Source organism: Aquarana catesbeiana, linkage group LG08 (genome assembly GCF_042186555.1).
Source record: "Aquarana catesbeiana isolate 2022-GZ linkage group LG08, ASM4218655v1, whole genome shotgun sequence".
NCBI classification, from domain to species: domain Eukaryota; kingdom Metazoa; phylum Chordata; class Amphibia; order Anura; family Ranidae; genus Aquarana; species Aquarana catesbeiana.
In genome coordinates, this window is record NC_133331.1 from 260,038,111 (window position 1) to 260,110,199 (window position 72,089).

General features: G+C 42.5%; 1 protein-coding gene across 2 annotated transcripts; it reads right to left on the reverse strand.

Moving 5' to 3' along the window:
- Positions 1-12,415: 12,415 nt before the first annotated feature.
- Positions 12,416-51,920, reverse strand: LOC141105367 (proteoglycan 3-like). 2 transcript variants are annotated; one of them, XM_073595233.1, is made up of 6 exons: positions 51,864-51,920; positions 26,015-26,071; positions 22,725-22,960; positions 18,569-18,703; positions 14,322-14,427; positions 12,416-12,640 (listed from the first exon to the last, which is right to left on the reverse strand). In XM_073595233.1, the coding sequence occupies exons 2-6, from the start codon at positions 26,067-26,069 to the stop codon at positions 12,582-12,584; spliced, it is 591 nt and encodes a 196-aa protein (XP_073451334.1). In that variant the 5' UTR covers positions 26,070-26,071; positions 51,864-51,920; the 3' UTR covers positions 12,416-12,581. The 2 variants fall into 2 exon arrangements, with proteins under 2 accessions (XP_073451334.1, XP_073451333.1); XM_073595232.1 differs by lacking the exon at positions 51,864-51,920 and adding an exon at positions 26,274-26,332.
- Between the last annotated feature and the right edge of the window lie 20,169 nt (positions 51,921-72,089).

Genomic DNA, 72,089 nt, shown 5'->3' on the forward strand with positions numbered 1-72,089 from the left:
TGATTTTCATCCATATTGCCATGACCCGACATGACATTAAACCCGCAAGCAGTTTTAAATGAGATTTTTTCCTTTAAAAATGACATTTGGTGCAGGGACTGTTCTAAACATGGGAAACACGCGTCACTTTACAGGCATACTATAGACACCCCCCAGGTACGATATTTAAAGGAATATTTCACTTTTTTTTTTTTTACTTTAAGCATCATTAAAATCACTGCTCCCGAAAAAACGGCCGTTTTTAAAAGTTTTTTTTGCATTGATACATGTCCCCTGGGGTAGGACCCGGGTCCCCAAACCCTTTTTAGGACAATACCATGCAAATTAGCCTTTAAAATGAGCACTTTTGATTTCGAACGTTCGAGTCCCATAGACGTCAATGGGGTTCTAACGTTCGTGCGAACTTTCGGTCCGTTCGCGGGTTCTGGTGCGAACCGAACCGGGGGGTGTTCGGCTCATCCCTAATCTTGAATAGTGATCTTCTATTTTGCAACAGCATGTGCTCCACAGAAAACTTCCACAATAGTGTGCCACTACCACCCCCCAAATGTGCTTTCACCTGGATCCCATGATCTTGCATAGTCAAGAAAGCTTGTGTCCACCAATGTGGATTATTAACATCTCCCTGCAAAAGAAAAAACAGGAGAGTGCCTCTAAGTGCAATAGTTCATAGGTTTAATGAAACAATTAAAAATCCACGGGGCAGGTGCAATGCATTGCGGAACATGCACAATGCCGCCTCCAGACAAGCAAAACTTGAAGCAGAAAACAGGCAAATTTGTACTGCAAGATAAACATTTAAGAGGAATAATTTCAGATCAACCTAGAGTTATATATAAAAAAGCACCTACTTGGAGAGACAAATTGGGACAACAGTGACAACAGAGACAATTCACATTCTTTGAAGGGTAAGGCTTTTATGCATGTGGGCTATGATACAGTTGTAAAAGAGCGAACAAAAGTCCTGGGTGTCTTAACGCCAATGTAAAAATGCATTTAAAAGCAAAAGAGAAGGCCTTCAAAAATGCAAGGTTGAGGGATCATCATCAGCATTTAAACTTTATAAAGAATGCAACAAGAAATGTAAGGGTGCAATTAGGGCAGCTAAGATAGAACACGAAAGACACATAGCTGAGGAGAGCAAAAAAAAATCCCAAGAAATTCTTTAAGTATGTAAACAGTAAAAAAAGGGAAGGACAGACCATATTGGCCCCATAAAGAACGATGAGGGACATTTGGTTACAAAAGGATGGGGAGATGGAGAAGGTATTGAATGTATTCTTCTCCTCAGTCTTCACGAGGGAATCGGGGGCTTCAGTAACCAAAACTGCAGTGTTTATCCTTGTGACACATCACAGGAAGCACCCTCGTGGCTAACAGAGGACAGAATTAGAATTAGACTTGGAAAACGTAACATTAATGCCGCGTACACATGACCGGACTTTACAGCAGACTTTGTCCGGCGGACTTTTCAACGGACTTTACGACGGACTTTCCAAATGAACGGAATTGCCTACACACGATCAACCAAAGTCCAACGGATTCGTATGTGATGACGTACGAACAGACTAAAATAAGGAAGTTCATAGCCAGTAGCCAATAGCTGCCCTAGCGTCGGTTTTTGTCCGTCGGACTAGCATACAGACGAGCTGACTTTTCGACCGGACTCGAGTCCGTCGGACAGATTTGAAACATGTTTCAAACATGTTTCAAATCTAACATGTTTCAAATCTAAGTCCATCAAACTTTTGAGAAAACAAAGTCCGCTGGAGCCCACATACGATCGATTTGTCCGACGGACTCCGGTACGCCGGACCAAGTATGCGGGAAAGTCCAATCGTGTGTACGCGGCATAATAAATCACCGGGACCAGATGGCTTGCACCCCAGGGGACTTAGGGAACTCAGCCAAGTAATTGCCAGAACATTGTCCGTAAAAATTAGGAACAGTCTACTGACTGGAATGGTACCAGCGGATTGGAGAAAAGCCAATGTAGCACCAATATTTCAAAAGGGCCCAAAATACATCCCTGGGAATTACAGACCAGTTAGCCTAAATTCAATAGCATGCAAGCTCTTGGAGGGGATGATAAGGGACTATATACAAGATTTTAGTAATGAAAACTGTATCATTAGCAGTAATCAGTATGGATTCATGAAGAATCGTTCTTGCCAAACCAATCTATTAACCTTCTATGAGGAGGTGAGTTGCCATCTAGATAAAGGAAGGTCTGTAGACTGTCGGGGCTGGGCTCAGCCTTTCCTTCTCAGAGCTGGCCACTCAGCTGTCGGCTAATTGCCAGCTCCTATCTCTTCACAGTTACTCAGCTGTTGATGATATCCTACTCGTCACTCCTGCCTACTTAAGCCGTCCAGTCCAGAGGTTCTCTGCCTTCGCCTCGGTCAACATCACAGAACCTCCTGTGATCCTGTTCAAGACTTGCTTTGCTGACATCCCTTCTGGTTCCAGATCCTGCTTGCTGTTCCACTACATTGATCCCTGACTTCTGGCTTGGCTGACTATCCATTCCAGTTACTGAACTTTAGCTATGTTTTAACTACATTTGTTCTTTTTATTTTTATTATTAAACAAGTGTGATTTAACTGTACTTCTGTCTCGGTCTGATTTCATGGTTTCTGACAGTAGGCGAAGGCCATGAATTCAGAAGATGCAGTCAATCCACTTGTTGGTAATATTTTTTCCAGATTGGATGAACTGGATCACTGCATGGATAAGTTTGCCATTGCATTACAAATGCTCCTGAGTCGCACAGCTCACCTGGAATCACCCACTGTGGCTGCCCCGGTACAACCTATGTTGCAGGCTGACCCTGCTGCTGCTTCAGTCTCTGTGCAGGCACCCGCCTCAAGTATTACCTCTATAAGAGGTATGTCTGGTTCCGCTCCGCTTCCCCATCGATTTGGGGGTAATCCATTCCAATACAGAGGGTTTCTTAACCATTTAAGATATACTTTGAGATGATGCCCCAGGCTTTTCCCATGAACAGAAGCAAAGTTTTGTGATATCTTTGCTTTGTGAGAGAGCCTTGGCCTGGGCAAACCCACTATGGGAGACGCAAAAAACGTGTTGTCTTGAGCTATCCTGAGTTTGTGGCTTAGTTTAAAAGGGTATTTGACAATCCCGCACACTCTGATTCTGCTGCCAAGTGCCTAATGTCCATCAGAGTATGAGAACTGTTGCCGACTACACCATTGAATTCCGTACTCAGGCAGCAGAGGTTGCATGGAACAATGAGGCGCTCGTTGCTGCTTTTTATCATGGTCTCTTGGATACCATCAAGGATGAGATAGCAGCCCGGGATATACCCACTGAGCTGGAGAAGTTTATCACATTTGCCATCCTCATTGACTCCAGACTCAGAGAAAGACTCTCTGTTAAGGAGCGCTTGCTGAAGCCTCCTGTACGTTTGTCTCTGAGTTTTGCCTCCCTCACCTTCCATGCCTCCTGGTACTGAGTCGGTCAATGAAGGTAAACCCATGCACTTGGGTTTCACGTATTTCTCTGTGGATAAGAGAACCTTTAGGAGGAGGGAGAGATTGTGCCTTTATTGTGGCCAGGCAGGTCACTTTTTGAAGTCTTGTCCTACCCGTCCAGGGAACGCCCGAACCTTGAGGTCCTATCACGGACAGACCTTAGATGGCGCTGTTTCATCCCCAGTTATCCAGAAGGATAAGCCCCTGGTTTTGGTTACCTTTTCTTGGGCTGAGTCATCCTTCGAGATACAGGCTCTAATCAACTCTGGGGCTTCAGGCCTGTTAATTGATTCTGCCTTTGTATCAAAGCACTCGATTCTGCAGCAACTGCATGACACTCCACTTGCCATTGAGGCTCTTGACGGGAGACCTCTACGGCCTGCCCATGTGACTCATGAGACGGTTCCCTGGTCCATGGGCATAGGGGCTCTTCACCATGAGATAATCCAATTCCAAGTTATTTCCTCACCTAAGTTTCCGCTGGTTATTGGTTATCCTTGGTTACAGAGGCACAACCTCTGTTTTGATTGGCTCTGTGGTGAGGTTCTCTCCTGGTCACCACAATGCAGTGAGACATGCTTCCAGAAGGTAGCCAAGGTCCTGTTCACCTCTTCACTCTCCTCCCTGCAGGAGGAGTATCGCGATTTTAGCGATGTCTTTGACAAAGGTCAAGCCAGTAGTTTACCTCCACACTGGCCATATGATTGCGCAATTGACCTTCAACCTGGTGCCATACCCACTCGTGGCCGGGTTTACCTTTTGTCGGTCTTGGAGTATAACACCATGGAGGAGTATGTTGCAGACGCACTTTCTCTAGGTTTCATCTGCAAATCCTCGTCTCCTGCTGGTGCTGGTTTTTTCTTTGTGAAGAAGAAGAGTGGTGAACTGAGCCCTTGTATTGATTATAGGGGTCCCAATCATTTCACGATTAAGAATGCCTATCCGATTCTGTTGATTAAAGAGTTATTTGACCGTCTCAAGGGAGCAACGGTTTTCATGAAGCTTGATTGAGAGGGGCATACAATTTTGTGAGGATTGAGGAGGGCGACGAGTGGAAAACTGTGTTTAATACCAGAACAGGCCATTATGAGTACCTCGTAAAGCCTTTTGGCCTTTGTAACACCCCGGCAGTTTTCCAGGAATTTATTAATGATGTCCTCCGAGATTTGTTGCAGTTATGTGTGGTGGTTTATCTTAATGATATCCTCATATTTTTCCAAGTCCCTGGAGAGCCACCACACAGATGTCTGTCGTGTGCTTCATAAACTAAGAGAGCACAATCTCTATTGTAAGCTGAAGAAGTGTAAGTTGCATCGTGATAAGGGTTAAATTTCTGGGTTATGTCATTTGCACTGCTGGTTTTTCGATGGACCCAGAGAAACTTTCGGCAGTTCTACAGTGGCCCTGACCCATGGGTTTATGTTCTCTGCAGCGTTTCCTGGGCTTTGCCAACTATTATCAGAAGTTTATTTGTAACTTCTCGTCTCTGGTCAAGCCCCTGACTGATATGACCAGAAAGGACGGTAACCCACAGACTTGGTCTCCGGAGTCCATTAAGGCCTTTGAGAGTCTCAAGGCTGCCTTTGTTTCTACTCCTGTGTTGGCACATCCTGATCCTACGTTACCTTTTATCCTTGAGGTTGATGCTTCTGAGGCTGGTGTTGGCGCCCTTCTGTCTCAACGTCCTACCTCTGAGAGTGCTATGCATCCTTGTGGCTACTTTTCCAAGAAGCTGTCACCTGCGGAGTGCAATTACGAGATTGGTGACAGAGAGCTGTTGGCGATCATTTTGGCCCTGAAAGAATGGAGACATCTCCTCAAAGGTACCACTGTGCCGGTTCTCATTCTTACTGACCATAAGAATCTCACATTCTAGTCTGAGGCTAAACGCCTCTCTCATTAATACTAACCAGAGCATGTCCATATATGTATAGCAGGTCTACACATACTGATGTTGGTAATGTCTGGTGCACTGTATCACCCTTATAATGTGAGCGTGATTCTGCATTGGAGATAAAGAGTGAATAAATGTGTATGAAGGATAAAGCACTATTTTAACCTTTTTTTTTTTGCATGCATGGCTGAGCGAGGAAGTGCCTTCAAGTGATATTGCAGCCTTAAATGGAAGGAGAGATTGAAGGAAAACTGGCAATCTTATAGAGGAAACCTACCACCTGTGCCAACTACTAGAGACATCAAGGAGATAATAATAGTCCACATTTTGGGACACAAGCTTTCTATGACTGTGCATAACATGTAAGGTCAATTGAATGAAAGACACTCATGTGTGAGAAGACAAAAAATGGCTGCACACCCCGAATGGAAATATCAGAAAAATGAATTGTCCCCCATGAGGGGTTTTTTAGGCAGCAGAAAGTAATAAAAAATATGTATCGAGAAAATGTCATGTTTAAGACTTTTTATTTATAACAAAGTATCAAAAATTTCTGCTTTAGACATGAATGATCAAGACATGAGCTATGATGCACAAATAATGAATAAAAAAAAAAAAAAAAAAAAAAAACGTCACTGACATGGCAATATACAATAATGATACATCATGATCAAGCACCATGAAAAGATAGTATATGAGTCTTGTAAATTCTGATGCATTTCGACCCTCACGGGTCTTCTTCAGAGGATTTGGTGAACTGTAAAATGTTAACATATATTGTAATTCTCCATTTGTGGTGGAAAAGAAAAACAATAATGAATATTTATTTTCGTATATTTACCAATCACAATGTATTAAGCCACATTAGTGGCCTCTGTATGGAAGAGACCCCCTTACTTGATCCCAGTGTCTGTAAATGGTCAACACAGTCAACGAGAGAGACCGCTGCTCATGCGCGCCTTACGATGAGTCACGCAGTGGGTAATCCCAAAAATTCCCAGGGAGGCTGAGGAAAGGGACAAGCAGCACCTGTAGTAAAGGTATTATATATAATAATAAATGGACAGTTCAGGAGGATAATTAAAAGATGTTCCTATACATTAATATATTATATATACACTATATGTGTGTTAGGTAAGGAGTCTTGCAGCTAAATGGTCTGGATAGAAAAGACAGAAGAAGTGGGATGAAGTGATGGAAAAGGGGTCTGGTGAGGAAAGATAGGAATGAAAAAGGGGGGGATGGGGAAGGGGAAAAAAAAAGAAAAAAAGGGGAAAAGGGGGGGAGGGGAAGGAGGAGTGTGAGGTGAGAGTGAAGGAAAGGTGGGAAGAAAGTGCGGGGGAGAGCACAGACCGATTCAAGTGGCAGTGGGTCGAGTATGGATATGGATGTAATTGGATTAAATATGAAACCGATTGGGACTAGTTGTGAGGGTAAGTGACTGTATATGTGTGAGTGTGAGAAGGACGGATGAGAATATGTGTGAGAGTGGGACTGTGGGTAAAAGTGCAAAAAGGTGAGTGAGTGAATGAACAACAACAAGAGAGTGACGAATCACACCAACATTAAAAGATAAACGGTATACCCCGTGCAATCACAAAACACCCAAAAAGACGTGAATAGGGAATGGAGTGAAACATGTGAAAGGATAGATGTGTATGGAGTGATTGTGCTGGAGTGAGTTTACCTTAATCGGTGTAAAAGTAATTCCAATTGAAAGAAGGGGGGCACAAGTAGGTGTACCCCCTTAGTGTGTACACAATATCAAGTGTGGAACGATCTGCAATATCAAAGAATTATATCGATGAATGAATTGTCCAAGCTATAAAATGTAGGCTAACAACCATGGTGGAAACCACACACCATGGGATGTTATGAAGTTGTATGGATAGTCTTACCAGTCCTCAATTGGCGCTACAGGCGTGTGAGCATCCGGACGGAGCAATGGGGATATCCTTATTAAAGTCCCCATAGTACTCAGTCTCATTATATAGGTAAACCTGTTGTAACACCAATTACCTTGATGATAAACAGCTGCTGCTGATCCATTTCCCAGTTAATCCCCCCCTGGTAGGGATAGTGACGCTTGGCGTCACTCCAAGTGTGACTTCCCCGGAGTTCAGGAAGAGAGAGTCTGGGCTCTGCCGTCGTTCCCACCGCAATTGCGTAGACGCCATGACATCACGCGCACGCGGGCACAGCCACGGCACTTGGAAACGATCCGGGATGCAGCTGGCAGGGAAAAGAATTGCACTCCAGGTGGAGCTGCCACCTGGTGGGTGCTTGTGGAGGCACAGGGCCCTTGTGTCTCCCCACCCTGCCAGGAAGGTGAGCTGTGGCAGGGGTCTCAAACTTCGCCGAACCGGCAGACCAGTAGGAACCTACTGCCCATTAATACGAAAAGAAAAGACCTTTCATCTTCCCAATGGAGAAACATTTAAGCCCGCACACTTCGTAAATTGCCAGACTCGAGGTGTGGTATACTTCATGGAGTGTCAGTGTGGCGCCTATTACATAGACAAAACGAAACAGGAATTTTGGAGACGCATATCTAAACACATGTACACCATGCAAATAGGCAACCCATATCTTCCTGTGGGGAGACATGCCGTTTCTGTACATGGTTATACAGTACCCAAAGTAACGTTCACAGCCCTCTACAGGATGCATATACCAGACAGGGGGGGTGACTGGAATAAGGTCCTATCACAAAAAGAACAGAAATGGATATTCCAGCTGCAGGCCACATCACCTCCTGGCCTCAACAAATCTATTTAGTTCGCCCCTTTTTTACGAGGATTTTCTTCAGGTAAAACACATTGATAATGGCATTCTTACACCCGAATATCCCATAAGTTGTGAAAGACCATCCAGGGATAGATATGTCATTTGGTCTAACATAATCAATGCCTTTAATATTCCTGAACCCCCTCTCATTATTTTTCTGATTATTCCTCCGATAATTTATATGCTCCTGTTTGCTTTATTCCACTCTGTTTGTAATTGATAAACATTGGACATATTGGTTGGGGGACCCCTTGGACATTAAGCCAGGATAGGTCCCTTACCCAGCATTCTAATTTATGAATTTCTGGATCTTTTTTCACACAATTTTCTCTCCAATTGGATAAGAGGGATCACATTATTTTATGTAGTTCCACGTTACTTGTCGTATGACCAACATAAATTCATCTGGAATGCCATCAATAATACTCGCTCACCTTTATTAATATATGGACTCCGTACTGCACTCCAATAGCTCACAGCCTTAATTGACTTTTCTTATAATCATGTTTAATTTTGTTTTTTACAATTACTATTGTGTACATCTGCCATCGGCAGTGTGTATATGGCATATGTTGATATATGATGCACTGACATTTATATATGTTACATATTATATATTTCTAAACATCAATTTCTCCTTTTTTCATTTCCCCTTGTCTAGTTCTACCCTTTGTCCCTGGTCTGCCGGTTCGGCAAAGTTTGAGACCCCTGCCACAGCGCACCTTCCTGGCAGTGTGGGGAGACACAAGGGCCCTGTGACTCCCCAAGCGCCCACCAGGTGGCAGCTCCACCCGGAGTGCAATTCTTTTCCCTGCCATCGGCATCCCGAATCGTTCCCGAGCGCGTGATGTCACGGCGTCTACGCAATTGCGGCGGGAACGATGGCAGAGCTGAGACTCTCTTTTCCGGAATGCCGGGGAAGTCACGCTTGGAGTGACGCCAAGGGTCACTATCCCTACCAGGGGGGATTAACTGAGGAATGGATCAGCAGCAGCTGTTTATCATCAAGGTAATTGGTTTTACAACAGGTTTACCTATATAATGAGACTGAGTACTATGGGGACTTTAATAAGGATATCCCCATTGCTCCATCCGGACGCTCACACGCCTGTAGCGCCAATTGAGGACTGGTAAGACTACCCATACAACTTCATAACATCCCATGGTGTGTGGTTTCCACCATGGTTGTTAGCCTACATTTTATAACTTGGACAATTCATTCATCGATATAATTCTCTGATATTGCAGATCGTTCCACACTTGATATTGTGTACACACTAAGGGGGTACACCTACTTGTGCCCCTCTTCTTTCAATTGTAATTACTTTTACACCGATTAAGGTAAACTCACTCCAGCACAATCACTCCATACACATCTATCCTTTCACATTTTTCACTCCATTCCCTATTCAAGTCTTTTTGGGTGTTTTGTGATTGCACGGGGTATACCGTTTATCTTTTAATGTTGGTGTGATTCGTCACTCTCTTGTTGTTGTTCATTCACTCACCTTTTTGCACTTTTACTTACAGTCCCACTCACACATATTCCCATCGGTCCTTCTCACACATATACAGTCACTTACCCTCACAACTAGTCCCAATCGGTTTCAAATTTAATCCAATTACATCCATATCCATACTCGACCCACTGCCACTTGAATCGGTCTGTGCTCCCCCCCCCCACTTTCTTCCCACCTTTCCTTCACTCTCACCCCACACTCCTCCTTTCCCTCTTTCTCCCCCCTCCCCCCTTTTCCCCTGTTTTTTTTCCCCCTTCCCCATCCCCCCCTTTTTTCCTTCCTATCTTTCCTCACCAGGCCCCTTTTCCATCACTTCATCCCGCTTCTTCTGTCTTTTCTATCCAGACCATTTAGCTGCAAGACTCGATACCTAACACACATATAGTGTGCATATAATATATTCATGTATAGGAACATCCTTTAATTATCCTCCTGAACTGTCCATTTATCATTATATATAATACCTTTACTACAGATGCTGCTTGTCCCTTTCCTCAGCCTCTCTCGGAATTTTTGTGATTACCCACTGCGTGACTCCTCATAAGGCGTGCATGAGCAGCGGTCTCTCTCGTTGACTGTGTTGACCATTTAGAGACGCTGGGATCAAGTAAGGGGGTCTTTTCCATACAGAGGCCACTAATGTGGCTTAATACATCGTGATTGGTAGATATACGAAAACAAATATACATTATTGTTTTTCTTTTCCACCACAAATGGAGAATTACAATATATGTTAACATTTTACAGTTCACCAAATCCTCTGAAGAAGACCCGTGGGGGTCGAAACACATTATTGTATATTGCCATGTCAGTGTGGTCGTTTTTTTTTTTTTTTATTCATTATTTGTGCATCATAGTTAATGTTTTGATCATTCATGTCTAAAGCAGAAATTTGTGATACTTTGTTATAAATAAAAAGTCTTAAACACGACATTTTCTCGATACATATTTTTTATTACTTTCTGCTGCCTAGAAAACTCCTCATGGGGGACAATTCCTTTTTCTAACATGTAAGATCATGGGATCCAGTAATGGTGGCACACTATTGTGGAAGTTTTCTTTGGAACATATGGCATTTAAAAATAGAAGAGTACTAGTCAAGAGTTTGAGAGACTTTCATTTTGATGATTCCATTACATATGCTTTTCTACACACAGCTTACCTTACAGAAAAACTTCAGAAGTAATGCACTGCTTGGATCAAAGGAGCATGCCCTGAAGCAAAGATTGCCAGTACCCTGCATGGCCACTCTCATCAGCACAGGAATGTGTGCAGACAAATTAGGAATGCATTGGCAAGTGCTGACACAGGGATGTGCACTTGCGCACACCCCCCCACCCAAAACTGGTGCCAAATGGCCTTTATAAGGAGGACAGCAACATTCAGAGATTGCTGGATGATCTTCGGCTCCCTAGTGCTCTCATTTCCTTTGTTTCCCTGGACTTCCTGTTACTGACCCAGCTGGCTTCTGGACCCACCTTCTGCCTGATTCCTGCTTCTGACCTCGGCTCTCTCCTACGGACTTCACCTCTTCTGACCACCTGTGTATGACCCTGGCCTGCTCTCTTCACCACTCTTCTTGACACATGTCTGGCTCTTGCACATGACCTCAGCTCTGTCTTGACTATGCTCTTGCCTCTCCCTCTACTTGATCCTTTGTGTATTACCCCGGTTCTGAACCTGACTTCACAGCTTCCGTTCTGCCCAGCCAACCTGACCTGCTGCCTTTCATGGGTACTACCCACCTCTTGCTACTGCCCTAAGCCTGCCTCTCCACTAGGGGTTCCAGTACTACAGCTGATGGAATGGATGCTCTGTCCTGCAACCCTCCGGCAAGACATCACCACGAGCAGCCTCCAGCAGGCCACTCAAGTTGCTTGCTTCAACTCGTGCTCGGAGCTTAGCTGCAAGGGAAGGTCACTTTAGTCTTCAAACAGGTATATGACAGTATCGAATAGCCATCATGTCAGAAACAAAAAGAAGTTATTCCCCACATAAGGCTCTGTGTCAGCAGATTGCAACCCTCAGCTGTGAAGGATGCTACTTTCAGTAAGAAGATCATCTGAGCAGAACCTGCCAGGTGCTTCCTCTGTGATAGACTCACCTAATAAGGAATGTCCATCTTTCACCTTAACTTTTTTGTTGCCTCCTCCAGAGCCCAGGGTTCCTACCGCTAAGCATATAGACCAGCGTAAATTCAGGGCCTTCAAGAATGCCTGTAAACTTTTTTCCCCTGCAGCCACAGATTTTCTCACTTGAGACTGTAAAAGTAGGCTTCATCATATCCCTCCTGGATATTAATAATTATAGGCAATAACACCAGAGAATGTTGATCTAGGGAATATCCAAATGTTTCCTGGAGGATCAGAAAAAAATCTTTCCCCTGTTGAAGCAAATTGTACCATGCTTTATAGGATAAACTGTGGGTATAGAATTCTGTATATGGATGTTTTCTATTTAAAATTCCATTAACTACTTGGCTCTACATAGAGGGGAGCAAGAAATACAATTTATTTTTTGCATGTTGAAAACTTTCTTCTTTGATGGCTAACTAAAAAGCAGAGTCATCTGATATTGCAGTAGCTCAGAAGCCCGGTTGTGTTGTAGGGAATAAAAGGTTGAACCTGGGGGTCAAAGCCAGGCAGACAGTATGTGTTATCAAGCTTAGATTTTTATGATAAACCAGCAAAACAATGACTTGTTGTTTTTAAATTTGTGGCTTTTAACAAAACACAGAAAACAATTCTAAATGCATTAATTATTTATTGCAAAATGTCTTGATTATCTGCTTTTAACTACATCTTCCCCTGCTTTATATACTACATGCTGATTTTTAATCTGGAACGTTGGAGATGGAGGTCAGAAGCCTTAGTAGATCCTTCACTCTTAGATGGTACAGACAAATGGCAGTGAAGTGAAACAGTTCAAAGAATACCATAGACCATCTGAAACACAAAACGGGACAGAGGTGTTAAGCAATATACAGTATACAGTATATGGTATGAGAAAAATCTTTCTTGAAAAAACATTTATAAACCCTTTCCCTACTATCTAAAATTAAAAGTTGAGAGTTGAGCTTTAATGATTTCCAGCCCAAAAATATTTTCAAGGAATTACCCACTTAAAGACCAGGCTTTTTTGTCACTTTTTGTTTGAAAAACTGAGCAAAAAATACTGATTTAAACACAATTTTTTGGAAAGAATACATTTTAATGATAAAAAGAAAAAAAAATAAACACAAAATATACCACAATTTTTTGTATAATATAAAAGATACTACTGCCAAGTAAACAGATACCTAATATTTAACGCTTTAAAATTGTGTACGCTCGTGGAATGGAGACAAACTACAGTACTTAAAAATTTCCATAGGTGACACTTTAAATGCAGTTTAGCTGTTTAGAGTTACAGGGAAGGTCTAGTGGTGGAATTATTGCTCTCCCTCTAACCTTCACGGCGATATCTCACATGTGTGGTGCGAACACCATTTACATATGAGTACGCAACTTACGTATACATTCGCTTCTGCGGGCGAGCATGGAGTGATGGGGTACGTTACCATTTTTTTCCTATTTATATTATTTTTTTATTTTTACACTTGAAAAGTTAACTTGGCAGCTCTCACCCTCCATTCCAAACTGTACTCCCCCCAATGTCATCCTCCTGCTGTCCACCCAAAGTTGTCCTGCCGCCAATGTCGGCTCGATGAAGATGACAGCAGTGAGGGCGGCTCCTAAGTTGCGGGACTGTGGCCGGTACGGATCGAACAGGGACTCGGTCCAGATCCGGACCACAGTCCGCCATTTAGTGATGTCTGCTCTAGGGTCTCTGCTTTAAAGAAAAATATAATGTTTTTGGTTCTAAGATATGTTCTAGCAAAAATTACTGACTGTTACATGTAAACAAAAAGTGCCAAAAAAAGGCCTGGTCTTCAAGCAGTTTGTAAAATGTATCTGCTTTTTCTGCACCACCCATTATATCACTGACTCACCTGCTACTCTCCAAGCCATTTTATTTTCCATTATACAGTGTCTGAGTTTAATGCTTTTGAGGCAACCCCTTGCGCCAAAGTAAAATGATGGCCTTCCATTATAAATATGTGCTGTAGCCCTTTTTTATAATTGTGTCCATGGTTACAATTGTTGCTTCATCTCCCTGCAAATTCCTGTTGATCCTGCTAGTGATATCCCCCTATATTTCCTATTGTGGTGTGGTAACAATACTGCACTGCTCCAGAGCTTAGAGCTGAGTTACCACTCTCATGTAGGCTGTGGCTGAGAAAAGAGCATAAGAGGTACAGATGAAGGAAGATTTGGCTCAATCAGGAGATGGAAAGGGATATTTTTGGTTTACTTTATAAAGCCTATAAATGACATAGTAAATGGATTTGGTACTGGTTTACTGGCAGTCTGTCCAGGCCCTCTCACTCTCTCCAGTATAACAGAAATGATCAATAATATAAAAATAAAATTTTGCAGTGAGACAGGGACTGCACTTGATGGGTGTTAAAGCATAATCTAGGACAAATAAGAATCCATGTTTGAATATATAGCCCCAATAAAGATGTCATAGAAAAATAAAGAAGCTCAATATTTGCTATTTTATTTTTTGTGTTTTTTTACTTACTTGACAAATTTATGGCCACACACCAGACTCCATGAGTTCGATACTGTCCACAAGCAAAGTTACTGTAGGGCAGTCTGCTCCCATTAACATTTACATAGTAAGAATACTATTAAAGAAAAATATATTTACAGTGTATTAGTTAGTTTGCAAGATAGACATTATACTAAAGGTAAACTCCACTGTCAGCTATAATTAATATCAATCTTCCATTGGTCCCAGAATCAATGTAACAATCCAGTCATCTCAAAAGATCCTTCTTTTCCCAACATGGAGCATGGTAGCTGCCTGGCACTGCTTCAATAAGTAGAAAACTGAACAAACATTCTTAAAGCAAAAAATTCTACTAGTGTATGGCCAGCTTAAAGTGATACTCAAGCTAAACATGTTTTTTACCTTAAAGTGTGAGTAAACTCCCATGGTTGACATTTACCTACAGTATCTCACAAAAGTGAGTACACCCCTCACATTTTTGTAAATATTTAATATTTTTACAATGTAAAGTAGTGAGTTTACAGCTTGCATAACAGTTTAAATTTGCTGTCCCCTCAAAATAACTCACACAGTCAATAATGTCTAAACCGCTGGCAACAAAAGTGAGTACACCCCTAAGTGAAAATGTCCAAATTGGGCCAATTAGCCATTTTCCCTCCCCGGTGTCATGTGACTCGTTAGTGTTACAAGGTCTCAGGTGTAAATGGGGAGCAGGTGTGTTACATTTGGTGTTATTGTTCTCACTCTCTCATACTGGTCACTGGAAATTCAACATGGCAACTTATAGCAAAGAACTCTCTGAGGAGCTAAAAAAAAGAATTGTTGCTTTACATAAAGATGGCCTAGGCTATAAGAAGATTGCCAAAACCCTGAAACTGAGCTTCAGCACAGTGGCCAAGACCATACAGCGGTTTAACAGGACAGGTTCCACTCAGAACAGGCCTCGCCATGGTCGACCAAAGAAGTTGAGTGCATGTGCTGAGCGTCATATCCATAGGTTGTCTTTGCAGTAATGCTGGCAGCACTCGTATGTCTATTTCCCAGAGGTTGACGGGGTGGGGGGTCAGCCTGTTAGTGCTCATACCATACACTACATCAGATTGGTCTGCATGGCTGTCGTCCCAGGAGGAAGCCTCTTCCAAAGATGAAGCACAAGAAAGCCCACATACAGTTTGCTAAAAACAAGCAGACTAAGGACACGGATTACTGGAACCATGTTCTGTGGTCTGATGAGACCAAGATAAACTTATTTAGTTCAGATGGTGCCAAGCATGTGTGGCTGCAACCAGGTGAGGAGTACAAAGACAAGTGTGTCTTGCCTACAGTCAAGCATGGTGGTGGGAGTATCATGGTCTGGGGCTGCATGAGTGCTGCCGGCACTAGTGAGCTACAGTTCATTGAGGGAACCATGAATGCCAACTTGTACTGTGACATACTGAAGCAGAGCATGATCCCCTCCCTTCAGAGACTGAGCCGTGGGGCAGTATTCCAACATGATAATGGCCCCAAACACACCTCCTGCTAAAGAAGCTGAGAGTAAAGGTGATGGACTGGCCAAGCATGTCTCCAGACCTAAACCCTATTGAGCATCTGTGGGGCATCCGCAAAGGGAAGGTGGAGGTGGCAAGGTCTCTAGCATCCACCAGCTCCGTGATGTTGTCATGGAGGAGTGGAAGAGGACTCCAGTGGCAAATTGTGAAGCTCTGGTGAACTCCATGCCCAAGGGGGTTAAGGTAGTGCTAGAAAATAATGGTGGCCACACAAAATATTGACACTTTGGGCCTAATTTGGACATTTTCACTTAGGGGTGTACTCACTTTTGTTGCCAGCGGTTTAGACATTAATGGCTGTGTGTTGAGTTATTTTGAGGGGACAATAAATTTACACTGTTATACAAGCTGTACACTCACTACTTTACATTGTAGCAAAGTGTCATTTCTTCAGTGTTGTCACATGAAAAGATATAATAAAATATTTACAAAAATGTGAGGGATGTACTCACTGTTGTGAGATACTGTATAGGTGAGCATATAATTAGGCTTACCTATAGGTACAGTAAATATCTCCTAAACGTGCACCTTTAGGAGATATTTACTTGTGAATGGGCCAGTGACATCACCTGTGCATGCACTTTGAAGGAACGACATGCCAGTGTGTTCTTTCAGATTCCTTTGCCATGTATAGCCGCTCCCACATGAGTGACGGCATCACAGCGCGGTCAATCAAACAGCCAGAGGACGCAAACCAGGAAGGAAGACCAGTTGAAGATGAAAGTCCTGTCAGTGGTGACAATGCATCACTGGAAGGCTTAGTTTTAAGGTAAGTTTCACATGATATGGTAGTATGCAATGCAAACTAGCACATTATAACTTTACCTGCAGGTTTAAAAAAAAAAAAAGAAGACAGTTTACTACCGCTTTAAGGTGTTACTTGCATTAAGGTTTAAAAGTTTTATACATCTCTGTCCTCCCCCTTCCCTGTGTGAAGGGGAAGAGAAGGGAGAAGAGATCCAGTGCTGTACATAGTTGCATCTTTTCTCTCCTTGCTTCCTCTTCCCACAGGGACTCAAACAGCCATTGGCTCCTGCTACTGTCAGTCTAATGCAGTGAGGAGGAAGCAGGGGGCGGGGCTAAGTCTATGGAGCCAGGACAGCTATGGAGCCAGGGCAGCATGGCTCCATAGACACACAGCTCGGGAGCGAGTATACACCGTGTGCCCCTACAGCAATCGGCTTGCTATGGGGACACGAAGAGGAGACAATATTGGGACCCAAGAAGAGGAGGTTCGGGGCGGCTCTGTACAATACCATCGCACAGAGCAAGTGAGTATACTATGTTTGTACAATGTTTACTTAAAGTGATACTAAAGTCTTTGTTATTTAAAAAAAAATTAAAAAAACACTCAGGCACAGAAATAGATCAAGATAAGAAAGTTATTTTTGTTTAGACACTAAAGTAAAAAAAAAAAAAAACACAAAGTAACAAAAAGTTTGAAAAGCTGCCAAGAAAAATGGACAAGGTGAGACTAGATAGATAGACAAACAGAATTCTAAGGTCATAAAGCACAACTAAACAAAGCTATTTTGGCCATACTTCTCCTGTGAGTCACAGGAGTGGATTTAGTTCTGCACTCCTGTGACCCAGGTTTAGTTGGCCAAAGCCCACTATCGGCTGACGCCACAGAGCCAGTCCAAGTTCTGCAGGGATCCCTACAATAATTCGGGATACTCCCAGATGCCTGACTGGCAGCTGGTTCAGCCTCTCAGCTCACTGCTGGGAACCCTTAGCAAGCTGCTCCTGTGAGCACTGAAGGGGCAGAGCAGAAAGCAAGTGACTGACAGTTACCACTCTCTGCTCACTGAAGACCGAAAAGTAAGCAATCAGCAGTCATGTGACCAATCATGGCAGGGAATAGATGCAGAATCCAATTAGGTGAGTATGATTGTTTGTTTTTTTGAAAGTTTGCACTTCTCTTGGTTCCAAAAACAATTACATTCAAATCATGTCTCTGGTGATAACAGTCACAGTTTCTAGGGTGTTTATGTCGGCTCTAAGCTGAACTGTTAATCCCTCAAATGGCTGGTTGCTTAGCTGATCACATGTACAGCACCATGGCACATCTAAACAAAGGCTAAGATGGCACCGTTGTCTTGTTGAGATGGTGATCCTTGACCATTAAAAAAAAAGTGTGATCAGACAGATCTACAAATATTTAGGGAAATTAAAAAAGGAATAGAACCTAGTGATGGGCTTAACATGTGAAAAGAAAAATGATTTAAAGATTCTGCTACAACCCTACTTGCTATGAAGAAGCTATGACCGCAAAAATGAAATAAAAACTACAGTATTTAGAATTTATTAGTCATGTGGTTTTAATTAGGGTGTAGTTCCAATTGTGTTCCAAAAAATGAATAGGAGATCTTCAGTAGGAAACCTTTAAAATCACAAGAAGACCTTTTAAGATACAGGAGGCAGGAAACTGATGAAGGTCGTTTTCTGCAAAAATACTATATGCACACAAGGCTAAGTAACCATTTTTAAATCCTATTCATTATTGATTGTTGTGTCCTGCCTGTAGGTTGTCTTTGAGTACCAAATTAATTTCTTGTTTTTTGGGGATTTTAAATTTAAGAGGATAATGTTCATCCTTTCAAGTGTTTGAATTAGAAAGCCTTTTGATTCCTTTTGTTCCTCCTCTCTGTAACAGAGAGATTGAGTAGTTTTTCTTATAGTATGATAATGTAAACTGTCACTTACATTGGAAGGTTTCAACACACCAATCCATGCATAATGCTGGTTTGGACATGCTCTCTGTGCAACACATCTGATCTGATTATTGGCCCACACATTAGAAATTGAACTCAGGTTCCCTCTGCGGCACACACAGGAATACTATAGAAGAAGTGGAAAAGGATAATGAATATATCAGTTCATGTGAACACATCATTACTGAGCCATGTATGTCAAAAAGAAAAAAAACAACATTGTTAACAATCAATTATACTCTATATGACCAAAAGTTTGAGGTCACCTGACCATCATACCTAAAATATGCCCAAAGGTATGAAAATACCCCTTTAAATGATTAAGTTATTTCCAGTGAATAGTATTGTTAATACTACAGCATATATTTTTGACAATTGTGTGATTTTAATTTTGTAGCAACAATTCCAATGTGACTGTGCCCTGTGCACAAAACCAGCTCCAAAAAGACATGATGACATGGTTTGGCCAGGTTGGCATAGAGAAACTTGAGGGTGCTGTACAGAACCTTGAAATCAACCCTATTAAATGCTTCTGTGAAGAATCGGACCACTGATGAAGAGCCAGAACTTCTCATCCAATGTCAATATTGACCTCACAATATTCCTTTTCCTGAATGGACAGAAATTCCAATAGAGACACACCCCTAAATGTTGTGGAAAGCCTACTAACAAAAGTAAAGGTTGTTGTAGCTGCAAATAGGGGGCTCACATACGGTATAATGGTCAGGTGTCCACAAACGTCTAAGGGGTGACAAATATGTTTATAGAATCCCTCCATATATGTGACCTTAGCTTGATGTTTAGGGCCAAGTAGCAACAAATTTGTCAGCACATGTTTGAAGAACCAAGGTAAAAGTTTCTTTTTAACTGAGTTTCACACTTTGGAGCATTCCTTTAACAAATGCATTCCGATTAGGAGACTGTGAGAAAATGTAGTATAATGTCATTGACCTTTCCTAAGAGGAATATAACTCAAAATATTGAAACAAAAGGGTCAGATTCCTATCAATTACTGTATATATCCGTTATTCTATGAACTTTTTTGATAACCTCGTATTTTATTAGAAAAAATCACTTGACCTTCGGCTGAATATTTTAAAAAGCATTTAAATTGAAAGCAATTCTATGACAGAACATTTTGTGACAGACCGAAAACAAAAAACGACGAAGGCACGGAAATGGGGATACGATTCATGTTAATGTTCCATGGGTTTGAGGTGAATTGTATGCGTTTGTGATTCACTTAGGAGAGTTTTTTTTAACCATAATACCATAATGGCTTTTGAACTATGGCCAGCAGGCCTAGAAGGGCCAATAAGGGGCATTTTGGATAAATCAGCCCCCTCACTATTAAAGGGGGGCACAGAGCAGCCATAGTAAATTTGAAGCTGATGCAGGGAAAGCATAGAGAAAGCTAATAAACTGCATAGGGAGAGATTAGGGTCAGCTGGGAAACTGTTCTTTGGATATAGGAGTGTTAGCTCCTACACCAATTAACCCATTTCTGCCTTTTTGTCTTTCATGTTATCTTGTAGATGATTTGAGGACAACTGTCACTTTTATCTGCTGTTCTACCCATAGCAATTTTTTTGTGCAAAGCTTCCTTTAAAAAAAAATGGCCTTTGTTTCAGGGGTGGTATTTTAGAGTTTGTATTTCCTTGGTGTGTTTTTATATGTTAATTTGATTAGAGAATTTCCTGACCATCTGTTCTTTAAGATATTTTTTGTTTGCAGCACACCTCTGTATGATGTAGTACGCTCCTAGTCAGGCGCTATGCTGTCAGCTAAATGTTGTTGTTTTTGAACTCCTCTGTAATCAGTGAACTGATCAGGGTCCCACAGGTTGCAGGATTGTTTGACCCTCCCTGCCTTCTGGAGAGTTCCAGAACATAGCAGTGGAGCAGATCGAAGGAGTAACCTGAATATGTTTGGGGTCTCAGCCAATCCCTGGAGAGGCGTGACCAATAGGTGGCTGCAAAGCACATAAATAATCTGGGGAAGGCTGGGTCTTGTCCAGGAGAAGTTCCCAGCCTGGAGGGCTACTGCCCTCTCAGGCAGCCCAGCTGACATTTACCAAGAGTTCATTGAGGTCCCAGCTATGCTAAAGCTGAGGGGCTTATTTACTAAGAACATCTGAAGTTAAAAAAGGGGGATTTGCACCTAGGATTTGGTCTGGAGAGTCCACTAAGGAAATGTCTACCTAACACAGCAGGTAGGCATCCCAGTACCTAAGGACTTGTGAATAGAGACCTGAGAGCAGGATCTGGGTAACTGCTGTTGCTGTTAACCCCTGGTGCACTAATACTAAGGCTTGGCTGGCCTTGAACATTACTTATGGTATTCTAGTGCTGTCCATTCCCTGAGCTGTTGTTAAACGGACTGTCCTAAGAAGTAGCTGCAGAAGTGAAGAGTGTCCTGTTATTACTGTTCAGCATACTGGAGTATCCCACAGATCCATGCCCTATCCAAGATTTTTGAGCAATAAATACAGAAAAAAGCAATCCTTATGCCCCGTACACACGATCAGACTTTCCGACAACTTGTGTATGCTCCATCAAACATTTGTTGTCGGACTTTCCACCAACAAATGTTGGCTAGCAGGTTCTCAAATTTTCCACCAACAAAACTTTGTTGTCGGACTTTCCGATCGCGTGTACACAAGTCCGTTGCATGAAATTTCATGCATGCTTGGAATCAAGTACGAACTGGAAGTGTTCGGTCTTGTAAAACTAGCGTTCGTAATGGAGACATCACGTACGTCTTGTACGTCACTACGTTCGTAATTGTTGGCCAACATTTGTGTGACCGTGTGTATGCAAGACAAGTTAGAGCCAACATCCTTCGAACAATATCCTAATTCTTATAGTAAAACTGCAGCTTGTACTTTTTATCTTTAGTAAATCTGGGCCTAGTGTTGCAATTTATAATTTTCCTGCTGCTGGACAATTTTATCCTGCTATATATCTGCAGTCTCCTAATTCCTAATAAATCCTTGATAGTAATTAATACAGGACAGAAATTGGCCCGTAATTTGCTGTGGCTGTCCCTTTTTCTGCAAATGCAAAGCTGTCCTTTATCTATTTGCTGGTGAAAGTTGGCATATTGCCATTTGAAGAAAAAGCATAGGTAACTGCTAAAGTTATCTGAAAAAAGTTTTTTTTTTAAAACTGAAATAAATCAGAATGGGTTCTGTTGTATGAAAGCGAAGCTAATTTTAAAATAAAATTCACAACAAAATATGTCAGTATACGTTGTCAAGTGACTCCACGTACAGTTAGGTTTTGTGAATTCTCAATGTTGCTGTCCAAGCCGAATGAAAAGATATTCTCCCTTCCATATAGCATTTAAAAAAATACATTGGTACATGTCCCCCATGGCAGTGTTGAGCCTCCTATGCCTTTTTCACAGAAATTATTAGTCTTAAAAATGGCCAGAATATAACAATATTTGCCCTTCAAAAGGAATCGCCTCTTAGTTCAGGTTTGCTGAATTTCTAGCATGATTTGGTGAAACCTTGGCAAATTGAACCCAGGCAGATTCACCCATCACTATTCATAAAGTCTTGTTTATAGATCAATTCCAATTTGAAGTTTAAATTTATTATCAGAGAGCTGATTTAAAAAATGAATATATTTGTGTACCTTCTACTATCCCCTCCGTGACTATGTATAGCACCCAGCCACAAAACTGCTTTGCAACCTACTGTGGGGTGAACAATGATTAAGAACCATGGTCACTATTGAGAAGAGACAATAAGGTGGAAATATTAGGTGAGGACCTATTTTAGCCATAATATCACAAAACTTTATCAAGCATGATCTTTAAAAACTTGTAGAAATGACATATGAGAAGCCAGGGCCTAACTAAACCTAGTAGGTTCCCTCCATAACTAAAATCACCTTTGGGTTAACCATCAATTTACTTTGTTATTTACTTTATTTTCTTTGCTTATACTGAAATGATCTTATAGTCACAAAAGTGGCTTTTAGTCTGGGTTGTAAAATGTTGCAGATTGGTTTCTATTTTTGTGCTGCCACCCATCCTCTGTGCCCTCTTGTATGCCACCTCATCCTCCCACCTATCTATTTCATATTGTTCTGTGTCTAATAAAAATTGTGGGAAAAAACTTCTCTAAGATTTTCACTAACCGCAGCCCACGCAAACTTTTTGAGGCAGTTGAAAGCTTGATAGGAACAGGTACTTTTGTCTGGACAAACATCACCAAATCTTTTATTTATTTCTATAGAGACATTGTGGCATTTCCCCAACAGGCAGTCATTTAAATGGGTTGTCTCCAGGGTATCAGGCATGTCACCGTAATTCTCTTGGCCATTTGGATCCTCTATTTCATCTTGAGACATCGAGTCATCTTGAGAGCAATCATCTTAAGAAAAAAATATTTGTAAACCATTTTAACGTTTTAAATGTAAGTTTGAATTTTCATTGCTGCAGGCAAGACTAGAGCTACACCCCGAGCTAACCCCCATTTATACAAATACTTTTAAGCGTGTACTTTTTAAACATAAAATATGTTTAACAAATCGTGATGTTTAAAGGAAGATTGATGAAATGCATCAGGAAAAGGCTGTTTTTTTGTTGGAGACATTACAGTATGCAGTCAATGCATTGATTTTTAAAAATTAAAAAAAATACTGCAAGAAGAGCTAATTGGAGTATAGCTGATTTTTTTTTTTCTATTTTCAAAAGGGCCGGTCTGTAAAGGCTGACACCCAGGTTGTCCATGTGCAGGAGGCCAGCCTTGATTGGAACAATGGATCTGTGTGTTTCAGTATTTTTTTGTGTTTGATTAAGGCCTCCTAAACACTATTCATTGCCTTAATGCACCTGTCTGGAGTTCTGCCACCTCCGGCGCTGGCCCTGTGCTTTCCATTCACTACTGTGACTTCTAAATGCAGAAGCCTTGCTTCTGTGCATAGAAGTGACAGCAATCCTGTCCGGACCACTGCACTGAACCCTCCCCGGGCACAGCTGGTGTACCCTGTACCTAGCACCCACCTGATCTCTGCACCCTGTTAAACTCTGCATCCCATACCTAGCACCTTGCTGAACCCTGCACCCGGTACCCTATCACCCTATTAACCACTTCCCGCCCGTCGTACGTCATATGACGTCCTTGACTTTGAGCGGGTATATCTGAATGATGCCTGCAGCTACAGGCATCATTCAGATTTTGGCTTTTTCAGCCAGCGATTCCCTACACCATAAGAATGATCATAGTGGCTGTTCTACTTGCTTGATCGTTCTTACTGGGACGTCCTCCCCTCCCGCCACCCTCTGGTGCTTCTACCTAGTCACTGCTTCCATCGGTGAGTCAGAAACAGGATCAGCTGGCCCCGGAAGTTTACCATAGAGATTTCTGGCGGACCAGATGGTCGCCGTAGTCTCTATGATCGTTCGGAGGCCGGGCGTGATGTTATGATGTCACGCCCGGGCCTCTGCATTCAAACAAACGGCGCCGCCTCGGCTGGGAAGCCGAGATCGTTTTTTTTTTTAATTTCAGGCTTCCCAGCCTAGAGGTGAGATGTGGAGTCTTTTTAAACCCATATCTCACTGTAAAGAGGACTGATCATGCCATATTCCTATTACAAGGGATGTTTACATTCCTTTTAATAGGAATAAAAGTGATCAAATTTTTTTTTTTTTAAAGTGTCAAACTAAAAAAATAAAAGTAAAATTAACAATAAAAAAAAAGCGCCCCTGTCCCCGTGTGCTCGCACGCAGAATCGAACACATACGTAAGTCCCGCCCACATATGAAAACGGTGTTCAAACCACACATGTGAGGTATCACTGCGAACGTTAGAGCGAGAGCAATAGATTTAGCCCTAGATCTCCTCTGTAACTTGTTGTGTAAAATTTTTAAAGCCTATGGGGATTTTTAAGCACCGAAGTTTGGTGCCGTTCCACGAGCGCGTGCAATTTTAAAGCGTGACATGTTAGGCATCTATTTACTCAGCAAAACTTTATCTTTCACATTATGCACAAAAATTGGGCTAACTTTACTATTTTTGTTTTTTTTTTAAGCACATGACTTTTTTTTTCTAAAAAAAACACGTTCGAAAAATTGCTGCGCAAATACCGTGCGAGATAAAAAGTTGCAACAACTGCCATTGTATTCTCTAGGGTCTTTGCTAAAAAAAAAACATATATAATGTTTGGGGGTTCTATGTAATTTTCTAGCAAAAAAATTATGATTCTTACATATAGGAGAGAAATGTCAGAATTGGCCTGGGTGGCAAGTGGTTAAACTCTGCATCCCATACCTAGCACCCTACTGATCCCTGCACCCTGTACCTTGCACCCTCCAGAACTTTGCACTCTGTATGTAGCACCCTCCTGATATTTATAGCCCCTTTAGGACCCTCCCACACCCAGTAGCTGTGACGTGCTCAACCCCCCTCCCCCCTACCCTAGGGGATGGTGAGAACAAAAATCCCTGCTTAACACAATACATTTCCATATACTAAGGTGTACTGTATTAAAGTGTATGTCCATCCAAATTGTTTGGACTAGGACTAGAACCCTTCTCAAGTTTTTACTGCTATCTAAGGCCTCTTAGAATTTCACTATATGTCCACTGGGACCCACCTATCATTTCTGAGAGACACAGAACTGTGGTCTGACAATGTAAACAAGGCATAACCCCATTCTGTTAGTAGGGGAGGTAGAGATCCTGTGTTTCTGCTAAGCAGGAACACTGATCTCTGCCTTCTCACAGTAAAAGCACACCCCCCATAGTTAGAAAGCACTCATTAGGAACTCATTAGGAACACATTTAACCCTTTGATCGCCCCTAATGTAAACCCCTACTTTGCCAGTGTCATCAGTACAGTGACAATGCATATTTTTAGCACTGATCACTGTATTGGTGTCACTGGTCCTCAAAAAAAGGGTCACTTAGTGTACAATTTGTCCGCTACAATGTCGCAGTCCCGCTAAAAGTTGCTGATCACCGCCATTACTAGTAAAAAAATAAATAAAAGTTCTGTAAATCTATCCCATAACTTTTGTGAAACCAATCAATAAAAGCTTATTGGAATTTTTTTACCAAAATTATGTAGCAGAATACATATTGGCTGAAATTGATGAAAAAAATAAATTTTTACATTTCAAATTGTTGTTGTTTTTTTTTTTTTTTGTTTATAGCGCAAAAAATAAAAACCGCAGAGGTGATCAAATACCACCAAAAGAAAACTCTATTCGTGGGGAAAAAAAGGATATAAATTTTATTTGGGTAAAGCATTGCACAACCAGTTAAAGTAACACAGTGTTGTATCAAAAATGGCCTGGTCATGAAGGGGGTTAAACCTTCCAGAGCTCAAGTGGTTAAGCAATAAAAAGTTTAAACATTTTCTCCCTAAAAATGAACATTTTTACCCTCAAATTTCTTATACGGATATATTAGATTGTCAGCTCACCTGGTTCCTGGGCATAGATGGTTCCCAACAAAAGGAGCAGAAGTAGATGATACATGTCTGTACAAGCAAAAAAGTCTGGTTATGTCAAAGTATTTACTATATTTTTTTACAGCAGGGGAAAAAAAGGAAAAGCTTGGTTGACCCCAGAGACCAATTTTTAATGAGAAAAGTCATCACTTTAGGAATCACCTCATATTTTCTTTTTTCTTTCCTCCAAGTTTTGTTCTTTAGAACAAAACTTAGAGAAAATTGTGTTTACCTTTTTGTCAATGATGGGTCAATAGGCTCTTTCTGCATCCAAATGCTTCTTCATCTCTTGGATACCTCGGTGTTCCTTTTATATACATACATCAGAAGCTGTGGTTTATTATCTTTTAAACCACGATTATACAATAGTATAAAAAGTGCAATGAATGATGCAAGGTGTTATGGTAATCTCCCAAAACAGTTTTCATCAATTACACAATTACAACTGTCAGCCTTGTATCAGTGACTGTTGTCTTCTTCCATTGTAGAGGTGTTCTGGCATGGTACCTAGCACTGCCTTAAATGTGTTAATGTGGATTCTCTTCAATAGTTTGATAATATTTAAAGGGGTTAATCCACACAAAACAAATATTTCCAGTTTTGGTAGATGTTGGTGAGTTAAACCATCTGACAATTTCTTTTATCTTTTGGGGACTTTATTGTTGAGATCTCTGAGCTGAGTTCCTTTATTTGTGCACCTGTTACATCCATTATGAGGGGCTCCCACCAACGTCCATTATGAGGGGCTCCTACAAATGTCCATTATGAGGGGCTCCCACCAACGTCCATTATGAGGGGCTCCTACCAATGTCCATTATGAGGGACTCTCACCAACGTCCATTATGAGGGGCTCCCACCAACGTCCATTATGAGGGGCTCCCACCAACATCCATTATGAGGGGCTCCCACCAACGTCCATTATGAGGGGCTCCCACCAACGTCCATTATGAGGCGGCTCCCACCAACGTCCATTATGAGGGGCTCCTACCAACATCCATTATGAGGGGCTCCCACCAACGTCCATTATGAGGGGCTCCCACCAACGTCCATTATGAGGCGGCTCCCACCAACATCCATTATGAGGGGCTCCCACCAACATCCATTATGATGGGTTTCCACCATGACTGCTAGATTTTTATTTATTTTATATTATAGGGAAGAAAACAAAGGTGGACAGGAACACTCAAATCTCCCAAGGAACAGGAATTTTTTTATAATAATATCAACACTGTAAAAGTTTGGATTTCCAAATGTCTTTGAATTGGATGCCATCTGCTTGCATCTATTTTTCGTCCAATCCTATTTTGAGCAAAATATTTTTATATTCAAAATCACATGTTTTAAAATATAACCTTTGACCCAGGTAGTAATAAAGAAAGTACAGTCAGGTCCATAAATATTGGGACATTGACACAATTCTAATCTTTTCGGCTCTATACACCACCACAATTGATTAGAAATGAAACAAACAAGATGTGCTTTAACTGCAGACTTTCAGCTTTAATTTGGGGGTATTTACATCCAAATCAGGTGAACGATGTAGGAATTACAACAGTATGTATATGTGCCTCCCACTTTTTAAGGGACCAAAAGTAATGGGACAGATTGACAATCATCCATCAAACTTTCACTTTTTAATACTTGGTTGCAAATCCTTTGCAGTCAATTACAGCCTGAAGTCTGGAACGCATAGACATTACTAGACGCTGGGTTTCATCCCTGGTGATGCTCTGCCGGGCCTCTACTGCAACTGTCTTCAGTTCCTGCTTGTTCTTGGGGCATTTTCCCTTCAGTTTTGTCTTCAGCAAGTGAAATGCATGCTCAATCGGATTCAGGTCAGGTGATTGACTTGGCCATTTCCCTTAAAAAACTCTTTGGTTGCTTTCGCAGTATGCTTCGGGTCATTGTCCATCTGCACTGTGAAGCGCCGTCCAATGAGTTCTGAATATGAGCAGATAATATTGACCGAAACACTTCAGAATTCAGGAAGAATCCCATAGTAGCTCAGGAGCCGTAAAAAAGAAAAAGGCAGGCGTCTTTTTTTATTTGCTCGAGTTTCTACAAATTGTCATGGACTTAAGATAGTAAGTATAAAATATTGGAAGATGTCATACTGACCTGTTCAGAGCAATGGTTTTGTGAATTGTAGCATACAAAGATCTGATAATACACAGATGTGGATAAAGCCACATAGAGAACAGTCCTTAACCACTTCAGCCCTGGAAGGTTTACCCCCCTTCATGACCAGGCCATTTTTTTGCGATACGGCACTGAGTCGCTTTAACTGACAATTGCGCGGTCATGCAATGCTGTACCCAAATAAAATTTATGTCCTTTTTTCCCACAAATAGAGCTTTCTTTTGGTATTTGATCACCTCTGTGGTTTTTATTTTTTGCGCTATTTTTTGCGCTAGAAACAAAGAACGACCGAAAATTTGGAAAAAAACAATATTTTTTACCTTCTGCTCTAAAACACATCCCAAAAAAAAAAAAAAAAATCTTCATCAGTTTAGGACAATATATATTCTGCTACATATTTTTGGTGAAAAAAAAAAAAAACAATAATCATATAATGATTGGTTTGTGCAAAGGTTATAGTGTCCACAAACCATTGGATATTTTTATTTAATTATTTATTTTAACTTTTTTTTACTAGTAATGGCTGCTATCAGCAAAGTATATCAGGACTGCAATATTGCGGTGGAAAAATAGGACACCTAACTTACACTTTTGATTTTTTGGGGGGACCAGTGACATTATTACAGTGATCAGTGCTAAAAATATGCACTGACACTGGCAGGGAAAAAGTTAACATCAGGTGCGATCAAAGGGTTAAATGTGTGCCTAGGGAGTGCTTTCTAACTGTGGGGGAGGTGCTTTTTCTACTTAAAGACACGGATCAGCGTTTATGCTTCACAGGAACACAGGATCCATGTCTTCTGTACACACAGAATGACAGTCTGCCTATGTAAACAAGGCAGAGTACTGAATGATCAGCGGGTCCATGGGACCCGCTGATCAGCTCCCGCTATATAAAATCACAGCGGGAGTGAGCTGCCGATGGCGCATTTTCGTGTCCAAAACCTGGAAGTGCAGAATCACCTATACCTGGCCTTTGCATGTTGGTGGTGCCAACACACTGTAACCCTATAGAGCAGGGATATGCAATTAGCGGGCCTCCAGCTGTTGCAGAGCTACAAGTCCCATGAAGCATAGCAAGACTCTCACAGCCACAAGCATGACACCCAGAGGCAGAGGCATGATGGGACTTGTAGTTTTGCAACAATTGGAGGCCTGTTAATTGCATATCTCTGCTATAAAGGTACTCTTAATGAAAGCAAGAATTGGCCTTGCTGTCAAAAATTGAAATTATATGCACTTGTCAAACAGTGGCGGAAAAATTGGGCTTTGGGTGTTGGTGGTGGACAAGGAGGCAAAATAAGCCACTCTAGCAACTGCAGGGGGCTGCGCACTAGTCTCTGCTTGGGTGATGGAGGATGAGGAGGGTTTATTAAACCAGTCCACCACCTCTGCATGCTGTGGCTGGATAACACAGGCAGCATCACTAAATAGAGGAAATGATGCCCTGCCTGAGGACTGACTACGTCCATCTTTGCCTGTGGACACAGACACTGCTGGCCTCCTTAATGTGCCATGGGAATATCTGCCTCTCCTTGTTGACCTCCCAGACAAGATGGAGGGGGGGCTTATTAACAAAATAAAATAAAGATGTGTAAATGTTTATGTGGATGCACTTTAATCAAGGGAAAGTGGTGTTTGGCGCACTTTAACATGAGTACTCATTACACAGACACACTCCACTAATGCACTGAAATATACTGCACTGAAATATACTGCTTTAAACGTACAATAACGGACAAAAATATACTGCGGTAAGCCTAAAATAACGCACTGAAATGTAGTGTGTTAGTGCACATTTAATACAGTATCACACTACAATATACTGCGTTAAATGTGCACTAATGCACTGCAATATACTACAGGAAACCTGCCCTGACAAAATAAACTGACACTAAAGTAAAAATGAACGGCAGTACTACACTAACACTGCACTATTACTAGATTCACACTAAACTGACACTCTACAGTCACAATAGAATCACAATAGCACTATAGTACACTAATTCACTAGTAGAAATGAACAAAGCCCCCCGTTCTATCTTTCTCCATGCCAGTATCACACTGCACATGGCTACAATGGGAAGAATATTTTTATAGTGTGGGGTGGGACTAAGAGCAATGAGCCATGATTGGATAGAGTCATCATCTCAGTGTCCAGTCATGGCTCTGACAGTGCTATGTGCCCTGATTGGGCAAAGCTTTCATTGCTTCAGCCAGTCGGGGCTTCCAATGCACTCAGCGATGGCGCAGTGCATTGTGGTCATTTGGTGGGCCAAACAAAGGGTCGAATGCCCCGATAATTTGGGTGTTAGTCCAATGGGTGAACAGCCAATGTGTCAGGAACGGTGTCATCTCCGGTTTCTCCTGCTGGTGGCACTATTACATTCAGCACCAAAAGGGTGTAATTCCAGTGGCCACCAGCGGGGTCTCCCTGCCTGGACTGCAGACTTGCCATCAAGCACACCTGTCATGGTTTTGCTGGACTATATAAACCCGCCCTGAACTAACCTCCAGTGCTTCAGTATTCCTCTGCTAAGCCCTTGTCCCTGCCAGTACCTGCTCTTGTTCCAGCCTGTTCCTGTTTGTTCCTGAACCCCGTTTGTGTATCCTGACCTTGTACCCTGTTTCCTGTTCCCTACTCCTTGGTCTGCTTCATTATTACTGTTTTCTGTTCCCTTGTCGCTTTGGCCCATGCCTTATTTTTTATTTCATGTTGGTTTCCTTGCTTGTGTATTATATTAGTTAGATAGATAGTTAGGTGGGTTTTGGGGTTTGCTGTGTTTTCACCATTTACTTGTTTTGGTTTGCTGTCTTGTTTTCACGTGTGTCTTTATCATTGACAATAAACATACTTTCTTTATTTACTCGTTTGTCCCTGATTCCTTGGTGCAACCCAGCGATCTGATCACCTGCATGGGATGTTGTGTATAACATTCCCTGACACAATGTCTGGCTGGAACTCATACTCGGGCCGAACCATTCGCTCAACTCTATGCGGTGTGCATGAGGCCTCACATGTTAGTGAGGGACAAAGTCTGAAAAAAGATGGAGTTCAGCTTAACCACTTCCCTCCCGTGGCCGGCAAATGACGGCTAGGTGGCGCGGCTCTCGTTTTGGGTGGATGTCAAATGACGGCCCTCCAGAAAAAAAATCGTAATTACACGCCCCTGTTAAACAGGGGCTGAAAAATTGTGCCTTAGGCACTGGTGGTGGCACCCAGAACCAAAAATGTTCTTACAAGCTATCAGCGTGATGATTGAGGAGGAAGAGGATAATTACTCAGGGATAGTCACTCAGCATCAGCATAGGCAGTCTTTGAAGGGATCTGAGATTTCAAAAAAATTATTCGGTTACATCAGCATCAGGTGCTTGGTAGCTGGCGGTGATCCAAGACTCATTCATTTTTATGAAGGTCAGTCGATCGACCGAGTCAGTGGACAGACGCACCCTGTGATCGGTTACCACGCCTCCAGCAGCACTGAATGTGCGTTCCGAAAGAACGCTGGATGCAGGACAGGCCAGTAGCTCAATTGCATACTGTGCAAGCTCTGGCCAGTGATCCATCCTCAAGACCCAGTAACCCAGAGGATTTTCGGTGGGAAAGGTGTCCAAGTCTGATCTTGCCCCTAGGTATTCCTGCACCATGTAAAACAGACGCTGGCGATGGTTGCTGGAACCGATCATACCTTGGGGCTGCGGACCAAAAAATTGTCTGAACGCATCGGTCAGACGGCCACCTTCTCCACCGCTCCTTCTTTGACTGACCGAAGCCTCAGCAACACGTTGTCCAGAAACAGGAGTTTGTAACCTCCCAGTCTCTGGGAACGCGTTGCACAGACCTTTCTGCAAGGCCTCCCGAAGATGTTTCATCCTCTGCTCCCTCTGCGATGGCAAGATAAGGTCCGCAACCTTACCCTTGTAACGTGGATCAAGGAGGGTTGCCAGCCAGTATTGGTCCTTCTCCTTGATACCACGAATACGAGGATCCTTACGCAGGCTTTGCAGGATCAGGGAGGCCATGCAGCGTAGGTTTGCTGAGGCATTCGGTCCGGAGTCCTCTGGGTCACTAAGGACGACATGGTCCGCAGCCACCTCCTCCCAGCCACGTACAAGTCCATGTGTTTCTTGGGACTGATCCCTTAAAGACTGCTGCTGATGCTGAGTGCCAGGCTCCACCTCCATACTGACACAATCTTCCTCCTCCTCCTCCTCCTCTTCCTCCTCGTCCTCTTCCTGTGTGATCGGCGGGCACGCAGGAACACTGTCTGGATAAAGGGGGCCTTGAGAGCTAAGGAAGTCCTCCTCTTCCTGCCTCTGTTCTGCCTCAAGTGCCCTGTCCATTATTCCACGCAGCGTGTGCTCCAACAGGTGGACAAGGGGGACAGTGTCACTGATGCATGCACTGTCACTGCTCACCATCCTCGTGGCCTCCTCAAATGGTGACAGGACAGTGCATGCATCCCTGATCATGGCCCACTGGCGTGGGGAAAAAAAAACAAGCTCCCCTGACCCTGTCCTGGTGCCATAGTCGCACAGGTACTCATTGATGGCCCTCTGCTGCGTGTGCAGCCGCTGCAGCATGGCCAACGTTGAGTTCCCCTGGTGGGCACGTCACAGATTAGGCGGTTCTTGGGCAGGTTAAACTCCTTTTGGAGGTCCGTCAGCCGAGCACTGGCATTATATGACCGGCGGAAATGCACACAGACTTTCCTGGCCTGCCTCAGGACATCCTGTAAGCCCGGGTACCTGCCCAAGAACCGCTGCACCACCAAGTTAAGGACGTGAGCCAAACAGGGCACATGGGTCATTTGTCCCTGTCGGAGGGCAGAGAGGAGGTTGGTGCCATTGTCGCAAACCACCATTCCTGCCTTAAGTTGGCGTGGCGTCAACCACCTCTGAACCTGCCCCTGCAGAGCTGACAGAACCTCTGCCCCAGTGTGGCTCCTGTCCCCCAAGCACACCAGCTCAAGCACCGCATGGCATCTTTTGGCCTGCGTACTTGCGTAGCCCCTTGAATGACTACGGAGCACCGCTGGTTCCGAGGAAGAGGCCATGGAGGAAGAAGAAGAGGAGGGGGTGGAGGAGAGAGGTGTGTCACAATCATTAGCATTTTGGAGGCGTGGTGGCAGAACAACCTCCAACACTACTGCACCTTGTCCTGCATCCTTCCCAGCTGCCAGCAGAGTCACCCAATGCGCCGTGAAACTTAGGTAACGTCCCTGTCCATGCCTGCTGGACCATGAGTCAGCGGTAATATGCACCTTACCGCTGACCGCCCTGTCCAGCGAGGCATGGACATTGCCTTCCACATGCTGGTAGAGAGCCGGAATCGCCTTCCGTGAGAAAAAGTGGCGTTTGGGTACCTGCCACTGAGGAACTGCACATTCCACAAACTCACGGAAGGGGGCAGAGTCTACCAACTGAAAAGGCAGCAGTTGAAGTGCTAGCAATTTTGCCAAGCTAGCATTCAACCGCTGGGCATGTGGATGGCTGGGAGCAAACTTCTTTCGGCGGTGCAGCAGCTGGGGCAGGGAAATTTGCCTGGTACAATCTGACGTCGGTGTACCAAAATCAGATTGCCCACAAGTACGTGGCTGTGACACACCTAATTCTACACCTTCATTCTCCTCAGTGCAGGTCTCAGAGAGGACTGAAGGTCTAGTGGGGTTGGAAATCTCAGCTGATGAGGAGCAAGCAGAGGTCCTCTTTGTTCTTTGGTGTGGGTCTTTTAGATACGCTTGCCAACGAACTGCATGGCGGGTCAACATATGTCTTGTCAAGCATGTGGTACCCAAGCGGGAGATGTTTTGGCCACGCGAGATACGCTTGAGACATATGTTGCAAATAGCAGTGGTGCGATCTGATGCACTCGTCTCAAAAAAGGCCCACACCAAAGAACTTTTTGAATAACGCGCAGAGACTGCAGCGCCCTGCACATGTGGAGCTTTGGGGTGTGATGCAGTCAATGTGCTGCCCTTAGGCTGGCCCCTGGAGGGCATCCTGCCTCGTTGGTGATGTGCCGCCTCCTCCTCCTCCTCCTCCTCCTCTCTCCTATCAGGCACCCACGTTGAGTCAGTGACCTCATCATCCCCTCCCTCCTCATCACTGGAGCAAACCTGGCAGTATGCTGCAGCAGGGGGAGCATGACTGCCAGATTGCTGTCCTTCTTGGGCACCCCCTCTGTCCGTGCTCGTGTTACTGCCTTCATCGAGCTCAGTATCATCATCAGAGCCTTCCAAACGCTGGGCATCCTCCTGGAGCATGTACCCAACACTGTGGTCAAACAGTTCGAGGGACTCCTCAGGAGGACATGGTGGGGCTAGGGAAGGAGTCACTGATGACATTGAGCCGAGGGAAGAGGCCGCTGCTTTGCCAGACAAAGTACCCTGGGCATGGGTGAGAGAGGATGAGGAGGATGAGGACGGCTTGGTCATCCACTCGACCAAGTCTTCCGCATGTTGCGGCTCAACATGGCCAGCTGCCGAAAAAAAGGCCAAGCGTGTCCCATGGCCACGTGCTGATGAGGATGCACTGTCTCCACGACCAGCACTAGACACAGAGCCTGCTTGCCCTCTCTTATTGGCTTGTGACTGTCTGCCTCTCCTTCTTGGCCTTCCAGACATACTAATGGCCTGTAGCTGCACTTACCTGGGAGATATATATATATATATATATATATATATGTACTGATACTGCAGCTAGCAAAATCAACTGCCTGCCTGTAGTATGAGAACACCACCAACCTTCTACAGGTAGCTTTAGCTGAACACTGTGAGGTGGACGCACCCCACTAACTTGTAGGTTTAGCAGAACACTGTGAGCAAGACGCACTGCACTAACTGTAAATAGTCTAGCTGCCTGACTGTGGTACTAATAGGATCAAAAGAACACCAGCAATTTTCTTTAAAATACTGTAACAAGACAAGCCTGCCTGTCAGTAAGAAGATAACAGGAACGGATCTAGCTGAACACTGTGAGCAGGACGCACCCCACTAGCTTGTAGGTTTAGCTGAACACTGTGAGGTGGACGCACCCCACTAACTTGTAGGTTTAGCTGAACACTGTGAGCAGGACGCACCCCACTAACTTGTAGGTTTAGCAGAACACTGTGAGCAGGACGCACTGCACTAACTGTAAATAGTCTAGCTGCCTGACTGTGGTACTAATAGGATCAAAAGAACACCAGCAATTTTCTTTAAAATACTGTAACAAGACAAGCCTGCCTGTCAGTAAGAAGATAACAGGAACGGATCTAGCTGAACACTGTGAGCAGGACGCACCCCACTAGCTTGTAGGTTTAGCTGAACACTGTGAGGTGGACGCACCCCACTAACTTGTAGGTTTAGCTGAACACTGTGAGCAGGACGCACCCCACTAACTTGTAGGTTTAGCAGAACACAGTGCAGTGCGTCCTGCTCACAGTATAATATTGAATTTGTTTAATCTTACGTTTTTTGTAACTTACTTGACAAATTCATGGCCACGCACCAGGTTCCACATGTTCGATACTGTCCCAAAGCAAAGTTGATGTAGGCCAGTCTGCTTCCATCAGCATTTATATAGGAACAAGACTATTAAACAAAAATATATATTTTTACAGTATGTTTGTTAGTGAGCAAGAAATAAATTATTCCTACAGATAAACTCCACTATTAGCTATATTTAATATAAATCCCCCTTTGGTTCCATAATCAATGTAAAAGTCAAGTAATCTCAAAAGATCCTCCTACTATTCCTAACACAGAACATGGTACAGTAGCTACTTCAATAAGCAGAAAACCACACCATCTTTCTTAAAACACAAAATTCTACTAGTTTATGGCCAGCTTAGGTGATCCTTGTACAAACACTCAGGCACAGAAATAGATCAAGATAGGAATGTGTTTCCAAAGCAAGCAATGTCTTTTCTTGTATTAAGAGAGATATGGACTCCAGAGAGAGAGATATCATTGTTCCCCTGTACAAATCATTAGTAAGACCTCATTTGGAATATGCAGTTCAGTTTTGGGCACCAGTTCTCAAAAGAATATCTGGGAACTGGAGAAAGTGCAGAGAAGGGCAACCAAACTGATAAGAGGCATGGAGGAGCTCAGCTATGAGGAAAGATTATAGGAACTAAATGTATTCTCTCTTGAGAAGAGGAGATTAAGGGGGAATATGATCAACATGTACAAATACATACAGCGCCTTGAAAAAGTATTCATACCCCTTGACATTTTCCACATTTTGCCATGTTACAACCAAAAACGTAAATGTATTTTATTGGGATTTTATGTGATAGACCAATACACAGTGGCACATAATTGGGAAGTGGAAGGAAAATGATATATGGTTTTAAAAAGTTTTTACAATAAATATGTGAAAAGTGTGGCGTGCATTTGTATTCAGCCCCCTTTACTCTGATACCCTTAATTAAAATCTAGTGGAACCAATTGCCTTCAGAAGTCACCTAATTAGTAAATCCAGTCCACCTTTGTGTAATTTAATCTCAATATAAACACAGCTGTTCTGTGAAGCCCTCAGAGGTTTGTTAGAGAACCTTAGTAAACAAACAGAATCATGAATGCCAAGGAACACACCAGACAGGTCAGGGATAAAGTTGTGGAGAAGTTTAAAGAAGGGTTAGGCTATAAAAAAAATATCCCAATGCTTTGAACATCTCATGGAGCATTGTTCAATCCATCAACCGAAAATGGAAAGAGTATGACACAACTGCAAACCTAGCAAGACATGGCCATCCACCTAAACTGACAGGCTGGGCAAGGAGAGCATTAATTAGAGAAGCAGCCCATGGTAACTCTCTAGGAGCTGCAGAGATCCACAGCTCAGGTGGGAGAATCTGTCCACAGGACAACTATTAGTCGTGCACTCCACAAATCTGGCTTTTATGGAACAGTGGTAAGAAGAATGCCATTGTTGAAAGAAAGCCATAAGAATTCCCATTTGCAGTTTGCGAGAAGCCATGTGGGGGACACAGCAAACAAGTGGAAGAAGGTGCTCTGGTCAGATGAGACCAAGATTGACCTTTTTGGCCTAAAAGTAAAACGCTATGTGTGGCTGAAAACTAACACTGCACATCACCCTGTGTCAGGAAATGTTCCATCCGCTGGTAAGACCTGTTATTTGGCATGCAGTACTGAGGTCCACCAGCAGGTGTCTCCTGGCAGTTTGGAACTGTCAGGAGAGCTTTTCCCTGTTTATAATATATCATCTTTGGGCCGCAGTACTGGCGTCCACCAGCGGATGGATCCTGGCAGTGTGGAGCAGACAGTACCTCCTACAATCAGGTGTCACTTGAGGCCAATCATAGGCCTATAAATACCTGGCAAACATTCACATGTTTGCCTTGATTTCTTCATTGCCTCCTGACCTGCTAGCAATCTGATCCTGTGCCCTGAACCTGATCCTGTCCCGGACCCTATCCTGTCCCACCTGTTACCTTGTATCCCTGCCTGCAGTCTGACCCATCCATCCTCTCCCTGTCCTGTGTTCCTTACCCCATCTGCTGATCTCCCTGTGTATGACCTTGGCCTGGCTTACGTTTACGTCTCTGGAACATCCCTTGTCCATCTGCTGATCTGCTGTGTATGACCCTGGCCCGGCTATTGTTTATGAACCTGGTATTTCCCATTTAGTGCACTTTTCTATCTGTTGTTATTTGTGGGTCTCTGTCTGTGGTTGGTTATTGCACTGTGTCATATTGGAGTTGGTTGTATTATATTACTCACTTTCTTTAATAAATTATTATATTTTCACTTATATACGTTTGGGTGTCCTCTGTCGCAGATCACGCGGTTCTGGTCACACCAGTTCATGACACCCTGAACAAACCATCCCCACTGTGAAACATGATGGTGGCAGCATCATGTTGTGGGGATGCTTTTCTTCAACAAGGGCAGTGAAGCTGGTCAGAGTTGATGGGAAGATGGATGGACCCAAACACAGGGCAATCTTAGAAGAAAACCTGTTAGAGTCTACAAAAATCTTTAAAAGACCTGAGACTGGGGAAGAGTTTTACCTTCCAGCTGGACAACGACCCTAAACATACAGCCAGAGCTACAATGGAATGGTTTAGATCAATGCATATTCATGTGTTAGAATGGCCCAGTCAAAGTCCAGTCGTAAATCCAATTGAGAATCTGTGGCAAGACTTGAAAATTGCTGTTCACAGATGCTCTCCATCCAATCTGACAGAGCTTGAGCTATTTTGCAAAGAAGAATGGGCAAAAACTTCACTCTGTAATTGTGCAAAGCTGGTAGAGACATCCCCAAAAAGACCTGGTTCTACAAGGTATTGACTCAGGGGGGCTGAATACCAATGATTGCCACACTTTCACATATTTATTTGTAAAACATTTTGAAAACCATTTATCATTTTCCTTTCACTTCACAATTATGTGCAACTTTGTGTTGGTCTATCACATAAAATCCCACTAAAATACATTTACGTTTTTGGTTGTAACATGACAAAATGTGGAAAATTTCAAGGGGTATGAATATTTTTTTCAAATGGCTGGTTGCTTAGCTGATCACATGTACAGCACCATGGCACATCTAAACAAAGGCTAAGATGGCACTGTTGTCTTGTTGAGATGGTGATCCTTGACCAATTTAAAAAAGTGTGATCAGACAGATCTACAAATATTTAGGAAAATGAAAAAAGGATAGAACCCAGTGATGGGCTTAACATGTCAAAAGAAAAATTATTTAAAGATTCTGCTACAACCCTTGCTATGAAGAAGCCAATGACCGCAAAAATGAAATAAATACTACAGTATTTCGAATTTAATAGTCAACTCATGTGGTTTTGATTAGGGTGTAGTTCCGATTATGTTCTGAAAAATTAATAGGAGATCTTTAGTAGGAAACCTTTAAAACACAAGAAGACCTTTAAGATACAGGATGCAGGAAACTGATGAAGATTATTCTCTGCAAAAAATACTATATGCACACAAGGCTAAGTAACCATTTTTAAAAACCTATTCATTATTGATTGTTGTGTCCTGCCTGTAGGTTGCCTTTCAGTACCAAATTAATTTCTTGTTTTTTGGGGATTTTAAGGATAATGTTCATCCTTTCAAGTGTTTTAATTAGAAAGCCTTTTGATTCCTTTTGTTCCTCCTCTCCGTAACAGAGAGATTGAGTAGCTTTTCTTATAGTATGATAATGTAAACTGTCACTTACATTGGCAGGTTTCCACACACCAATCCATGCATAATTCTGGATTGGACATGCTCTCTGTGCAACACATCTGATCTGATTATTGGCCCACAGATTAGAAACTGAACTCAGGTTCCCTCTGCGGCACCTGCAGGAGTGCTATAGAAGAAGTGGAAAAGGATAATGAATATTATCAGTTCATGTAAACACATCATTACTGAACCAATTATGCCAAAAAGAAAAAAAAAAACAACATTGTTAACAATCAATTATACTCTATATGACCAAAAGTTTGAGGACAACTGACCATCAAACCTTAAATATTGCCAAGAGTATGAAAATACCCCTTTAAATGATTAAGTGAAGAGTATTGTTAATACTACAGCATACATTGTTGGCAATTGTGTGCTTTCAATTTTGTAGCAACAATTCCAATATGACTGTGCCCTGTGCACAAAGCCAGCTCCATAAAGACACAATGACATGGTTTGGCTAGGTTGGCATAGAGAAACTTGAGAGTGCTGTACAGAACCTTGAAATCAACCCTATTAAATGCTTCTGTGAAGAATCGGACCACTGATGAAGAGCCAGATCTTCTCATCCAATGTCAGTATTGAGCACACAACATTCTTTTTCCTGAATGGACAGAAATTCCAACAGACACACCCCTAAATGTTGTGGAAAGCCTACTCAGAAAAGTGAAGGTTGTTGTAGCTGCAAATAGGGGGCTCACGTGTGATGGTCAGGTGTCCACAAACGTCTAAGGGGTGACAAATATGTTTATAGAATCCCTCCATATATATATGACCTTAGCTTGATGTTTAGGGCTAAGTAGCAACAAATATGTCAGCACATGCTTGAAGAACCAAGGTAAAAGTTTCCTTTTAACTGAGTTTCACACTTTGGAGCATTCCTTTAACAAATGCATTCCGATTAGGAGACTGTGAGAAAATGTAGGATAATGTCATTGACCTTTCCTAAGGGGAAATTAACTCAAAATTTTGAAGCAAAAGGGTCAGATTCCTTTCAATTACTGTATACAGTATATCCGTTATTTGATGAACTTTTTTGATAACCCCATATGTTATTAAAAAAATCACTTGAACTTCACCTGAATATTTTAAAAAGCATTGAAATTGAAAGCAATTCTATGACAGAACATTTTGTGACAGACCAATAACAAAAAAACGATAAAAGCACAGAAATGGGGATAAGATTCATGTTTATGTTCCATGGGTTTGAGGTGAATTGTATGCGTTTGTGATTCACTTAGGAGAGTTTTTTTTAACCATAATGGCTTTTGAACTATAAGGGCCAATAAGGGGCATTTTGGATAAATCAGTCCCCTCACTATTATATGGGGGCACAGAGCAGCCATGGTAAATTTGAAGCTGCTGCAGGGAAAGCATAGAGAAAGCTAATAAACTGCATAGGGAGAGATTAGGGTCAGCCGGGAAACTGTTCTTTGATTCAGAGTGCTAGCCCCTACACCAAATAACCCATTCCTGCCTTTTTTGTCTTTCATGTTATCTTGTAGACGATTTGAGGTCAACAGTCACTTTTATCTGCTGTCCTGCCCATAGCAATTTTTTTTGTGCAAAGCTTCCTTTAAAAAAAATGGCCTTTGTTTCAGGAGTGGTATTTTAGAGTTTGTATTTCCTTGGTGTGTTTTTATATGTTAAGTTGATTAGAGAATTTCCTGACCATCTGTTCTTTAAGCTATTTTTGTTTGCAGCACACCTCTGTATGATGTAGTACGCTCCTAGTTAGATGCTATGCTGTCAGTTAAATGTTGTTCTTTTTGAACTCCTCTGTAATCAGTTAAGTGATCAGGGTCCCATAGCCTGCAAGCTTGTTGGCCCCTCCCTTCCTTCTGGAGAGTTCCAGAACATAACAGTGGAGCAGATCGAAGGAGTAACCTGAATATGTTTGGGGTCTCAGACAATCCCTGTAGAGGCGTGACCAATAGGTGGCTGCAAAGCACATAAATAATCTGGGGAAGGCTAGGTCTTGTCCAGGAGAAATTCCCAACCTGGAGGGCTATTGCCCTCTCAGACAGCCCAGCTGACATTTACCAAGAGTTCATTGAGGTCCCAGCTATGCAAAAGCTGAGGGGCCTATTTACTAAGAACATCTGAAGCTAAAAAAGGGGGATTTGCACCTAGGATTTGGTCTGGAGAGTCCACTAAGGAAATGTCTACCTAACACAGCAGGTAGGCATCCCAGTACCTAAGGAATACAGACCTGAGAGCAGGATCTGGGTGACTGTTGTTGCTGTTAACCCCTGGTGCACTAATACTAAGGCTTGCCTGGCCTTGAACATTGCTTATGGTATTCTAGTGCTCTCCATTTCCTGAGCTGCTGTTAAAGGGACTGTCCTAAGAAGTAGCTGCACAAGTGAAGAGTGTCCTATTATTACTGCCAGCGTTCTGGAGTATCCCACAGCTCTATTGAAAGGAAACATAAAATCTGTGGAAGAACAGAAAGACCTAAAATATCTTACATTAATATGGCTCACATTTAACATGCACCCCCCCACCACCCACCCCTGTTCCCATAGGTAATAAAACATTTAGGCATACAGCAGTTAAGCCTATGATTCCTAAATAAACCTGCCCTGTTGCTGACCATTTTTACACTGCTATATGCTCACAATATCCCAATTCTTATAATAAAAATGCAGCTTGTACTTTTTATCTTTGGTAAATCTGGGCCAAGTGTTGCTATTTATAATTTTCCTGCTGCTGGACATTTTTATCCTGCTATATATCTGCAGTCTCCTAATTCTTAATGAATCCTTGATAGTAATTAATACAGGACAGATGAAGGACAGTCACAGCAAATTACGGGCCAATTATTATTTGCTGGTCAAAGTTGGCATATTGCCATTTGAAGAAAAAGCATAGGTAACTGCAAGTTATCTGAAAAAAGCTTTTTTTTTTAAACTGGAATAAATCAGAATGGGTTCTGTTGTATGAAAGTGAAGCTAATTTTAAAATAAAATTCACAACAAAATATGTCAGTATACGTTGTCAAGTTCTCAATGTTGCTCTTCAAGCTGAATGAAAAGATATTCTCCCTTCCATATAGCATTTAAAAACATGCATTGGTACATGTCCTCCATGGCAGTGTTGAGCTTCCTATGCTTTTTGCACAGAAATTATTAGTCTTAAAAATGGCCAGAATTTAACAATATTTGCCTTTCAAAAGGAATCACCTCTTAGTTCAGGTTTGCTGAATTTCTAGCATGATTTGGTGAAACCTTGGCAAATTGAACCCAGGCAGATTCACCCATCACTATTCATAAAGTCTTGTTTATAGCTAAATTCCAATTTCTGGTTTGCAACCTACTGTGGGATGAACAATGATTAAGAACCATGGTCACTAATGAGAAGAGACAATAAGGTGGAAATATTAGGTGAGGACATATTTTAGCCATAATATCACAAAACTTTATCAAGCATGCTCTTTAAAAACTTGCAGAAATGACATATGAGAAGCCAAGGCCTAACTAAACCTAGTAGGTTCTCCATATTTAAAATCACCTTTGGGTTAACCATCAATTTACTGTGTTTGCTTATCCTGAAATGATCTTATAGTCACAAAAGTGGCTTTTAGTCTGGGTTGTAAAATGTTGCAGATTGGTTTCTATTTTTGTGCTGCCACCCATCCTCTGTGCCCTCTTATATGTCACCTCATCCTCCCACCTATCTATTTTATATCGTTCTGTGTCTAATAAAAATTGAGGGGAAAAAACTTCTGTAAGATTTTCTCTAACCTGAGCCTGCGTAAAGGTTGTGAGACAGTTGAAAGCTTGATAGTAGCAAGTACTTTTGTCTGGCCAAACATCACCAAATCTTTTATTTATTTCTATAGAGACATTGTGGCATTTCCTCAACTGGCAGTCATTTAAATGGGTTGTCTCCAGGGTATCAGGCATGTCACAGTAATTCTCTTCGCCATTTCGATCCTCTATTTCATCTTGAGACATCGAGTCATCTTGAGAGCAATCATCTTAAGAAAAAATACATTTAAAACGTTAAGATGGTTTACAAGTAGGTTTGAATTTTCATTGCTGCAGGCAAGACCAGACCTACAGCCTGAGCTAACCCCCTTTTATACAAATACTTTTAGTTGTGTACTTTTTAAACATGGAATGTATTTACCAAATCATGATGTTTAAAGTAAGATTGGTGAAATGCATCAGGAAAGTCTGTTTTTTTGTTGGAGACATTACAGTATGCAGTCAACACCTTGATTATCAAAAATAGAAAAATGAGCTCTTCTTGCAGTATTTTTTTCTTTTATTTCCAAAAGGGCCCGACTGTAAAGGCTGACACCCAGGTTGTCCATGTGTAGGAGGCCAGCCTTGATTGGAACAATGGATCTGTGTGTTTCAGTATTTTTCTGTGTTTGATTAAGGCCTCCTAAACACTATTCATTGCCTTAATGCACCTGCCTAGAGTTCTGCCACCTTCGGCGCTGGCCCTGTGCTTTCCACTCACTACTATCACTTCTATGCACAGAAGCTAGGCTTCTGTATTTAGAAGTGACAGCAATCCTGTTCAGACCACTGCACTGAACCCTCCCCAGGCACAGCTGGTGTACTAATGTATCAAGGCGTTGCCCTGTTGTGATTTTCCGCACCCGCAGCATCTCTCACCACCACTTATCACACTTGAGCTGGGGAATCTTTCGCTAGGCTCCTCCTCAGCTCTGACCTGTCTTATGACAGGTCTTGAGGAGGAGCCTGGGAGGAAGGGCATCTCCCACCCTGCACCAAGCCACGCTGTATCTGAAGTCTGTGTTGGGAGGGGAGATTTTGGGGGGGAGAAATTAAAAGCATTTAGTGTGGTATTTGTACAGGAAGGTGGAAGGGGGCCTGTGCTGGGTGGGGGAAGACAATCCTGTGAGGAATGGGGATTCAGCGGTGGAACTCTGCACCCTGTACACAGCCCCCTCCAGAACCCTGTACCTAGCACCCTCCAGAACCCTGCATCCTATACCTAGCACCCACCTGATCTCTGCAACTTGTACCTAGCACCCTGTTAAACTCTGCATCCCATACCTAGCACCCTGTTGAACCTTGCACCTGGTACCTAGCACCCTGTTAACAACTTCCCGCCCACCGTACGTCATATGCGTCCTTGATTTTGAGCGGGTATATCTTAATGATGCCTGCAGCTACAGGCATCGTTCAGATATCGGCTTTTTCAACCGCCGATTGCCTACACTATAAGAATGATCATAGTGGCTGTTCCACCGCTTGACCGTTCTTACTGGAGGCGAGAGGGGATGTCCCCCCCTCCCGCCACCCTCCGGTGCTTTTACCGACTCAGCACTTCCATTGGTGAGTCGGAGACCGGATCAGCCGGCCCCGGATGTTTACCATAGAGATTTCTGGGGGATCAGATGGTTGCCGGAGTCTCTATGATCATTTGGAGGCCGGGCGCGATGTTATGATGTCACGCCCGGCCTCTGCATTCAAACAAACGGCGCCGGGTAGCCGAGATCTTTTTTTTTTTTTTTTTTTTTTTTATTATAGGCTTCCTAGCCTAAAGGTGAGATGTGGAGTCTTATTGACCCCATATCTCACTGTAAAGTGGACCGATCATGCCATATTCCTATTAGAAGGGATGTTTACATTCCTTCTAATAGGAATAATAATGGTCACATTTTTTTTTTTTTTTTAAAGCATCAAACTAAAAAAAAAAAGTAAAATTAACAATAAAAAAAAAAAAATGTAAAGCACCCCTGTCCCCGTGTGTTCACATACAGAAGCGAACGCATACGTAAGTCCTGCCCACATATGAAAACGGTGTTCAAACCACACATGTGAAGTGTCACCACGAACGTTAGAGTGAGAGCAATAATTTTATTTATTTATTTTTTCATAAACTCCTTTAGCCTCTCTGCCAGGACCTTCGCATACAGTTTTGTGTCGGTGTTGAGAAGAGAGATAGGACGATAGCTTGAACAAAGTGTTTTCTCCTTACCCTCCTTCAAAATGATTGCGATGGAAGCCTGAAGGGCATCTCTGCTCATCTCATAGCTATCTCCAAACCCATTCATGTAATGGCAAAGCCTTGGGACTAGTATCTCTTTAAATTTTTTATAATAAAACAATGTGAGCCCGTCCGGGCCAGGACTTTTCCCGGAGGCCCCTCCTGTTAGCGCCTTTCTAATTTCATCTTCCGAAATTGGCGCCTCCAAGAGTTCCCTGGCTGAGTCTGAAATTATGGGTAGCTTAGCTTTCTTCAAGTAATTATTATTTTTCTCTCTCCTATTTTTAGATTGGGGATCATGTATGTTGACTAAGTACAAGCCTTGATAGTAGTTCTTATAAATTTCAGCTATCTTTCTAGATGAATATTCCAAATGACCATCTTTAGTCTGAATTTTCTCAATAAAATTTCTAGTTTTCTTTTTTTGTACCATTTTTGCCAGGAATTTACTTGGTTTATTTCCCCAGCGATATCTGTCCCTTATAAACCTACTGTATGCTATTCTTGATTCCAGCTCCAGTGCCTTTTTCAACTCTGTCCTTTTAGTTATCAACTGTTGGTATACCTCACAGGGTTGCTGACCCGATTGTTTTTTATGTTCCTGTTCCAGCTTATCTACCTCCCCTGTTAGATTTAGGATTCCGTCCCATTTCTCTCTTTTCTTCCTAGCCCCCATCTCAATTAGGACCCCTCTAATATAGCCTTTATGTGCCTCCCATAATGTGGACCCTGATAGTTCCCCATTATCATTTACTGAGAAGTAATTCTCCAGTTCCTTTCTAATTGAGGCATAGCCCTCCTCCTCCCGTATCAATTCCTCGTTAAGACACCACTGACCCCGGATCCCCACATCTCCACCTATTATCATTTCCATGATCATAGGGGCATGATCTGAAAAGGTTACGTTGCCAATCTTGGAATCCACAACCTCATCTATTTCCCTATGTTCTATAAAGCCAACGTCAATCCGAGAGTAAGAACCGTGCACAGGAGAATAGAACGTATAGTCCCGTCTACTTGGGTGTTGGACCCTCCAAATGTCTACCAATTGATACATGGATAGTTTTTGTTTCACCACCTTTAATTGACTATTGTTCATCTCCTGCGCACGGGCCGTACTGTCCATTCTTGGGTCCATACAGAAGTTAAGATTCCCCATCAAAATCAAATGCCCTTTCCTAAACTCCATTAATTTCCCCAGAATGTACTGAAAATATTTCATTGAGTTTTTATTAGGTGCGTAAATATTAGCCAGGGTGTATTCCCCTTCGTTTAATCTGCCTCTAAGAAAAAGGAATCTACCCTCCGGGTTCACCAATCTATCCTCCAGCACAAAACTTGTTCTTTTTGCAAACCCAATGGCCACCCCTCGAGTTCTACTTGAGATGGTGTCGCCTTGATACCAGAACGGGAAATCACTTGAGTACAGTCTTAACTTAGATTGTTGTGAGATATGTGTCTCCTGGAGAAAGACCACGTCAGGGCCTATTATTTTAAGCTCATTAAAAATATTTCTTCGTTTTTTAATCATGTTTAGGCCTCTGACATTGTACGTTATAAATTTTAATGTGGACCTAGCTATCATTCTGCTCTAATGAATACCACCTCTTTCTTTTGACCTTGGAGAGATTCCCCATCTTAATTTTGTGGCAAGGATATCCCCCCTTCCCTTTCCCACCCCCATCCCCCCAAATCCCCACACCCCTATTTCCCCCCTCTCTGCCCTCCTCCCCCCCTCCCCCCCTTTGGTCCCTATTGGACCCTTAGACCTTTGAGGAACTCGCATAACGTGATCCTCTCTCGGTCACCACCTCAAAGGGTGGAGCTCTCGGTGTGTTTCCCAGCAAGTCACCCTTGGCCCGGTGACCCGGTGGGCTGACCAGCTCCAAACAGCTCTTTTACTTTAGTGGATTTCATCTCTCCATATTTTCCCCCTCCCCCTCCCCCCCACCACCACCCAGTGCCACCCCCACCCCCGAAGTATTTTACATGAACCCCATTCTTAAATCTACCCACTGTTCATTGGACCAGTCCAGGAACGAATGGACCTGGATACCCAACTTCCCGCAGAATTCCTCCAGTTCATCTGGGAATCTGAGTCTTGCTGTTTTGCCGTCTTTGCTTCCTAGCAAACAGGCCGGGAACCCCCATGTATATTTTATATTTTGCTTTATCATTTGTTCCAAAAGGGGCTTAAGATGACGCCTTCTTACCAGAGTGTCTTTAGCTAAATTAGCGAATACTAATATCCTTGCTTCCTCATATTGAAGCGGGGTTCTCCCTCTAAATTTTACCCATAGGTTTTCTTTATCTTCGTAAAATCTGAACCTCACTATAATGTACCGGCTTCTTTCCGTTCGTCTAGTATCGAGCCTTCCTATCCGGTGAACCCGCTCAATTTTTGGAAAATCTCCTCCTCCCAATTCCAAGATAGGACTGAAAATATCCACAATGGTCTTCCTCAAATCTTCACCCCTCATTTCCGGTACCCCTTGGATTCTCAGATTTTGTCTACGATTTCTGTTTTCCTGGTCCTCTATTCTGTAGCAGATTCTTATTTGATTTTGTTGAATAATTTTGAGTTGCTCTTTTAAGTCAGAGAGGGCCCGCTCTTGTTTGTCTATTGTAACTTCTGTTTTCTCAACTCTGGCCAGTATATTCCCCAGGTCTGTCCTCAGACCATTTATTTCCAATTTAATTGCGGTTTCAAGTGATTTAAACATTTCTAAAATTTCGTTCTTCTAGGGGAATTGTGTATCCTGTCTATTTTCTTCCAATCTAGTTGTTTCTAGAGTGTTCTCAGCTGATAGCTCGTCTCTGGAATGATCAGGTGTCTGGGCTCCCTTTCCATTCCCCCCCATCTTTTTATCCGCCATGGTTAACTTTTGGGTCTCAGGGTGGGTGTTTCCCGGGCTGCCTCCCCAGGTCATATATTGCTTGATTGTACTCCCAGTGGAGGTGCTCCCTGTAGTGTTGTCTTTTGGAGTCTTGGGTGCCCCCCCTTCCCGGTTTTAGTTGCAGCTCTACTCATAGTATTTTCCGTACCCTGAGATTAATTTATATTCCTACACAATGGTTTAGGAAGATGGTGGCCTATGGGTCCTCTGGGGTACTCTGGAGTTTTCCAGTGCTGCCAGAGAGGATATTTTTAATCCAAAGTGCACAGCTTCGAGTCTAAGCTATTAATACTTTGTTACTGCATAATTACCACCATAAGACATTGCCAGAACAAATGGTACCACCAGTATTGCAATTGCTATCAGTATAGAGACAGCAGAGTATAGACAGTAGCGGCTATAGCATCAGTAATATAGCAACAGCAGTGTTCAAAAAGTCTCTTTCTCTATTTTCCAAAAGAACACATTCATACCTTCAGCCTCTCTTCATCCCTTTTGCAGGGGGACCTCTGTTCTTCTCTTACCTTTTAGGCTGGGATCATAGAGCAGCTCTTACCCCCGGCCCTGAACCCATAGGCTCGTCGTCCTCTGGAGTGCCTGTCAGGTCTCCGTTCCAGCCAGGCACCGAATGTTTGTGTACCGCTGTCTCCGCTTTGTTTCCGAAACGGGAGGGTTCTTGATCGGAGGCACGTATGTTACACTGCCTGAATCTAGGGAGGGGGGAAGGATCGGGGGGACAAGACGGATGAACGGGACCGTCACTCCGCTAGTGCCACCGCGCTATACCCATGCCCAAAGCTCCAGGATGTCTGTCCGCGCCGATGGTCTCACAGAACGGCGCCCGGGCTCCCCTCCTCTCCCTGTTATCCGCCGTATCGCTAGTCTGTTTAGACACAAGGCCGCTCAACGCTGGCCAGCCAACACACCTCCATCTCCTCCCCTCCCGTCAGACGTCCTACGTCATGACCACTCCCCCCCACCCGAGAGCAATAATTTTAGCCCTAGATCTCCTCTAAAACTTGTTGTGTAAAATTTTTAAAGCGTCGTCTATGGAGATATTTAAGTACCGAAGTTTGGCGCCATTCCATGAGCGTGTGCAATTTTGAAGCGTGACGTGTTAGGTATATATTTACTTGGCATAACTTCATCTTTCACATTATGCAAAAAAAAAATGGGCTAACTTTACTGTTTTGTTTTTTTTTTAAAGCACAAGACAGTTTAAAAAAAAAAAAAAACGCGTTTGAAAAATTGCTGCGCAAATTCCTGTGCAAGATAAAAAGATGTAACTACTGCCATTGTATTCTCTAGGGTCTTTGCTAAAAAAAAAATATATAATTTTTGGTGGTTCTATGTAATTTTCTAGCAAAAAAATTATGATTTTTATATGTAGGAGAGAAATGTCAGAATTGGCCTGGGTGGCAAATGGTTAAACTCTGCATTCCATACCTAGCACCCTACTGATCCCTGCACCCTGTACCTAGCACCCCCCTGAACTTTGCACTCTGTATGTAGCACCCTCCTGATATTTATAGCCCCTTTAGAACCCTCCCACACCCAGTAACTGCGGTGTGCTCAACCCCCCTCCCCTACGTGCATTGTTATGTTCCTGTACCTATTCTCTGATGACAAAAATCCCTACTTAACACAATACATTTCCATATACTAAGGTTTACTTTATTAAAGTGTATGTCCATCCAAAATGTTTGGACTAGGACTAGAACCCTTCTCAAGTTTTTACTGCTATCTAAGGCTTCTTAGAATTCTACTAGATGTCCGCTGGGACCCACTTATCGTTTCTGAGAGACACAGAACTGTGGTCTGCTAATGTAAACAAGGCAGATCGCTGTTCTGTTAGTAGGGGAGGTAGAGATCCTGTGTTTCTGCTAAGCAGGAACACTGATCTCTGCCTTCTCACAGTAAAAGTACATCCCCCACAGTTAGAATGCACTCTCTAGGAACACATTCAACCCTTTGATCGCCCCTGATGTTAACCCCTACCCTGCCAGTGTCCTCAGTACAATGACAATGCATATTTTTAGCACTGATCACTGTATTGGTGTCACTGATGCCCTGTACAGACGACCGGTTTTGCCGTTGGAATAAACTCATTGGAAGGTTTTTCCAAGGGAGTTTCAACGGAATTCTGCTCAAGCTGTCTTGCATACACACAGTCACACCAAAGTCCGACCGTCCAGAACGCGGTGACGTACAGTACGACGGGACTAGAAAAAGGAAGTTCAATAGCCAGTAGCCAATAGCCTCCGTCTCGTACTTGCTTCAGAGCATGCGTCATTTTTGATACGTCGGAACAGCATACAGACGAGCGGGTTTAATTAGTTCAGTCGGAAAAATTTAGAACATGTTCTCTATCTAAGTCCATCGAAACTTTCGACGGAAAAAGTCCGATGGGGCATACACATGGTCGGATTATACGATGAAAACCTCCCATCGGACTTTTTCTGATGGACATTAAGCTCGTGTGTACGCGACATTAATGTCCAATTTGTCTGCTGCAATGTTGCAGTCCCCCTAAAAGTCGCTGATCACCGCCATTACTAGTAAAAAAAAATTAAAAATAAATAAACGTTCTGTAAATCTATCCCATAGTTTGTAGACGCAATAACTTTTGTACAAAACAAATCAATAACAGCTTATTAGAATTTTTTTTTACCAAAATTATGTAGCAGAATACATATTGGCCTAAATTACATATTGGCCTAAATTGATTGAAAATAGATTTTTTACATATTTTTTTGGATGTGTTTTATAGCAGAAAGTAAGAAATATTTTTTTGTTTATAGTGCAAAAAATAAAAACCGCAGAGGTGATCAAATACCACCAAAAGAAAACTCTATTTGTGGGAAAAAAAGGATATACATTTTATTTGGGTAAAGCGTTGCACAAACAGTTAAAGCAAGACAGTGGGGGTTATTTACGAAAGGCAAATCCACTTTGCACTACAAGTGCAAACTGCACTTGAAATTGCACTTGGAAGTGCAGTCACTGTAGATCTGGGGGGGACATGCAAGTAAAATAGAACGCAGCATTTTAGCTTGCACATGATTGGATGATAAAATCAGCAGAGCTTCCCCTCATTTCAGATCCACCCCTTAGATTTACAGCGACTGCACTTCCAAGTGCACGTTCAGTGCAATTTCAAGTGCACTTTGCAATTGTAGTTTGCACTTGTAGTGCAAAGTGGATTTGCCTTTCATAAATAACCCCCAGTGTCGTATCATAAAAAATAGCCTGGTCATGAAGGGGGGTGAACCTTCCGGAGCTCAAGTGGTTAAGCAATACAATGTTCATTTTCAGTGAGAAAATGTTTAAACTTTTTGTTTCCTTTTTAACCTCAAAATTCTAATACGGATATATTAGATTGTCAGCTCACCTGGTTCCTGGGCATAGATGGTTCCCAACAAAAGGAGCAGAAGTAGATGATACATGTCTGTACAAGCAAAAAAAGTCTGGTCATGTCAAAGTATTTACTATATTTTTCACAGCAGGGGAAAAAAGGAAATGCTCGGTTGACCCCAGAGACCAGTCATCACTTTAGGGATCACCTCATGTTTTCTTTTTTCTTTCCTCCAAGTTTTGTTCTTTAGAAATTGTGTTTACCTTTTTGTCAATGATGGGTCAGTGGGCTCTTTCTGCATCCAGATGCTTCTTCTTCTCTTGGATACCTCGGTGCTCCTTTATATACATATATTTTCAGAAGCTGTGGTTTATTATCTTTTAAACCCTGATTATACAATAGTATAAAAAGTGCAATGAATGATGCAAGGTGTTATGGTAATCTCTCCAAACAGTTTTCATCAATTACATAATTATACCTGTCAGCCTTGTATCAGTGACCGTTGTGTTCTTCCATTGTAGAGATGTTCTGGCATGGTACCTAGCACTGCCTCAAATCCCACCAGAGAATTGTATGTGCTAGTGTGGGTTCTCGTCAATTGTTCGATAACATATTGATATATTAAGGGGTCAATTCACACAAAACAAATATTTCCAGTTTTGGAAGATGTTTGTCAGATGATTTAACTCACCATTTCTTTTATCTTTTTTGGGGACTTTATTGTTGATATCTCTGAGCTGAGTTCCTTTATTTGTGCACCTGTTACATCCATTATGAGGGGCTCCCACCAACGTGCATTATGAGGGGCTCCCACCAACGTCCATTATGAGGGGCTCCCACCAACGTCCATTATGAGGGGCTCCCACCAACATCCATTATGAGGGGCTCCCACCAACGTCCATTATGAGGGGCTCCCACCAATCAGGTGGCACTTTGTGTTGGTCAATCACATAAAATCTCAATAAAATACATTTACGCTTTTGGTTGTACCATGACAAAATATGGAAAATGTCAAGGGGTATAAATACTTTTTCAAGGCACTGTATCTCACCCTTATCATGCTGGCACCTGTAGTGTACCTACATCTCACCCTTTGCATCCTGACACCTGTAGCCCACCTACATCTCACCCTTGGCATGTTGACACTTATAGTCCACCTACATCTCTCCCTAGGCATGTTGACATCTGTAGTCCACCTACATCTCACCCTTGGCTATTCAAGACCTGTAGTCCACCTACATTTCACTCTTGACATGCTGACACTTGTAGTCCACCTACATCTCATCCTTGGCATGCTGACGCCTCTAGTCCACTTGCATCTCCCCCTTGACATGCTGATACCTGTAGTCCACCTACATCCCCCCTCCTTGGCATTCTGACACTTGTAGTCCACTTGTGCTCTTTAAATGACATAGCGTTGCTTTGGGAACTCTATCCGGTCATCGTGCCTATCTTTCAAAATGTCTAGGGAAAAAAGTGATGACAAGATGGCGATTGCTCAAGGACCGATACATACGGGACCTCAAGGAAAAGGCGGAAGAATGCCATAGTGGCTCAAGAGCCGTAAAGAAAAAGAAGAGCGTCTTTTTCGATATGCTCGAGTTTCTACAAATTGTCATGGACTTAAGATAGTAAGTATCAAATATTGGAAGATGTCATACTGACCTGTTCAGAGCAATGGTTTTGTGAATTGTAGCATACAAAGATCTGATAATACACAGATGTGGATAAAGCCACATAGAGAACAGTCCTTAACCACTTCAGCTCTAGAAGGTTTACCCCCCCCCCCTTCATAACCAGGACTTTTGCGTTACGGCACTACGTTGCTTTAACTGACAATTGCGCAACGCTGTACCCAAATGAAATTGATGTCCTTTTTTCCCACAAATAGAGCTTTCTTTTGGTGGTATTTGATCACCTCTGCAGTTTTTATTTTTTGCGCTAGAAACAAAGAATGACCGACAATTTTGAAAGAAAAAAACAATATTTTTTACTTTCTGCTCTAAAACACATCCAAAAAAAAAAAAAGTTAAAAATTAACGTAAAGTTTATGACAATATATATTCTGCTACATATTTTTGGTGAAAAAAAACCCCAATAAGCATATATTGATTGGTTTGCGCAAAGGTTATAGCGTCCACAAACCATGGGATATATATTTTTTTGGCTGAGATCAGCGACTTATAACGGGACTGCAATATTGAGGTGGACAAATAGGACACCCAACTTACACTTTTGATGTTTTTTTGGGGACCAGTGACATTATTACAGTGATCAGTGCTAAAAAAAATATGCACTGTCACTGTACTAATGACACTGGCAGCGAAGAGATTAACATCAGGGGCAATCAAAGGGTTAAATGTGTGCCTAGGGAGTGCTTTCTAACTGTGGGGGAGGTGCTTTTTCTACTTAAAGACACGGATCAGTGTTTCTGCTTCACAGGATTCATGTCTTCTATACACACACAGAATGACAGTCTGCCTATGTAAACAAGGCAGAGTACCAAACGATCGGCGGGTCCGCGGGACCCGCCGATCAGCTCCCGCTATAATAAAATCATAGCAGAAGTGAGCTGCCGATGGCGCACTTTTTCGTGTCCAAAACCTGGAAGTGCCTGAATCACATATAATTGGGCATGGCGTGTTGGTAGTGCCAACACATCGTAACCCTATTGATGTACTCTTAATGAAAGCAAGAATTGGCCTCGTTGTCAAAAATTGAAATGACATGCACCTGTCAAACAGTGACAAAAAAATTGGGCTTTGAGTGTTGGTGGTGGAAAAGGAGGCAGAATAAGCCACTCTGGCAGCTGCTGGGGACTGCGCACTAGTCTCTGCTTGGGTGATGAAGGATAAGAAGGGTTTAGTGAGCCAGTCCACTACCTCCTCTGCATGCTGCGGCTGGATAGCACAGGCAACATCACTAAATAGAGGAAATGATGCCCTGCCTGAGAACTGATTACGTCCATCTTTGCCTGTGGACACAGACACTGCTGGCCTCCTCACAGTGCCATGGGAACATCTGCCTCTCTTTGTTGGCCTCCCAGACATGATGGAGGGGGGGCTTATTAACAAAATAAAATAAAGATGTATAAATGTGTACGTAGATGCACTTTAATCAATGGAATCTTGACTTAACTTGAGTACTCACTACACAGACACACTCCAATAACGCACTGAAATATACTGCGTTAAACGTGCAATGACAGACAGAAATATACTGTGGTAAACCTGCAATAACGCACTGAAATATACTGCATTAAATGTGTAGTAACGCACTACAATATACTGCGTTAAATGTGCACTAATGCACTGCAATATACTGCGGTAAACCTACCCTGACAAAATAAACTGACACTAAAGTAAAATTGAACTGTAGTACTACACTAACACTGAACTATTACTAGATTCACACTAAACTGACACTCTACGGTCACAATAGAATCACAATAGCACTATAGTACACAAACTCGCTAGTAGAAATGAACAAAGTCCCCCTGTTCTATCTCTCTCTATGCCAATATCACACTGCAAATGGCCACAATGGGAAGAATATTTTTATAGTGTGGGGTGGGACTAAGAGCAATGCGCCATGATTGGCTAGAGTCATCATTACAGTGTCCAGTCATAGCTCTGACAATGCTATGTGCCCTGATTTGGCAAAGCTTTCATTGCTTCAGCCAATCAGGGCTTCCAATGCACTGTGCGATGGCACAGTGCATTGTGGTCGTTCGGTGGGCCAAACAGTTGAATGCCCCAATAATTCGGATGTTAGTTGAATGGGTGAACAGCCAATGTCTGGCCTAAACTCATGCTCGGGCTGAACCGATAGCCCAAATCTATGCGGTATGCCAGCGGCCTCACATGTTAGTGAGTGACAAACTATGTCCGACAAAAGATGCAGTTCAGCTTAACCACTTCAGCCCCGGAGGATTTGGCTGCTCAATGACCGGAGCACTTTTTACAATTTGGCATTTAGAGTCCAGACCAGAAGGAACTACATGTGGGAAGCACATCATCTCCGACCTCTCTCTTGGATCTCATCAGTGGTGGATATACTAAGGCTCATGTGATCTTCCGTAATCAGAGGGTCCATGCTTTGTGGTAAGAGTAAGAGAATTCTATTTAAAATTTACATTCACTAATACTTCTGATGGGTTTCTTCAGTTTGTTCCATAGCTATCATGACTTTGTGATCTTCATTGTGCTTCTGGGTTATAGATACATTTTTTCTGCACATTTATGATTTGTTTATATTTAATTGTTATATTTTTTTGAGCGCAACTTATTTTTCTTTATATAAAGAAAACAAAAAAGCAGGCTTGGCACATTCTGTCCACTTCAACTGGTGAAGTGTTTACTCATAGATCATTCACCGTGTGGTGTGCTGTTACTGTAACTAAGGAGCGCACACAAAACCCGGTATAGAACACCAGAGAAGAGTTACTTATGGCTACAGAAATCGATCACATTAGAGTATCAAAGTTCAAAATGTATTATATTAAAACAGATTTGGCACAATAAGAGGCCAATATCAAAAGAAAAGAAAAACAGCTTCACAATTAATTGGCCTACAACAAATCACAGTTATGAATATTTAATCAAACATACACATAGACACAAGACATTACATATAACAATTAAAAAGAAACGTCCGGACGCCATTAAACAACACACAGATAAGTTGTCAGATGAAAATTCATCATAATTATATCTTTAAGAAAAAGACAGCAATGGCTGTATCAATCAATGACATCTTAACCTGTGTGTGGCTCCAGGGAAGGATGGATAGAAAAGAAATAGTATGGAGAGAGGAAGGCTAGCATGGTGATGGGGAGCTGGGATCCAGATCACATCATCAGAGAAATAACCGTTGATGGTTTAACCCTGGAATTAGGAAAAAATATCAAATGGGAGTCCAGTAAATGTAGCAGAGTTTGCATAGGAAAGGTCCCGGTACCGATAACAGCTTGTGGGGATATGGACCTTTATGTGGGGACTGCATTCTCCTGGAAATATATGAACCTTAATTAGTATTTAATTTTGGCCCCGTCAGAGTAGTACAGTATGGGTTGTAGCTTCAAATCCCTGTAAGGTAGGGGATAGGGGACTTAGTATATGCCGTTAATATAGCTTGAAGTGTCCTATTATGGGCTTGATAGAGTCGCCCTGTAGTGGAGGTACTTTATCGTTTATAGGGTAACTGGCAGAAAAGAAAAAGAAAGAAAAAAGAAAAGAAAGAAAAAAAGGGAAGAAAAAAAAAGAAAAGGAAATAACATATAAGACAAGCACAAACAGGGGAAGGAAAAAATATTATTATATATACATGTGGGGGGAAAGGATCATTATCAAAACTAGGACATTTTAACCAATATAGACTTATTGGGTAGAGACATCCACTCTCCATGTCCTGCTGGGTGGCCATCCCAGTAAGAACATAAGTTCCCTGAGAGGGCCACACAGACTTCCAGTGATATGGTGATCCAGTTTGGCAAAAAATCTAATTAAATTAAATGAAATCAAATTAGATCACTAGGACAGAATACAATTCAGCTTTCCAAGAAAACTTGCAGGTTCAGTTCAGTATTGAGGCCCACCATTTTTCTTTTTGGAGGCGTATACGGTCAAAGTCTCTTCGTCTGGTGGGACTTCCACCATGGCATTGGGCAAAATGTTTTGCCAGGGGTTTTTCAGGGTTCTTTTCCCTAATTTCTCTTAGGTGCTCCCTTATGCTCACCTTGTGTCCTTTTTGTTTTTGCTATATAAATTTTAGGGCAGGGGCAGGTGATCTTATAGATAAGTCTCGCTGTTGAGCAATTAAGTCCCTGATCTCAAGACCTTCTTGATTTAGGGCATCCATAAATGTCTCTGTTCTGTCTACAAAGGGACAGATCTGACACTTATTACAGGGGAACATGCCTTTTGTTCTAGGGTAAGTCGACAGCCAATTGGGATCTGGTTCCTTCGTGAACTCAGATTGGAGTAGCATGTCTCCTAGATTTTTTGTCCGGCGGGCTACCATTTTTGGAGCGGTGCCCACTATTTCGATTAGGCCGGGACTATTTGTCAATATCTCCCAATGTCTTTCTAGGCTATTGCGTACCAAGTTCCATTGAGCTCCAAAAGCTGTTATTATTCTAACAGACCTACTGTTATTTGGGGATCCCAAATCCTCATAGCTGTTCTCCTTTTGCAATAGACTTTCCGTACTTCTACCTGCTGCCTTCTTTTTGGCTTTCCTAATTTGACCGTGTGAGTAACCTCGTTCTCGAAATCTTTTATACATCTCAGTCCTCTGTTTTTGTGCAATTTCTTTTAATCCTTAAGAAATGTCCTACTGGGATTCCGTTTTGCAGCCAGTGTGGATGGTGGCTATCGGCACGTAAGAGGGTGTTAGCTGCAGTTTACTTGCGGAATGTGTGGGTATGTAACTGCCCCTCCTCTACTGTTACACATTTGATCAAACAGAAATCTCTTTCCTTGACCTATGGATTTGTCAAGTGTATACTATGCTCATTTCGATTAAGTTGACCAATGAATGTATGTAAATCCTCTATACTGCCTTGCCATACCATTAGTACATGGTCGATGTACCGTAACCACGTGTGTACATCACGGTACATCAACGAGTTGAGCACCTCATCCTCCTCCCAGAGTCCCAAGTGGAGGTATGCATAGGCCAGTGCCCAGGCCGCCCCACATCGAGGTACCTCTGATCTGTTAATAGTTTTGTGTAGAAAACTGGAAAAAGTTGTTAAGTAAAGCAAATTCCAGCAACTCCAACAGAAACTCATTTTGTGGGCCAAAATGTGGGTTGTGGAAGTCTAGAAAGGTCTTGACTGCCTGAATTCCACAGGAGTGGAGGATCGAGGTGTAGAGTCATTCCACATCAATACAAACCAACCATACCTCGTCTCCCACCTGTAGATCAGTAATTTTGGCTAATACATGGCAGGTATCCTGAACAAATGACTTCTAGTTTTTGACCATATCCTTGAGGAGGGAATCTAAATAGCCACCAATCCTCTGAAGGGGACCCTGGCATGCCGAAACTATTGGTCTGCCAGGTGGATTTAATAGGTCTTTATGTACCTTGGGTATGATATAGAAGGTAGGCACATTATATTCCCTCACTTAAAGGTGCTCATATTCACATGTAGTCAGGAGACCCGCCTCTCTAGCTTCCTTTAGTTTCTGGTATTGTTGTCATACAACCTCAGGGAAGGGGTTGTAGTCCAATCTTCTATATGTCAAGTGATAATTTAAGAGGAGTTTCGTTTCTTTTTCATAGGAGTGCTGATTTATTAGAACGACATTACCCCGCTTATCTGCTTCTCTTAATGATGATGTTATTCATTTCCCTAAGTTATTTAAGTGCTTGTCTTTCCGCATGTGTTAGGTTGCCTGTACCCATTTGTGTCCAGTCAACCCCATTTAGGTCCACTTGGACCATCTCCAATAAAAGGTTTAACCACCTATTCTTGGATAAGGGGGGCATTTTCTTGGATCGAATCCTTAAATTAGCTATTCCCTTAGTGGGATTCAAGGTCTCAGAGGCAGGGGCGTTGCTAGGGGGTGGCTATTGGGGCTATAGCCCCGAATCTGGCACCCATAGCCCCGAGTCTCTTGCTGCAGGGTCCCTGCCTAACCAGTGGGTTGCGGCTGCTGCGGCGGGCGGGCTGGCTGCATGAAAGAGGCAGAGGAGAGAAGCGAGCGGGTGGACGAGCAGAGATGACATCTCGCTCCACATCAGCGCTCTTCACACCCGGGCCACTTCAAACAGGGGAAAGATAGGGGGGTAAATTGGGGGGTGGTAGACAAGGGAAGGAGGGAAAGGGGGGAAGGGTGATGGGGAGGAAAAGAAAACAAAAAGGGCGAAAGGAAGCGGGAAGGGGGGGAGAGGGAGAAGGGGAGGGGGAGGGGAAAAGGGGGAAAAAGAAAGAGAAAACAAGGAGGGGAGGAAGAAAACAACAGGGTGGGGGGGAGGGAGGGGGAGTGGGAAGGGATGGGAAAATGAGAAGAAGGAAACGGAGAGGAAAATAAAGCAAAGAAGGTAACCATGCACCATAGACATAACAAAACACATATCCAGTTAAGAAAATACCGACCCACCTGGTCAATCACATGTATCCTATATAAATACCGGGGGCTATATGTAGGCAGAGCAGGACCGTATGTCCTAAGGATGATAAACAGGCTGTTTGGGCTGTTGGGAATACTCCAGATGGGTAAATCGTAGTCAGCAATGGTCTGTTGTAACAGATAGATAAGGGTACATAAAGATTGGAGACAGCCAAGGACAATAAGTCCAAAACATCGGCTGACAAAAGGATACACATTCCTGTTATGCGCAGACACCAGTCACCACCATGGCGGAGGGTGCGGCTAGCATATATCACAGCTTAAGTGCATTTAAGAGGAGACTTACCACAGCCAGCCACTCTGCCAGATTTGCCCCCAGTTACAGTCGTCTGACTGAGGGCTGCTCTATGCGCCCTAAAAGTGTCTCCAACCCAGCCCACACCGGCTACTGCTGGCGTCTGACGTCACTGGGTCCATCTATCCACACTGCTCATGCGCGGGCAATGCCGCGCACACATGTGACCAAGAGAGGAGGCAGCTACAAGTCACCCCTCAAGGTAGGAGGGGGGAGAGCCTCCCCCAATCGAAACGGGCACTCCCCCAACCTGGAGAGATGCATGCCCGCCAAGTATGAAGAAAAATAAGCCTTACACTGCAAACTCACTCGGGGATTGTACAAAGGCAAAAGAAAATACACATTATACCAGGAATTTACAACAAAGGTTTGGATGTTGAATGGTAGCTGCAAGACATAACACCTTGCAGTAGCGTTATGGCATCCTTAAAGTATAGCAGATAAAAAATACATATAGATTAATCCTCAGTCACAAAATCTCACCACAGGGATCACATATAATGATCATATGGATCCTAAATGAAATAATGGAACAAAAAGCTAAGTACTAAACAGAAAGTCGTTGCACATGGAGGTAGGTATAGATAAATAAAGCAAAAGGAATGGGGGTGTAGAAAATTGGGATTTATACAGGATGGCACTTCATAAAAAGGGTTTGTATGAGAGAGCTTCGTTCTGGCCTGGCGGTATAAGAGTGTTTAATCGCTCTATCCAGATGGTCTCCCGTCGGAGGATCGATCTATCCCAATCCCCCCCCCTGCGGATGCCACGCATGCTCAGAATAAATTAAGAGAGGAAAGCTATTGGCTACTGCCCCGTTTATAGACCCAACGTACGTGTTTTACGTCACTGCGTTCAAAACGATCGGATTTTCAGACAACATTGTGCGACCGTGTGTATGCAAGACAAGTTTGAGCCAACATCTGTCGGAAAAAATCCATGGATTTTGTTGTCGGAATGTCCGATCAATGTCCAATCGTGTGTACAGGGCATAAGACCATAAACTTAACCACTTCGGGCTGGAATCTATGATGTAAACCTATGTGGCGTTCCACAGTGGTAAATTTACCACTGGACGAATAATACAGGTGGTCTCCCATTCTTTGTCTAAGCTCTCTAATGGTTTTGCCTACATAAAATGCATTGCAGGCACAAACCATAAGATAGATGACTCCCCTAGTGCCACAATTGACATGTTTAGGGGACGAAAAGAGTTCTCCATTAGGGAGCACAAAAGTTGTGCCGGCTAGAATCCAGGGACACCATGGGCAATGGTCACAACGAAAGGTAGCCCAGGGGCCGATGACCGCCAGGGGTTCCGCCCGATAGTGGCTACTGGTAAGTCTATCTCGGAGGGAAATTGCCCTACGGAACACCAGTTCTGGATTGGGTCTGATATACTTCCCCAAAATGTGATGGTCAGTTAAAAGGTGCCAGTGATCTGAAAGGAGGCTCCGTAATACACTGTGGTGAGCAGAAAATTTGGTAACTAATTTGATAGTTGCTGGTTGCTTTACACGAGGAGGGCCATAGAGTAGAGAAGATCTAGACTGTGCAAAGGCCTTGTTAAAGGCCTTCCTGAGATTGGTCCGAGTATACCCCCGTGCTCAAAGCCGCTCACGTAAGGCAGCAGCCTGAATTTAGAAATCCCCATCCTCTTTGCAGTTGCAGTGTAGCTTGAGATACTAGGCATATGGGATGCTGCGTACTAGAGAGCGGGGATGGGCACTAGAGGCATGGAGCAGGTCATGAGGTCCGGGAACTTGCGTGGTTTTAATTTAAATTGACTAGGATTCAATCTCACCTCCGATAAAGAAGGGGCGGGAACAGGTGACCCTAAAGGGGGTAGATTGGACCCATGCTCATGTACACTAGACCGATCATTGTCTATCGCCCCCTCCTCGTATAAAAGCATCAGGTCCCGTAAAGCTCTAAACTCCTGCATAGAGAAGTGCTTGGTTCTCCCAGCTAATTCCTTTTCCAAATTGAGTTTTTTAATGTCTTCATCAAAAATGAGCCTAAAGGTTAGATTGCGGGCGCAGAGTTAGAGGTCTTAGAACCTATTAATATTTTTGAAATGATCAAAGGGACAAAAACCTAAGCCCAGTTGTAGGATCAACTCCTCTTCAGTAGTCAAGCTGAAAGGGGTGAGATTAATGATGTTTAAAGAAGGTGAAACATTGATAGCCTTTAGTGTAATGAATTTGCAGATAGGTTTGGTAAAGGAGTCTTTAGAACGAACGTGTCCAGGTTGTCCTGTCGAGTGGGTTCTGGTGTCGTCGAGAATGAAAAATCTGGGTTAGTGACAAGTGCTTTAATGTTAAACTTAAGAATTTTAGGGATAATATTGTGCAAAGAAGGATTATGTATGCCACTGCCTTGGGTTTGTGCCCCCAATAAAATGGGTTGCAGTGGTTTGTGAGGTTTACCATGTTTTTTTCCCTTTCTTAGGGTCCTTCAGAGAGTGCCCATCACCAGTGAGTGATCTATTACGTGAGGTGATCGGTAAGTGCGCATTAGTAGGATGTGATAAGACCTGTGAAGACAAAAAAGATACAGAGTAGTCAGATTCATTTAAATCCATTAGGTTGGGCGTGTCCTGTGATATTCGTGCCCGTGTTCTACCTCTCCTGGCAGGGAATTTCCCCGTCCATCTATAGGCATAATCTTCTGAGAAAGCTAATTTATCTTTCATAAATTTGCCCTGTTTTTTGACTATGATCTCTTTATTGAGTTCCTCAAGGCGTTCCTTAAGATCTTTTCATTTAGTAGCAAATGTAGTAGAGTCTATAATGTGTCTAAACTGTGCGCATAATCGCTGAATCTCACCATCCAAGACCACCATATCAGCCTGGTACTGGGAAGTTAGTTGCATCATTAATTCTATACTATATTTGGTGAGAATTTGTTCCCAGGATTTTTTTAAATCTAGGGATGGATCTTTAATAGTCGGAAAAACTTGGACACGCGGTCCCAAGAGGCAAACTTTTTTTTTTATATACGTTTCAAAATATTGGATATGCCAATGGAGATGGGATTTCCTTTTAAGGAGATTGAACATCCTATCTAGAAAAAACTTGGTTTCATCTTCAAATTTCTGACCTGTTATACAACTCACTTGGATGATAGACATAAATCCTGTCCATGTTGTACAGAGAACATCCATGACAACAGCAGACGTAGTCAATCTGTTAGATTAATCCAAATAGTGGATAAATTACGGAGATTTTAATAATGAGAAATTGTTAAAAAATATTTATTGATCAAAACATACAAATGTATATAAAAAAAGAGGCAGAGAAGGAGAGAGAGAGTTACCATGGCTTCTTCAGGAGGAGTCTGTTCAAATATGAAATTGTATTTACTCTTGTAGATGTTTTTGACTGACTCCTTCTGAAGAAGCTGTGGTAACCGCAAAACATGTAGAGGATCTCGTCAGGATACACATCTCAGCTACCCTTCACTGGGGTTTATTTGTCCATTACCTGTTTTACTGAGTGCACATTGTATGTACTTTTGTACCAACTGTTTTTAACCATGTCTACTCTGTAATAAATGGTAAAATTTTCTTTTAAATTGGTCTAATCCTTGGGTACCGAGATAGTCCTCAACTTTTTAGTGCTGTGGGGCATGTTTGGAGCAGCTCCAGGCACTCCCCTCCTTTCCACAAATGTCAGAATAAGGCCTTGTGTTAAAATGGTTAATATAATATATTCCTGATCCTTTGGTCTTATATTGTTATGACCTACCATGTCCCGTTATGTTTTTCCTTATTTTTTTATATGCTTTAGCCAATGTGTTTGACTCTTCCATGTGACTTTTTTTTTTTTTCTCTTTGTGAAAAATGCAATAAAAGATTAAATATAATAATAGCCAAAAAAGAAACAAAGACAGTTAAAAAGTGGTCTTTGGGAAAAATGGCACTTATATCACTGGTAAGTGGGATGAATGCTCCTTACTTTAGTGATCAGTGGGAAGAATGCCCCCTGATAGCTAAAAAGATTGTGTCAGTAGTTACATATTCGAGAGGCAAAACCAGCTCATTGCTCAAAGACCCCCCCCCCCAGCAGCCTCTCAATGAACCCTAAGATTCTAATGAATCCTGGTTGAGAAAGGCTGGGGGGAATACGTCTGTATGGAGCATGATCTGGGTGTCCTGATAGATCATAGACTTAAAAATGAAATCCACTGCAGGTTTAAAGAGGATTTGCATAAAGGTATAGCATTTAAAGCATATATTCATATTATGGTGGACTAACTTTCTCATTGTGTCCTCCTTTAGTGATGCAAAAAGATGGCCTTGTTGTTCTGTTCCTCATCACTTTCATCTTTTCCCAGTTTTGTATCTTCGGCCATTGGGCAACCACTAATAATGTAACTCCTTTGTATGTGCACTGAAATTACATTGCCCTAGCACCCAGCTCCATTCTCCAACATCTTAACGGCCACATACGCAAATCATTTTTTTTTTCTAGTAGATAAATAAAAGATTTTTGACTAAAATGGCGTACAAAGTAAGAATAGAAAACTGCTTGCTAGCAATGTTTTTTAGCACATGATGCCAAGCTGAAGCTTCTAGAGCAAGCAATTACTCAAGAAAGAGAGATATTACCTTGTCTCTATATACAAGTTTTTCTAAATGCTGAAAAGTAACTGACTATTATTAAGTAGAACAAATAATACCGCAGATCCGTGATTCAGGGAATATCCTGTTGCCCTAGGGAATTGTGAAGTTTTTTTTTTTCCCTGGTGGAACAAATTGGTCCATATAATAACTTGAAATTGTTATAATGTTACATAAATAACTGATTTGTAATACTATTATAATAAAATGATTTATTTGTTTATAACATTATAATAACTTTATACTAAACTATAAATTCTGTATAATTTTCTTATAAACTGTAAAATATACTAGTTATTTATGTAACATTATAACAGATTTGTAATACTATTATAATAAAATAATTTTTTTGTTTATAACGTTAAATTCTGTATAATTTTCTTATAAAGTTATTATATAGTTTAGTATAAACTGTAAAATATACTAGTATGAGCCCTATAATATAGAAGGGACTATGAATTTAAAAATACATAAAATATTTCATGATCTAACAAGAATGCAGATGTTATCCATGAAACCAAAAAGTTTAACAACTCAGAAATCTTGAGTAACAATAACTGCAGCCTGAGCTTATCAGATAACCAGGCACCTGAGTCCACCAAGATAATGGTGATGCTTTGTGTAATAGCTAGCATTGCCGTAACTTTAAAGCTTATGGTGGAATCATTTTTAAAAAGTTATTATTGATATTTTTTTTTCTAAATGCAAGAAATATTTATATCAATAGTGATGTATCGTCATTATTAATTATATATTCAGGAATGTGTGTTACCCAAAGTAATCAATGGCCTTGGAAAATCAAATAGAATTTTCTTTCCCTGTAGGAGCTATTTTGACCTCTCCATTAAATATTTTTTCTTTTGGATGAACTTGATAGACTTTGAGATATACCTGTTGCACAGTTATATTGTAAAGTACATCCCGTTCAGCTCTTTGGGCATACTATGTACATGCAAAGAGTGAACCTTTAGGCTTGGTTCACATATGAGCCGCATGCAGCTCACAGCAGAGGTCCAGTGTATCCTGGTCCACCGTTTCAGGCCCGGTTTCAGCCCAAACCTGAGTCCACCAATATAATGGTGACGATCTGTGTAACAGCTGCCATTGCTATAACTTGTAATTTTATGTTGGAACAGTTTTAAACTAGTTATTATTATATTTTTTATGTTATTACAGTGGAACCTTGGTTAACAAGCAATGCGGTTTATGAGCGTTTTGAAAGATGAGCAACTTTTTTTTTTTAAATCCTGACTCGGTTTGTGAGTGTTGTCTTACAACACGAGCAGAATTCAAGCTAATGTGGTGTGCAGTACTGCATTTGGCCAGAGGTGCGGGGGCACTGGTGACACTCGGAATTGTTCGGAGCCGTTCGGAAATACTCGGAATCACTCAGAAACACTTGGAAATACTCCATTCCTGAGTGTTTCTGAGCCTTTCCGAGGGCTTCCGAGTTCAGCCAAGCTGTCCCCGAATATTTCAGAGGCTCTCCGGCGCCCCCCATCTCTGGCCACATGCGATATTGCATGCGATAGAAGTCAATGCGGAACAAATTATCTTCGTCTCCATTGACTTCTATGTGGAAACTCGCTTTGATATGCGAGTGCTGTTGTGTTTGTGTTTACACACACAAATCCCTGTTCTCGCACCCCCGGCCACGCACATTGGGTCTCCCACTGTGCAGCGTGCGCGCCTGCTATGGCTCTTAAAGGAGCCACCGTACATATACAGCAATTTGCGCAGGAGAGCCAACCTGCCGCCTGTATACAGTGGGGAGAACAAGTATTTGATACACTGCCGATTTTGCAGGTTTTACTACTTACAACGCATGTAGAGGTCTGTAATTTTTATCATAGGTACTCTTCAAGTGCGAGAGAAGGAATCTAAAACAAAAATCCAGAAAATCACATTGTATGATTTTTAAATAATTAATTTGCATTTTATTGCACGACATAAGTATTTGATCACCTACCAACCAGTAAGAATTCCAGCTCTCACAGACCTGTTATTTTTTCTTTAAGATGCCCTCCTGTTCTCCACTCATTACCTGTATTTACTGCACCTGTTTGAACGTGTTACCTGTAAGAAAGACACCTGTTCACACACTCAGTCAAACAGACTCCAACCTCTCCACAATGGCCAAGACCAGAGAGCTGTGTAAGGACATCAGGGATAAAATTGTAGACCTGCACAAGGCTGGGATGGGCTACAGGACAATAGGCAAGCAGCTTGGTGAGAAGGTAACAACTCTTGGTGCAATTATTAGAAAATGGAAGAAGTTCAAGATGATGGTCAGTCTCCCTCGGTCTGGGGCTACATGCAAGATCTCACCTCATGGGGCATCAATGATCATGAGGAAGGTGAGGGATAAGCCCAGAACTACATGCAGTTCCTGGTCAATGACCTGAAGAGACCTGGGACCAGAGTCTTAAATAAAACCATTAGTAACACCATCATGGATTCAAATCCTGCAGCGTACGCAAGGTCCCCCTGCTCAAGCCAGCGCATGTCCAGGCCCATCTGAAGTTTGCCAATGACCATCTGGATGATCCAGAGGAGGAATAGGAGAAGGTCATGTGGTCTGTTGAGACAAAAATAGAGCTGTTTGGTCTAAACTCCACTCGCCGTGTTTGGAGGAAGAAGAAGGATGAGTACAACCCCAAGAACACCATCCCAACTGTGAAGCATGGAGGTGGAAACATCATTCTTTGGGGCTGATTTTCTGCAAAGGGGACAGGATGACTGTACCATAATGAGGGAGGATGGATGTGGCCATTTGTCGCGAGATCTTGGCCAACAACCTCCTTCCCTCAGTAAGAGCATTGAAGATGGGTCGTGGCTTTGTCTTCCAGCATGACAACGACCCGAAACACACAGCCAGGGCAACCACGGAATGGCTCTGTAAGAAGCATCTTAAGGTCCTGGAGTGCCCTAGCCAGTCTCCAGACCTGAACCCAATAGAAAATCTTTGGAGGGAGCTAAAAGTCCATATTGCCCAGCGAGAGCCCCGAAACCTGAAGGATCTGGAGAAGGTCTTATGGAAGAGTGGGCCAAAATCCCTGCTGCAGTGTGTGCAAGCCTGTTCAAGAACTACAGGAAACGTATGATCTCTGTATTTGCAAACAAAGGTTTCTGTACCACATATTAAGTTCTGCTTTTTTGATGTATTAAATACTTAAGTCATGCAATAAAATGCTAATTAATTACTTTAAAATCCAGAAAATTACATTGTATGATTTTTGTTTTAGATTCCGTCTCTCACATTTGAAGAGTACCTATGATAAAAATTACAGACCTCTACGTGCTTTGTAAGTAGAAAAACCTGCAAAATCGGCAGTGTATCAAATACTTGTTCTCCCCACTGTATGTATGGGAGCCAGTTGGGAAGTGGTTAAGGAAGCTGAGGGATACTCCAAAACACTGAACAGTAATGTGAGGACATTTTTCACTTTGCAGTTACTTCTTGCAGCTACTTCGTCCATTGAGCAGTAAGACATAAAGTAGGCAGCATGGGGACACCATACTCAATGTTCCAGGCCAGGCAAATCTAAATACTAGTACACCGGGGGGGGGGTTAACAGCAGCAACTGTCACTAGGATCCTTCACTACCCACAGCCAGTGATGTATTTAGGTTTTGTGCTGCCCTAGGCCTGACTAAACTCGTGCAACCCCTAATTTAAATATGACCCACCCCTTCCTGCCAAGACCACACCCCTTGCTGTTTAAGACACGCCCTGAAATTTCGAGTGGGGACACTAGTTCTTCATACCAGAAGCAGTGCGGCCGCTTTATGGGGGCGCTAGACTAATTTGCCTCTCAGCCCAGTCCACCCCATAAGACTGGCGCTGCACTAATAATGTAGCGCAAGCCAGCGGAGACTCTTTCCATGCTGCCCCCCTGCAAAGTGCTGCCCTAGGCCTGGGCCTTGTCGGCCTAGGCCAGGATACAGCGTTGCCCACAGCAGTGCTCCTGGGTACCCTTCATACTCAGGCAGATAGTCTCCTCAGTGGAGCCTCTAGGCCAGATCCTCAGTGAAACCCCCACAAGAAATACATTTGCCTAATCATCACTAGCAGCCTATGTAGGAAGGTGCTACCTACTGTTTTTAATGTATGTTCATAAATGTGTATTACACAAAATAATCACTTGTCTTAGGAAATCTGAAAGGATTTTTTTTCCTGTGGAAGAAAAAGTTGCATTGCATGAATCTATCTATGGCCAACGCTGCCACCCCCTCCCTATTCAGGAGCCCGGACCCTTTTTGGCGCCTGAATTACAGCGGTAGGGAGGTGTTTTTGAAGCACCCGATTAGAGCCATAGGCTCTAATAGGCGTCAAAAAAGGTGATCTGTGAGCGCCATACTGGGTGCTCGCAGGTCGCTCAGCTGTGTTAGAAAAGCGAATGAATATTCGCTTTTCTAACGCTAAACCGCCTCTCTGCCAATCAGGTGCTCGGACCTGAAATGACAGGCTCTGTGATTGGACGCTTATCGGGCATCCAATCATAGCAGAGGACGGGAAAAGAGGATGGGAGAAGACATCGAGGAGCATCGAGGAGCTGTCCCACCGAGACAGGGTAATTGAAGATGGCAGGCGGGGGGCACACTGGCAGCATTTGATATGGCACACTGGCAGCATTTCATGGGGCACAGTGGGAGCATTTGATATGCACAGTGGCAGCATTTTATGGCACAGTGGGAGCATTTAATATGGCACAGTGGCTGCGTTTGATGGGTACAATGGCTGCGTTTGATGGGCACAGTGGCTGCGTTTGATGGCATAGTCGCTGCAATTTATGGGCACAGTGGCTGCATTTGATGGCACAGTGGTGGCAATTTATGGGCACAGTGACTGCGTTTGATCATACAGTGACTGCGTTTGATGGTACAGTGGCTGCGTTTAATGGCACAGTGGCGGCAATTGATGGCACAGTGGCTGCGATTGATGGTACAGTGAGGCTGCATGTAAAATATTCAAAAATTGATCGCATGGTGTTGGTTTAGTTGGCCCCTGAGCAGATCAGTTTTCTTTATACTCCCCCCCTCCAAAAAAAAAAAATGGTATGAAGAAACAAAAAGCGGCAAGCCAAGCCAATACTTGAGTGTGATCAAATTTCATTACCAGTGGGAGGGGCTTAAAGAGGCATAGTCAAAGCAGGCAGTAGTGCCCACCAAAACCTATAGGGGATATAATTTCTTCCATTAAAAAAAGTATGGCAGCGGCAACATGTATGCACCCCAGGCCACTACCTCTGTAGTTAATAAAAAAGAAATAACCGCGCTAAATATAAGTGAAACACATGAAGCAATCTCAAAGACTTCCGTGAGGAAGTACATATATAAATACAAAAATGTTGAAAAATATTAAAAATTAAATTATGAAAAGTACATGGGTCAACACATGTATGTATGAATCAAACATGAGTGTCCACCACACCACACTACGTGATCCACCACCAGGCAAATAATGCGCTTACCGCAAGGCAAGCCAACCACAGCTTATGTTCAATAGCAGTATGAGAGATCCATTGGCGTTCTGGACTGCTTGCGGCAGGAACCGGGGGATACAGCAGGGACTCCAAAATGACATCTCACAAGCATGTAAATAAAAAGGAACTGGTCATAGTGTAATACTGATAAAAACGATTTAATAGATAAAGGTAGAAAACTCACATGAGTATGTAAAAATACAGCAAACAGCCGGCTGGCATAGCGAGCACCCGTCCACACTGAAAATGGCGATGATGTCAGAGCGTCAACCTCCCGACGTACGTTTCACCACAAATTGGGTCGTCTGGGGAACGGTGGTAAGCGCATTATTTGCCTGGTGGTGGATCATGTAGTGTGGTGTGGTTAACCGATACTGAACACAAGCTGTTGGCTTGCCTTGTGGTAAGCGCAATATTTGCACGGAGTGTGGGGTCTCATCTTCACTACGGAGTTTGCTAGTGTTCACTCTAAGTTCCCTTTTTTTCCTGCTGTATCTTTATGCACTAGTGTAAGTTTTCTACCTTTTCTAAACTTTGATTAGTTTGGCAGTATTACACTATGGCCAGTTTCTTTTTATTTACATGTCTATGAGATGGAAGTTTGGTGTCCTCATTACATCCTTTCAGCTACGATGTATACAGTCTAAGAGCACCATCTGGATTCTCCACACCAAGACGTGATACAGGCTGGTGTTCGCTTGCCTTGCGGTAAGCTCAATTATTGGGTATTTGTGGATACTGTATGGGTTGTCACTCATATTTTTTACACCCTTGACTCTGGTTGGATTCACCCAAGGGGTCTTTCTTGGACTGATTTCAGATCATTACTTCACATTTTTATTTTCTGTTACTATATATGGACACTTATTTTTATTCGCAAATATTACATATGGACACTCATGTTTGATTCATACATACATGTGTTGACCCATGTACTTTTCATAATTTAATTTTTAATTTTTTTCAACATTTTTATATTTATATGTGTACTTCCTCACGGAAGTCTTTGAGATTGCTTCACATGTTTCACTTATATTTAGCGCGGTTATTTCTTTGTTATTAGTTATTTTAGTGCACATCTCACTGTTTAACTGCTGCTTTTTGGGGGGATAGTTTATATAGGTAGCGCAGTATTTTTTTGTTTTTCTGTGTTCACTACCTCTGTAGCTAACGTGGGAACAGTTGGGAGGTAAAAAAACGCTCAGAAGCCGGGTTTCACCACCCTCCCCTAACTGCTAGCGAGCCATAAACGGCACTTACAAACCTAAGCATACTCATTCCAATAACATGAAATGGTTCCATTACATACAGTGCAGCGCTTTCAAATCCCCAGTTGTATATCTTGAATAGTGATCTTCTATTTTGCAACAGCATGGGCTCCACAGAAAACTTCCACAATAGTGTGCCACCACCACCCCCCCGAATGGGCTTTCCCCTGGATCCCATGATCTTGCATAGTCAAGAAAGCTTGTGTACACCAATGTGGACTATTAATATCTCCTTGCAAAAGAAAAAACAGGAGAGTGCCTCTAAGTGCAATAGTTCATAGGTTTAATGAAACAATTAAAAATCAACGGGGCAGGTGCAATGCATTTCGGAACATGCACAATGCCGCCTCCAGACAAGCAAAACTTGAAGCAGAAAACTGGCAAATTTGTACTGCAAGATAAACATTTAAGAGGAATAATTTCAGATCAACCTAGAGTTATATATAAAAAAGCACCTACTTGGAGAGACAAATTGGGACAACAGAGACAATTCACATTCTTTGAAGGGTAAGGCTTTTATGCATGTGGGCTATGATACAGTTGTAAAAGAGCGAAGAAAAGTCCTGGGTGTCTTAACGCCAATGTAAAAATGCATATAAAAGCAAAAGAGAAGGCCTTCAAAAAATACAAGGTTGAGGGATCATCATCAGCATTTAAACTTTATAAAGAATGCAAC

Bases quoted from the DNA above. Each gene is read 5' to 3' on its own strand.
- LOC141105367 (XM_073595233.1), bottom strand. From the start codon at position 26,069: ATGTATCATCTACTTCTGCTCCTTTTGTTGGGAACCATCTATGCCCAG. The intron at 18,704-22,724 runs GTTAGTGAAAAT...CTTCTTCTATAG, and splicing joins AAAAGTTTGCGTGGGCTGCG to TATTCCTGTGTGTGCCGCAG. The intron at 12,641-14,321 runs GTAAGTAAAAAA...TTTGTGTTTCAG, and splicing joins TGTGGCCATAAATTTGTCAA to ATGGTCTATGGTATTCTTTG.